The sequence below is a fragment of the Phaseolus vulgaris genome, chromosome 4 (genome assembly GCF_051622355.1).
Source record: "Phaseolus vulgaris cultivar YP4 chromosome 4, ASM5162235v1, whole genome shotgun sequence".
Taxonomy (NCBI): Eukaryota; Viridiplantae; Streptophyta; class Magnoliopsida; order Fabales; family Fabaceae; genus Phaseolus; species Phaseolus vulgaris.
The window spans coordinates 24413893-24485981 of NC_143501.1; the positions used below are offsets into that span (position 1 = coordinate 24413893).

General features: G+C 36.1%; 2 protein-coding genes across 9 annotated transcripts; both read right to left on the bottom strand.

The window, feature by feature from the left end:
- Window positions 1-1871: 1871 nt before the first annotated feature.
- LOC137837473 (NAD(P)-binding Rossmann-fold superfamily protein) lies at window positions 1872-16384 on the bottom strand. 2 transcript variants are annotated; one of them, XM_068646462.2, is made up of 10 exons: window positions 16194-16384; window positions 16050-16111; window positions 14804-14923; window positions 14619-14718; window positions 14339-14419; window positions 14150-14199; window positions 13896-14046; window positions 13761-13817; window positions 2932-3053; window positions 1872-2329 (listed from the first exon to the last, which is right to left on the bottom strand). In XM_068646462.2, exons 1-10 carry the CDS (start codon window positions 16266-16268, stop codon window positions 2119-2121), a joined length of 1029 nt encoding a protein of 342 aa, XP_068502563.1. In that variant the 5' UTR covers window positions 16269-16384; the 3' UTR covers window positions 1872-2118. The 2 variants fall into 2 exon arrangements, with proteins under 2 accessions (XP_068502563.1, XP_090157425.1); XM_090301299.1 differs by lacking the exons at window positions 1872-2329; window positions 2932-3053 and adding an exon at window positions 12407-12428 and having other exon boundaries at window positions 16194-16352.
- Window positions 16385-34456: 18072 nt separating this feature from the next.
- LOC137837472 (type IV inositol polyphosphate 5-phosphatase 3) lies at window positions 34457-51582 on the bottom strand. Of its 7 annotated transcripts, none has more exons than XM_068646459.2 (12): window positions 51398-51582; window positions 45465-45502; window positions 45175-45292; window positions 44721-44789; window positions 44345-44417; window positions 44099-44203; window positions 42982-43825; window positions 42207-42391; window positions 41223-41331; window positions 40904-41043; window positions 37575-37802; window positions 34457-34791 (listed from the first exon to the last, which is right to left on the bottom strand). In XM_068646459.2, exons 2-11 carry the CDS (start codon window positions 45498-45500, stop codon window positions 37583-37585), a joined length of 1899 nt encoding a protein of 632 aa, XP_068502560.1. In that variant the 5' UTR covers window positions 45501-45502; window positions 51398-51582; the 3' UTR covers window positions 34457-34791; window positions 37575-37582. The 7 variants fall into 7 exon arrangements, with proteins under 7 accessions (XP_068502560.1, XP_068502557.1, XP_068502559.1 ...); XM_068646456.2 differs by having other exon boundaries at window positions 45175-45337; XM_068646458.2 differs by lacking the exon at window positions 51398-51582 and having other exon boundaries at window positions 45465-46069.
- Between the last annotated feature and the right edge of the window lie 20507 nt (window positions 51583-72089).

The following is a 72089-nucleotide window of genomic DNA, read 5'->3' on the forward strand; positions in this document are numbered from 1 at the left end:
ACCTGGAAGGTGCTACCGACCGATCAGGCTCCTTGGAGCAATCATCCCCCCTCTTAGGGCTTGACTGGGTAGATCCTAAGGTGACTAGGATCACCTCCTTCTTGAGCGAGGTCTCCATTTCTGATATTTTGGGGAGGGTACCGATTTGAAGTCAGATGTTGGCTATGGTATCATGACCATTCAACCCTACCAACCAATCAATACCATATGTATGGGTCGGTCTCCTTTCGAACGTCCCTTTTTCTTTCTGTACTCTTGTTTGTTTTCTAATTTACACACTTCTCTTCCTTTTGACAATTTCACGATGAGCGTCCTTCAGGCGCTCAACGTGGCTCCTTCTCACACTCCTGCCACCTTTCTTAGCTACTATACCTCCCACCCGGCCAAGCCTGTTATTTGGCATTCACTTAACAGTTGGTCGGGTAACGTTCTTTTCAATTCCTTCAACACCTCCTATAAGAACTTCAAGGGTGAATTTTTCAAAGTTTTTATCCAATTCAAGGACATGAAGTTCTTTTTTTACAAAGTCGGTCGGTCGAGGTTTCCTATGTTTTGGACTAGGAACCCTTCCAAGTTTAGAGAGTGGACCCAGTCGACCCCAAGTGCCGAGAAGCGAGAGATTTACTCTCTCTTTAATAAGCTCCCGAGAAAACACCCTACACGGAAGCTGCTGACCGTGTACAAGTCATTTCACCATTGAACGGCCTTCCAGGGAATGTTTGTGTTTTCTCTTGTCTTGATCGTTCATTTTTATATTTGACTTATGTTCTTTTTCTTTTTGGCGCAAAAACCATGCATAACGATGTTCCCCAATCAGATAACCTAGTGACTGCCTTCCATGCGAGTGCTTTAAAACGGGGCAAAGGTCATGGAAGCATAAAGATTGTGGCCGTCGGCAACCGCTCGGCCACTGGTGTCAATTCCTCGGCCCCCTCTGGTAAAAGCAAAAAGAGGCCAAGGGAGGGGGGTAACATAGCCACAACCACTCGCTCCCCGAGCACCATGCCGACCCCCCTCCTCCTCGTTCTTCTTCCATCGTTGTTGACTCTCCTACGCCGACTAATGAATTTGACCGCCCAATCGTTGTTGTCGAGGATACCCCCGAGACTTCGAGGTCACCCCTATCTATACTAGAGGGTGACTTGCAATTTTCCAAGGTAGTGAGGGTCGGCCTAAACTCCACTGTGAAAGATCTGATCCGGGTTGTTCCTGAGGGAGACCTACTTCAAGGCAGCATCAAGTTGTTCTGCCGTGGTCTCGTCATGGCCCGCTTGGGTGATGATGCCTGGGGTCGACGAGTTGAGGAGATCTCCCACCTCGAGCATGAGTTGGCCGAGGCCTCGGGCAACTAGAAGCAGTCCCTGAGGCGAACTCGAATTACGAGGAAAAGTTGGCTCAAGAGGCAGCTAACCGAGAGACTGTCGAGGCTAGGGCGGCTGAGTTGGAGCAGCGGGAAAGGGAAAGGGTGGTCGAGGTGGCCAAGTTGAAGGAGGCCTTGTAGAGGGCCGATAATAGGGTTTCGGTGCTGGAGGCCGAGAGCTTGGAGTTGCGGGTTGAGAAAGCGGCAGTCGAGGCTAATTTGGACAAGACCATTGATGACACGTTAATGTTGGGCCAGAGTTTTGACCAGGCCATCCGCCAGGCTCATCTACTTTACAACGGGCCACCACCTTCCGGCGACTTTGACCCCAACCTGGACGTGTTCGAAGACAGGATGGTGCCTTGTGAGGAGATGCGGGCCTTAACGAGGGCAGTCTGAGAGGCTCCAACCGAGGGTGTTGAAGATGAATACGAAGACTAAGGCATGGTCTCGGTGGAGCGGACCATTATATCAAAATTAAACTTTCATTGCACTAATATTGGCATTATTATTCAAGAGGAAAAACACAATTCATCTCATTCTTTCTATTATTCTCTCAAATAAGATAAAAGGAATGACATGTAAGAACAAATGAAATCCATCCAAATAAGTAGTTTGTACATCTCAGAAATCTGGTTTGGTTGGAAAAGAAGACCTTAGTTTATTGCTGAAAACAATTTTAAATGATTCCATAACTATAGAAATGTTATGATTAATTGCAACCCAGGTGTCTAATGTCAGGGAAAAAAAGTACATAATTAGCCAAAAGGATAGGCCATGGAATGAAGACTATGAACAACAGAGTCGATTATACCATGAGAATCACTGGTACCAGCAAATGTAAGGTGCTTTCGAGCTTCAGCTCTGTCAAAATAAAATGCACCTGATACCAGTTTCTCCTTTGGTTGTAATGTCAACCATATGACTGTGTCGGCACCTTCTTCACTTGTTCTAAGCTTCCCTGAAAGACTGTAAATAATTGAATCAATTATAGGTTATTCCAATGGTGCCAACAATAGTTTACTTTCTTTTCTATGTTGACTCTTTAAGTAATTTCAAGGATAAATACTTAAAGTTTAAGCAAGTAGGTGCATACTATTTGGACTTAAAAAATGTGCTGTAATTTAATTTAGACCTATTTAGACAAACATCCCCCGTTAGAACTTTTAAGAAAAAAAAATTAAAGTAACTTTCCAACAAGTTAAAATTAGTTTATACATAAACTATTTGTTGAAGTTCTCTCGTAGTTGCTCTCAATTTTACTTTTAATAAAGAAGCTCATCCAAACAAAGCCTTAATAATAAACACCAAGAGGTAACAAGAATCAAATCCATGCCTTGTTCATTTATGGTTTTTCTTAATTTTGGGAAAAATCATTCCAGTGTTCTCAGAGGAAGTTGTCAATAAAAAATTGTTAATTCCCCCAAATAAGCTAATTCAAATAGGAAGGTACATAGAAAGCTTTGTACTGAGTCAAAAATCAACTCTGTATGTGAATGGTTTCCTTGTCCAATGTCTTACAGCAATAGTCAATATATTCTATGTACAATTATAGCAGTAACAATGCTTACGATTTCGAGAAGCTTGGCAAACTCTTTGCAACCCCAGGAGTCTCAGCCCAACCTGGGTGCATTGAGTAAAATCCTATCCCTTTGTTCTCATATGTTTTGGCCCATTTTTCTGTTAATGCAACCTTCCATATCAGATATAGACACGATTAGTAATCTTACAAAAATACAGACATGAAAAAAGCATCTAAGATTAGTGTAATCTATTTTAATTGCCTCCAAGATTCCATATAGGAAATAAGGATCTAAAACATATGAAATGCACAGACATGAGCAAACAAAATCTATTTCACTTGCTATCAGAGTACTAGTACTGACTTTGTTTTTGTTTGTATGAATATATAGAGAGGGTTATGCATGACAAAATTGATGATTATCGTTCTCTTCTACTACAAACAAGTAATCCATATGGTATCACAAGTTATGAAAATAGTTAAAAGCTCTTAAAGCAAATGAAGAACAGCCTTGGCAACTAGAATGATGTGACACTTTTTATGTAGAGTGTACCAATTGAAGGTAGTTCGAATATAACTACATAAATCACAATACACTCATCTAATTGGTTAAGCCCAAAGCTTATACACTTCAGAATAGAGTCAACTTTTGAAAACTAAGAACTAGATAGATACAGTGCTCATAGCACCAACTGAATACACAAGACTCAATTTTTCCAACAATAAATTACATAAGCAGACCTATGAGTTAGTCGATAATTCAATCGAGTTTAACAGTTTATGCATGGTTAGTTATCTGACGGACATGAGCAATACGCTTGGTTCAAATTAAAGTATCATTATTAGACACACTGAGTTTGACAAATTATAAAAGAATATAAGTAGTTAACAAAAACTTGTGAACACATCACAGTTGATGGATAGAAGCACTTCCTTCTGGTAACCATACAGATATTTTTCTGGAGGTCTACCACCTAATATTTGTCAAGCCATACCATATATGGGTGCCTAAATTTATACGGATCATTAACTGGGAGGTGCAGACAACAAATAATCCTATAAAGCAAGATTGTTGAAGGAACAAAAAGAATTCCAATACTTGTGGGGAGAAAATCAAACCAAAAGAATCACACATGGTAGCATTATCGTGTATTGCGTAAGTTCCCCTTCGATTCTTCAAACTACTCTCGTAGCATTATCGTGTCGTCTTCTGCGAACTTCATATGGGTTGTCAAGGCCACCGCACCCAACATGTTCAGGGAAGATCACCCCAAAAGCAATTTGTAAGTTGAAGATGCGTTAACAATTATGTACTTGATGGTAATCGTCTTGGTCGCGCTTTCATCGGAGAAGGTTGTCCTCAGCTCAACGTACCCTCATACTTCTACCTGATCTCCTGCGAAGCCGACCAAACACCCATCGTATGGCCTCAACTGGTCAAGGGATAACTGCAAGTTGGTGAACGTTCCCAGAACATCACATCAGTTGAGCTCCCCTGATCGACCAAGACTTTGTGCGTGCACCTTCTGCCCTACAGTGACGACATATATCACCACTGAATCATCTTCATGAGGAACCAAGTCTTCCAGGTCAGAACTCGTGAAGCAGAGAGTGGGTTCTAGAGGATGATCAAGTCTACTCGTATCCAGGGACATCACTGCTCGCGCGAATCGTTTACGTTTGGAAGTCGAGCTTCCTCCTCCGGAAAATCCTCCCGAGATGGTGTTCAGCTCTCCGTGGACCGGTGTCTCATGTGTTTGGTCCCTGATAGCAACTTTGCACCAGGCATCTCTTTGCGACCCCATGTTCTGATCCGTCTTTTGGGGAAACTTTAGTTTGTCTGCTACCCCTGGCATACTCAGGAGTGGTTTATAGGATACTCGGAATTTGGGCCGAGTTGTTGATTCTTCCCTGGCCTTCACCTTGGGCTCATCTTTCTTGGTTACATATGGTATGTGCCTCGAGTTTGTTCTCTTCTCGGCGGAGGTTTCATTGACCCGCAGGGGCCAATCTCGATTGCTCTCCTTAGGCTTAGATTGCCTTGAGTGAGAGTTGTCGTTCTTCCTAGGTACGACCTCTTTCGCCTCGATGTGGGCGACAACTCATTCACGTACCTCGAAAAATGCCTCCGCTAGATTCCTAATTAACGAATCACTGAACGGTCCTGCTGCCATCTCTTGTTCAAAGGCGGGGATCATCATCTCTTCATCATGTGTTTGAAGTCTTACCCTGACCATGCAGAACCTATTTAGATAATCTTTCAGTGCCTCTCCCTCCCTTTGTCTAATGCTAAAAAGGTTGTACAACCTCGGGGGCTTGACCTTGTTGACCGATAACTGTTCTCTAAACATCCTGGAGAACTGAGGGAAAGAGGTGATTTGACCATCCGGGATCCCACTAAACCATTGTAGGGTTGTGCCTGTAAAAGTGCCAATGAACATCTTACATCGGATGGCGTCCGATCCTTCAAAGGATGATCATTTGAGCATTGAATGTCATGAGATGATTTTCAGGGTCCTCTACTCCCATGAAAAAGGCGATTTTAGGCATGATATAGTGAGGTGGCACGGGCTCATCCATAATTTCCTGCGATAATTGATGGAAGAGGGCCAAGCTGAACCTCCCATGAAAGACAAGAGCCAAGACAAGAGCGTCTAGAGCCAAGCCAAGAGCGTCTAGAGCCAAACCAAGAGCGTCTAGGACCAAGGCAAAAGCGTCTAGGACAAGGGCAAGAGCACATAGGACCAATTACTAGGTCCATGGCCAAGAGACTAAACGAAGACTTGGACCAAGCTACGGATGGAAGAGATACTTATTTGTATATGTTCCATGAAGGCCCATCAAGTGTAGCTTAGTCTTAATTGTGGTGTAAATAGCATAGCCTTGTGAACCTTTGTTTAATTTCTGCAAATTAGGATTAAGGAGGAGTTAACCTAGATTAGCTACGGTTTCTAGAACCTCCCCACTAATCTAGGACCGGCCATGTGCAAGTTAGAAGGCCATGTGCACCCATGTGCCATGTGCCTCTATGTGCTACTCTTTTACATTTCATTTGGCTTGCATTTGCTCATCATTTAGATCATCATTTTCGGTCCTCCTTAGCCTATAAAAAGAGGAGCCAACCTCATGTATTTCAAGATTAAATTGAGTATTGTTATGCTGCCAAACTTGAGTCATACCTTACTCCTTGCCTAGAATCTAGGTTTTAGTCTTCAATCCTTACACCTTCAAAGGGGCTGGCCGAACCTCCCTAATCTCACACTCTTCATGCACCTTCAAGGCACCCACACTTCCTAGGAAGGCCTTGTTCCATCAACAACCATAAGCTTCCGCAAATTCACCCTAATTTCCACCAAGAAGAAGACCTCAATGCCATCAATAATGACTTGGGATTATCTCTCGATGACGAGTTCAGAGATTGTTCCCTGGTGGAACGATGGTCACGTCGGTGCAGGCTCTTCCGCAATTCCTCATTGGTTTTGCACAACTCCTCATTGGTTTGCACGTGTTCCCCATAGTTATCCGAGAGGCCTCGATTTCTGCCATCGTACGATCTTGCAGAAGCTTTTGCTCAGCTCATGCTTCCTGCTCGGCCTTGGCTTCTTCTTGGATTCGCTCTTGCTCTCTTTGATATTCTTCGTTCGCCTCTTGGAAGACCCTCATGGACTCCATGAGTTGTTGTAAGGCGAGGGCATCGCTTCCTTTGGATCCCAACAGGCCTTGTCTTGTGTTTCTCATCATGTCAGAAGGCTCAGTCACAAATGTGGATGGGATCAAGTATTATCGGGCCGCACGGAGGCGCCAAATGTTCTCGTCGGTTGACCTCGGACGCATTGGGTGGGCGAGCTCCTCTTTACTCTTGTCTCCATTTGGTGCTCCAAGATGTCGCTCCACTGGGACAAAGTGGGTTCTACGTGTTGATCACACTCCGACGATCAAGTTAGTGAGAGCATACAAAATAAATATTCAGTGTCAGTCTCAAGTATTCAGAAACAGCATACCTTTATTAGGGGTCTCAACCCCTTTTATAGATATCCCTTCAACAGTTTTCTCCAATCTCAACAGAGTAAGATTTCAACAGGGAGAATATAATCTCAAAAGAAAACATATAATCATAATAGAAAAACATATTGCCTACATGCACCTTTATCTTCGGGTGCTTAACAACAATAAAACATTTTGTTCACATGTACCTTTATCTTCAGGTGCTAACCACTATATTCCCAACAACTTTTATTTATATTTAATTAGCATATATAATATAACCAATCTGAATATTCCTTCTATTTAATTATCTTTTTTGAGCTGTCTACCAGCATCTGGGCCTAGCTCATGGTCCACCCTTTGGGCCCATACTGGCCCCAAAACCAAGCTGACCTAAACGCTTGGACCGAGCCGAGCTCCTGGCCAATACACTACCAATGGGGTACATGTTGATCCCACATCTGATATCTCTATTTGATGTGGGATCACCAACACTTTTCACTTATTATTTATATACACTAGCATGTCCCACTTCTCAAATACAACTGGTTCAAAAATGTTGGGTTTGTTGACAAAAAGAATTTTCTATGAAATGCAATTCATAAGATAAGTTCAAGAGGTTCTTGTGCCTCCTAACAATTCATAACTCCACAACCTTATTCTCCACCAGCTAGGTATAATATAGCCTATAACTCTTTCCTAATAATCTTGAATAGATTCCCACCGTGATAGCAACCTTCTAACTGTACTAACTGTCACTTCAGTTTATTTGCCCCTAATCATTAGCTGGCCAAGTCAAACCTTTATTCCCTACATAAACCCTTTCAATTAGGGGTTTGCTTTTGTTAAATCCAAGACGAACAGAACCTAGTTTAAGTTTTGATTAGTGCAAACAAATATTTGTTTTCATCTAAGAATAGACAATATTGTTTGTCTTAATAAAGTCTTCTTCTCGCGCATAAATATATCAGTGGAAAGAAATAGATGAAATATATTTCTGAGATATCTTACAAATGTGATTACAGTCTCTATTTATAGACTGTTTTACAACCTAATTAAAGAAAGAAATAATAGGCAATGAAAGCCAGAAATAATGAGTGTTTAAAGCTGTACAAATCAAATAAAATCAAATCACTAACAAATCTGTCCTAATAAATATAAAATGGAATCTGCACTTAATTATAACATAATTCTCCTGATTATGCAACACTCCCCCTCAAGTTGGTGAATGTATATCTATCATTCCCAACTTGCAAGTAAGATCTTCGAATTGTTTTGTGGGAAGTCCCTTAGTAAACATATCTGCCAATTGGAGTCTTGAAGGGATGTACTCAGTGGCTATAAGACCATCATCCAACTTCTCTTTAATAAAGTGTCGGTCTATCTCTACGTGCTTTGTTCAATCATGTTGAACCGGATTGTGTGCAATACTGATAGCGGACTTATTATCACATGCTAAACCCATAGGAGCTTCATATTTTATTTTTAGGTCATCAAGTATGATCTTCATCCATAAGAATTCACACACCCCTTGAGCCATGGCTCTAAATTCTGCCTCTGCACTTGATCTTGCAACTACATTTTGCTTCTTGCTCCTCCATGTCACCAGATTTCCACCCAAGAACATGCAGTAGCCTATGGTGGATCTCCTATCAATAATCGATCCTGCATAGTCATCATCAGTATATACTTTCATGGATAAGTTTTCCCCCTTTTTGAATAGCAATCCTTTTCCTGGAGAGGCTTTTAAGTACTAAATAATTTTATCTACTGCCTGCAAGTGTCTTTCTCTTGGATCATGCATAAATTGACTAACCACACTAACTGCATAGGCTATATCTGGCCTAGTGTGTGAAAGATAAATGAGTTTTCCCACAAGTCTTTGATATTGTGTCTTCTCCACTTTTGGGTTTTCCTCATCATTCCCAATCCTATGATTTTGCTCTATTGGCACTCCAGTGGGCTTACAACCCAACTTACCAATCTCTTTGAGAAGATCAAGGATGTATTTCCTTTGAGAAATAAAGATGCCCTGTCTCGAGTAAGCAACCTCTATCCCAAGGAAATACTTCAACTTCCCAAGATCCTTCATTTCAAATTGAACAGCTAGTCTCTCCCTCAAATTTTGTTTTTCAATCTCATCATCACCTGTAATAATCATATCATCTACATAGACCAAAAGTAGAGTGAGTTTACCATTCTGAGAATGTTTTATAAACAGAGTATGGTCACCTAGGCTTTGTCGGTACCCCAAAGATACCATAGCTTGAGTAAACCTTCCAAACCAAGCACGAGGTGATTGTTTAAAACCATATAGGGCCTTCTTAAGTCTGCACGCCTTATTCCCTTCATTAACAATACCATAACCAGGTGGAATCTCCATGTATACTTCTTCCTCCAAGCTTCCATGCAAGAAGGCATTTTTAACATCAAATTGATGCATTGCCCAACCAAAGTGTGCTGCCAGGGAGAGAATAATCCTGACGGTATTCATTTTTGCCACTGGAGCAAAAGTCTCCTCATAATCGATCCCATAGGTTTGAGTGTACCCTTTTGCAACCAACCTTGCTTTATACCGATCCAGTGTGCCATCAGACTTATACTTAACTGTGTATATCCACCTACAACCCACTGCTTTCTTATCTTTTGGTCTCTCTACAATCTCCCAAGTCTCATTCCTTTCTAACGCGCTCATTTCTTCATTCATGGCTCGAATCCAGTTCTCATCTTTCAAGGCTTCTTGTACCGATGTAGGGATTTTGATAGAATCAATAGCTGAAAGAAAACTCTGGTGCTGCATAGAAAGTTTTTCTGTAGACACAAATTGGGATATAGGATATTTGACACAAGATCTTTTTTCTTTTCTCAAGGCAATAGGTAAATCATTTAGGTTAGGTTCAAAACCAGTATTTAAGGTGTCCTCAAGAGTCTCACTGGTATGAGTTCTTACCTCCGGTTCAGACAATTGAAGTTGTTGTTCGACCAGGACGGGTTCTTGTTGCCTTCGCTGATATTGTTTTCCAAAATATTTGTCTTCATTATTCTTCTCTGATAATGATGTTGGTGCAGGGTCTTTGTCATCCTCCCTAAGAACGAAATCCTGCAACAAAGGAAAAGGTGGCAACTCAAGGTCCTCAGCTTCTTGAATACTCTCCCCCTGAAGCTGAGAACTAGGAAAGAAAGACTCTGTTTCATGGAAGGTGACATCTTTGGAAATATAAACTTTACGACTTTGAGGATGATAACATTTGTACCCCTTTTTGTTGGGGGCATAACCGATGAAGACACATTTGATGGAACGAGGATCTAACTTACCCCGATAAGGACTATGAACATGGACAAAAGCAGGACAACCAAAGACACGATTCTGAAGACTATTCAACATGGGAATAGAAGGATAGAATGTGGTCATAACCTGAATAGGAGTAACACCCTCTAGAACCCGAGAGGGTAATCTATTAATCAAATAAGTGGCAGTCAGAACTGCTTCCCCCCAGTAAGATCTAGGAACAAATGTTTGGAAAAGTAAAGCTCGAGTAACCTCAAGGAGATGACGATTTTTCCTTTCAGCAACCCCATTTTGTTGAGGAGTGTCCACACAGGTTAATTCATGAACAACTCCATTTTCCTCAAGGAACTTGGAAAGGTTTTGGTTCACATATTCTCTTCCATTATCAAAACGCAATCTCTTAATTGGACTTTCAAATTGTGTTTGAATCATTCTGTAAAACTTTACAAACAAGTGAAAAACTTCAGACTTATCTTTCATGAGGAATATCTAAGTAACCCGAGTACAATCATCAATAAATGAAACAAACCATTTTGCACCCGAGATATTAGGAATAGGTGAAGGTCCCCATACATCTAAATGAATAAGATCAAAAGGTTTAGAACTTTTATTACCATTGGGAGGAAAAGTTGTCCGATGGTGTTTAGCAAACTGACAAACATCACAATGAAATGACTCAGCAGACACTTTTGTAAATAAAACAGGAAATAAGGACTTTAGGGTACTAAATGGAGGATGACCAAGACGTCTGTGTTGAAGCCATATCTGAGAGGATGACCAAGATTCACGACCTTGCTGAAGATTAGAAGTGTGTGCCTGTAGTCTAGCACCCTTTTTACTTTCTTCATATAACCCGTCCTGCTCTTTAGCAATTCCAATAGTCTTCCCCGTGGCAAGATCCTGAAAAACACAATGGGAAGGAGAAAATACCACTGCACAATTTAAATCTTGGGTAATCTTTTGAATAGACAAGAGGTTATTGGATAGTTTGGGAACATGAAGCACATTTTTTAAAGGAAATGAAGGTTGAAGGTGAATGTTACCACGACCATTAATGGGGGTAGTGGAACCATTAGCAACAGTAATATATGGCTTACCGGATAAAGTAGTGTAGGATGAAAAAGAAGAGGAATGAGGTGTCATATGATCAGTAGCACCAGAGTCTATAATCCAGATATTTTCAGTACTAGAAGCATTAAAGGATAAAAAACTAGAACTCTTACCACTCATAGTAAAGGAACAATAGTTAGATGGCTTACTAAGGGAGTCCATGAGAGTTCAAAACCAACTGAGTTTTTCAAATTGGCAAAATTTGATCCTATTCACACACACAAAAAATCCGCCGGAAAAATGTGGCGATTTCTGGCGGCCGGCGGCGGTTTCCGACGAGCAGTGGCAGTTCCGGCGAGCGACGGCAGTGGTGGTCGGTGGTGGTGGTCGGCGGTGGTGGTCAATGGCGGTGGCAGTAACGGTCAATGGTGCAAGGTGGTGGTGGTGGTCAATGGAGAAAGGATAAGGAAAATAGAAAGTTGCAGCAATGAAGGCTGTCCAAAAAAAAAAATAATTGCAGCAATGAAGGCTGTCAAGGAAAATGATTACAGCAATGAAGGCTAAAAAAAAAAAAATTGCGGAAGCAGAATCTCCTAGATCAGGAGCTCTGATACCAAGTGGAAAGAAATAGATGAAATATATTTCTGACATATCTTACAAATGTGATTACAGTCTCTATTTATAGACTGTTTTACAACCTAATTAAAGAAAGAAATAATAGGCAATGAAAGCCAGAAATAATGAGTGTTTAAAGCTGTACAAATCAAATAAAATCAAATCACTAACAAATCTGTCCTAATAAATATAAAATGGAATCTGCACTTAATTTTAACATAATTCTCCTGATTATGCAACAATATCATATGTAATTACGTCATCTATCTGGATTTTCCTTTTCATGCATCTGTTTAGCAGCATGTTGCATCTGATAAGTGTTATTAGAGTGACCATATGTTTGCATCATCTGCTTAAGCTACATCTGATATAAATATTCTCTCGTAATACACAGTTAAAGACTACATCTACTTAATCATTTCCAACAGAATGTCCTTGAAAAAGGCAATCATCTCCACTAGACTTTTCGTGCTTGGTCTTGAAGTTTAAAATACGCAAAAGTCAAGATATACAGAAACGAGTGATCTACAGAAGAAAAAACAACAAACTCTATGAACCACCTACAAAATCTGAGCCACCTACTTTCTGCACCAATTGTGAAGTGACTACTGCAGAAAAATGAGTAAAGTGTGCTATCAAAAAACGAGACCAATTGGTTAAAGACATTAAATGCCCTTATTAAAGAAACACACAGAGCACTTAATGCAAAACAATCAAGTACTACAGCGTTCACCACATGCAAGACAAAGAAAGAGAACCACTGAGACAACAGCTAGTTGAAGCTTCTCAGTATAAAAGGAGAAGAAGACATAGAAGTTACAAGGAAGGAACTCTTTCGCTATTAAAAATTTCATCTTCTTCCAAGCAAATATTTTCTTTTCTATAAATAGCTCTTTACTCTTTTGCATATCCAGAGAGTATTTAAACTTAGTATGCCATATCTTGTACTCATCTTTCAGGACCTAAAACCTATGTCAAGATTGGGCAAAACTTTTATCTTTTTGTAAGAACACCATTATCTATAATCCAAGAGCATATTGTTTGTGAAAGAATAATTGTGTGGTTAGCTTAGAGAAGCTAAGTAAAGAATACTTGTGTTGTAGCTAAGAATACTAATGCTTAATAGTTGTTAGTGGAACTTGATTAGTTTGCTCAACAACTAGATGTAGTCTCACGTTAGACTTAATAAAATCACTTTAATCTTTTCTTCTCTTTATCTGCTTGTGATTTATTAAACTAACCTTGAGATTGTGTTTTATCATTTGTCAAAACAAGTTTAAACCAAGATCATCTGTTGTGCTTATTTTCATCTGCACACATATTAGACTCAGTCGGATTTCTCCTTCATTTATATAAAAGTGCAGACGATTGCTTCCCTTTTTTTGCAAAAAAGGTTTAAAAAAACTTTAAAAACACAATTCAGTCCCCTTGTGTTTTCTGCGTTTTATACTATCACTAACTAAATGGGTGGAGCCACATAATAGACACATATTTTGATTATTTGACCATCCCTTCATAGGATGGTAGTTCCATAAAACATGAAGACCAATTACAAGATTCTTTCTAAATTTCCTAGAAAAGCATGAAATTCCATTTGCTCTATTAAAACTATCTCCATTCAAATTATAATGGATCTTAACACAAAGGTAGATGATAATATTTAAAAGGTTAGGATGTTATAGGAAAACACATTTCTTACAACTGGAGGAAGTTAGCAAATCCATCGTCATCAATTACAATGTACACAAAGAAATAAGCTCACAAAAAACAATTGAAAGGTTAATGAAACAGTCAGTAATAGTTTCAGCAGCAAGCCCTCCCTTTAAAATCTGCAATTCCTTATATACTCTTTAGACCAGGTAAGATATTTCATCACAATTTAAAGTTATAACGTAAAACAAGAAATAAAAGTACCCAATGTAGTCATTAGCTTAACTGACCTGAACACGCTTGTTTCGAGCATATTGTTTAACCCCGTTAAAATTGCTGTCTGAATACTGGGTATAAACAACCAAATAAGTATGTCATAATCTTACAAATGATTGAGTAAGCTGACAATATCATAACACAGTTACCTGTAGATCTTTGGTCAAAGGAGAAGTATACATTCCACCAGAAGAAACTGTAATGACACGCGCATCAGGGGAAGCTTTCTCCAGTATTGGAACCATTAATTCTGTTATGGTGTAAGTTCCCAACACATTTACAGCAAAGTTCAACTCAAACCTGGACTATGACAAATTACATGAAAAGTCACCAAATCAAATCAGGGGTTATACAGGTAGAATTAACAATTTGTCTATTCCCGTAAGAAACAAAAATTACTCACCCTTCTGGTGTGGTGACTCGATTTTGCTCAAGTATGCCGGCATTGTTAACCTTGATGCAAGAAATTATGTCCACATTAGATTTTACTCAAGAGAATAGGCTAACTTAATATAATTACCATGTCAATAAAGCTACATTACAATCATGTTGGGAAGTATTATATTTTGTTGAAATACAACAGAGAATTTACCAACACATGAAGTGGCACATTTCTTTTAGAAAACCTGGAAGTGAATGACTTGATCTCATTGACAGAAGAAAGGTCACAAATCTGCAAGATAAATTAGTTAGTCATATAATATCATAATGGATTAATTTCTAAATGATTTCAGTTTATCCACTAAACTGTGGGAAGTGCCATTATAAAGCTCATGTACAATGAATGGAATTAGAAAATTCTGATGTTTTTTATTTTGAAAGTTCAAAAGAAAAAAGGATTGATGAATTAAAATACAAGAGAAGAGTAATACCTCCAAATGAACATTTTGGTTGCCAGTTCTAGTTTGAATTTCAGAAAGAGCAGCCTCTCCTCTCTCCTTATTACGACATACAAGATAGACAGTTGCACCACTGGTGAAAATCATTAACAATATCACATAATTACAAACTTAAGAGAATAAAATTCCAAAAACAAACTTAAGAGAAAGTTCAAAACCGCTTTGCTAGACCCTCAGCCGTTGCATAGCCAATTCCAGAGTTAGCACCAGTAACAATGCAATTTTTCCCAGGCATTTGTATTTCCATGTCCTCTGGTTTGAAGTTCCTAGAATGATCACTACAAAAATTTTGATTTATACATCAGCCAAGAACATAATGAGGCTAAATAAGAACAACACTAACAAAAGCTATCTGCTTTATATTATTCTTGTTGAAAATATATGCCTAAATATCTGTTATTTGAATTAGTTTTTAGGATACTTTTATGCTATGTTTTCAATTATTAAAATATTGTTAGATAAAGAGAAAGAAATATATATGTAGAGAGAGAGAGTCCATGAATAAAATATTGTTGAAGCTGTTCACATATTACACCTCTTATCCTTCTCAAATGTAAATTTAAGATATAAAAACCAACAATTATGCTTTCCTTTGGATCGGTTTCTGCTATTCAACTTAGACAATAACTAGTGGCCAATATTCTTCTTCATTCTCAATTTCTGCTAGTGTTTTTGTTATGCAATTTTCAAATATCTCAGAACCAGGGTCAGACTCAGTAACACACATATATTCAATCCCGTAAGTTCCCCAAATAATTCAAAAAATATATATAAACAAAGGGATAAAATATACTTTAGGCCATTCAAGATTTAGTCAAAATTTGTTTGTCTATACTATTAAAAAAATGTGGATTTGGTCCTTATATTTTTTAATTCAAGTGGATTTCGTCCCTAAATAAAAAAAAAAAATCAAGTATATGTTTAAACGAGCTTCTCTATAAACCCTTCCAAGGGAGAAAGAAATAAGAAGGATCAAAACGAATTTGACTTCTTTCTAAACTAAAATTAGCTTATATACAAAAATTAGAAGAATTATGAGATAACTTACACAAATTAGCTCATGTATACGCTAATTTGAGGTTATAATAAAGATCTTAGTTTTCTTCTTATAAAGAAATTAGTCCAAACAGATCTTATATGATTGAGACGAAAATCTACCACGTTCTAAAATTATGAGGACAAAACCATCAGTTTCAAAATATAGGGACTAAAACCAGTTCTGATCAAATCTGGAGATAACTGGAACACATTTGTTCCTTAACAAAATTATCACAATTCAAGTCCAGAGTTAATGTTGTTGAACCAAGCCACACATTCCTCAATCTTAAGAGTTAGATAGCATATAACATCATCATAATAATAATAATAATACTAAGTGAAAAAGAAATAACAAAAGGAACTCACAGGAAAGCAGCTTTGGTGAAATTTAGGTACCCAAAAACAGAAAAAGCCGTTTGTCTCCATGTCTGTTTGAAACAGAAAAGTATGAAGTTTAAAGCGCCAAAAAGAAGAAGCAATGCAAAAGTGAGTGGGAATTGAGAAGTTGACCTGGAGAAGAACCATGGCGAGTGTTACAGTGGAGAAGTGAAGTTGAAGTTGGAATTGAAACGTTCCATTCTTCATTAGCTAAGCTCACGCTGTGTTCCCGTACGTCGCATGTTTTGGAAGAAATTGGAGACAACAAACGACGTGGCAGAATCTTCACCACTATTTCAACAAATGACTTCTTAACCATCCTTAGCAATCGAAATATTTTCAATTCATGATTAATAATATTGTATAAGAAACTAAATAAAGATTTCCAAAATAATATCAATATCTAATTTTACATCATTAATGATTATATTCATATTACCGTAAACAATTTGTTTACTAACGAATCATTTACAACAAATGAAAAATAACAAATGTTTCATGTGATATAATTAATAAAAAACTGAAAAATAACATAAAATCTTAAGTAAAATTAAAAGAAAAGATATAACCTTAAGTCAAAAAGAAATAACGATATAAGGTTGAAGAGATATATTATAACATATGTGATTCTATTAATAGTAATTGTGTCGGGATGTTTTTACATAATTGAGTGCTTTTTAAAATGTAATTAAAAAATCATTTTTAATGTGTATCGTAATTCTATATCGTCTCTCAAATCACATCTATCTAATAATTATTTTATCGATTTTCATATCTTAAATTACTTTCGAGTTAATTTTCTTTAAGTTTGTTGGATTTTCTCGAGTTTTACTAATTTTTTTATTTTTATTTTTTTTAGATGCACGACATTTTTCGAGCCTTCTCAGTTTTTATGTTTCATACTTTATATTCCATTCAAATCTTGAAAAAAATTTCCAAACAGTTGCACCTGATAGAATAATTCTTAGAAATATGCATGTGTCAAGAGTCATTGAAGTTACTCTTTTCCCTAAAAATTTGTTATTGAAAATTCTTCACTGTAAGAGGTTCTTAGACTTGGTAACTTTATTCTTGTATTGATCTTGTAAGAGGTTATAGAAGATAAGCTTAAAGTGAACTACCCTGCCAAAATTCTTATCTACACTTTAAACACTATGTAAATATGTAAGTGAGAAAGTTATTTTCTAAACAATACTTATTGTATGCAATTTGGAGAAACAAATAAAATAATATTCATGTTATAAATCAAGAGTGATCATGAAAATATTTACATCTATTGATTGACAGTTAAATTTTATATGGGATGTTTCTTTCTGTACCTTGTCAAATTTGTCCCATCAATTAGGTGAATGACTAAAATACCTCATCTAATTCTTCATATTTTGAAAAAAAAAATTGGAAAAATTTATTTCGGAAAACACAATTTTTAAACGTGCATAGTACATTCTAAAATGTTTATTCCAAAATATATTTTATTAATTCTAGAATGTATGTTGAAGAAACATTATAAAAAAATAATTGAAAAGTCATTTTTAAGAGAGGTAAAAAAAGTATCTTCCATATTGGTGGGTGCAGGGAGAAATTTGTTGGGGGTGCAGTAAGAAGCATCCCTTGACATGTGATCAAGAACTGGAAATATTCTTAAGTTAGAATAAACCAGTATAGGTTGTTTCTCTCTACACCATATCATATGCACCCAACATTAAATTAAGTTGCAGAGGAGTTTTTTTTAATTGTGTTATGCATTTTGAGTGGAGGTGATGGTGGTGAATTGGTTCCTATGGTGGTGGAACGAAGTCATTATTATTAGGTGCGGTGCAAATTTTTTCTGAGATCAGGAAATCCATTTACGTTTTGTGTTTTAGCTAATAATGGTGTTGAAGAGTTACCAAATCCCGATATGTGGAAGGCTTCATGTTTGCTTACAGATGCATAAATCCAAAAGTGGTTGTTATATACTCTGAATTTGGATATCCGAAAAGTCATTTTCGTGCTTCATTTAAGCTTTCAGATGGTCATATCCAGAAGTAAGTTATGAGTTCTGAATTTCTACTAGTATATGGACCCGTGCAATGCACGGGAATATTTATAATATTTATTATTTAAATAAAAATATTATAATAATAAATCTATATATTAAAATTAAGAATTATTTTAGAGTAAATTAAAATTATAAATCAAAATTACATCAATTATTGAAGTATTAGTAAAGAAATAAGAAAAATCAAATCGATCAATTATTCAATTATTAGTAAACAATTAAGAATACATAAAAAAACAAAAATAAAAAATTGACCCAGTGTATTATATTTATTGTCATAGCAATGTATAAATATATTTAGATAGATGTTTTCTCAAATTTAAAAGGGAAGGCAGGTTTCCATAAATAGTAAAGTTTTGTTGTTGTGAATAATTGTGCTTTAGCGTTTTCTTTTTGAAATTGCCAATGGGTATTTTGTAGCCTGAGCATTTTCTTGTTCATCAAATTGGCAAAGGGTGTTTTGTATCTGCAAAATATAAAGCATACATAATCTTTTAGATACAATATTCATGAGGTAGTCATATATTCATAATTTTATAAGTCATATATTCATGTAGTTGTCTTATAGATGTTAACCACATAGAAAATGGTAAACACATTGTTTCAAAAACAGCAAGCCAGAACTTAAATGTATACACCTACATGTATGCATAATAATGTAAGTCACTGTATTCTGTTTTCATATTATTAAATAAAGACTTTTGACATAATAAATTGTAACATAATGCAATATCTCATTAATGATAGGAAATACTATTATAGAATAAATATGAACTTCATTACTTGTGGCCAAGTGTATTTAAGGCTCAATTAAGACAACAATAATTTCATGGGAAATGTAAATAAATTCGATAACAAAAGAAGTAAGATGTATTTTTAAATTCAAAGCTTTATAACAGAAAATATACTCAGTAAGAGAACAAAACATACTAAAAATAATACAAATGGACTACATAGTTGCTTTTCTTTAGGTGCTATAATATGAGGGTTGATCAATATTGTATTCAATGTCAACATATCTCATTTCGCATATGATGTTAATTGCATCATTGCAAAAAATAATAAATAAAAGAGAAATGTCAATAAAAGAATGGACAATTAATAGAATTATGTAAATATTGAAAATGAATAAGAATGATTTTGTACCTGTCATAGGTTTTTGTCTCAGTAGTTTAAAGAAATGTACTGCTCAAGTTAATAGTTATGAAACAAATAAGATAAAATAATATGATACAATAAATTTAATTAGCAAAAGTTCTATGGACTTTTGATGATTATGCTGCTTGTTTTTATAAACAAAGAACCATACAATTCATAATTATATAATATATAGATCTTTGTCCCCGTGTCCCCGTGTCCCCGTGTCCCCGTGTCAGTGTCTATGCTACAAAGATTAGTAGTCCACAAATTAATTATAAATAAAAAGGAATGACTAAATTTTTGCCATAACAAATACATTACAATAGAAAAAAAAAATTGAACAAATTTACATTATATAAATAATTATCTAATATTATGTTCCCATATAGTATTTACGAAGAAAATGAAGTACTATTCACCAACTTCATGTTAAGTTAATATGCAAAAATCTCTCAGAATAATTATTGCAATTAAAAAATTAATTCATTATATTATACCAAGTACACCTATAGTAAAAGTAATAAAAAATGTGTGGTCTTGCAAAAACATAGTTTAGGCGAAAATCATATTAAATTATGAAGTCACATTTTGTCATATAAATTAATACTTGTGCACATAAATCTTTATTGTCAATTTATATAATTCATAATTATATAATATATAGATTCGTGTCCCCGTGTCCCTGTGTCCCCGTGTCCCCGAGTCCCCGTGTCAGTGTCTATGCTACATAGATTAGTAGTCCACAAATTAATTATAAATAAAAAGGAATGAATAAATTTAACAAATACATTACAATAGAAAAAAAATAATTTGAACAAATTTACATTATATAAATAATTATCTAATATTATGTTCACATAAGAAATTTACGAAGAAGATGAAGTACTGTTGACCAACTTCATGCTAAGTTAATATGCAAAAATCTTTCAGAATAATTCTTGCAATTAAAAAATTAATTCATTATATTATACCAAGTACAATTATAGTAAAAGTAATAAAAAAAATGTGTGTTTATTCCATAAACATATTGTAGGCCAAAATCATATTAAATTATGAAGTCCCATTTTGTCATATAAATTAATACTTGTGCACATAAATCTTTATTGTCAATTTATATAATTCATAATTATATAATATATAGATCGGTGTCCCCAGTGTCTATGCTACATAGATTAGTAGTCCACAAATTAATTATAAATAAAAATGAATAAATAAATTTTTGCCATAACAAATACATTTCAATACAAAAAAATAATTTGAACAAATTTACATTATATAAGTAATTATCTAATATTATGTTCCCATAAGATATTTACGAAGAAAATGAAGTACTCTTCACCAACTTCATTCTAAGTTAATATGCAAAAATCTCTCAGAATAATTATTGCAATTAAAAAATTTATTCATTATATTATACCAAGTACACTTATAGTAAAAGTAATAAAAAAATGTGTGTTTCTTCGAGAAACATATTGTAGGCGAAAATCATATTAAATTATGAAGTCACATTTTGTCATATAAATTAATACTTGTGCACATAAATCTTTATTGTCAATTTATATAATTCATAATTGTATAATATATAGATACGTGTCCCCGTGTCAGTGTCTATGTTACATAGATTAGTAGTCCACAAATTAATTATAAATAAAAAGGAATGAATAAATTTTTGCCATAACAAATACATTACAATAGAAAAAAAAATTGAACAAATTTACATTATATAAATAACTATCTAATATTATGTTCCCATAAGATATTTACGAAGAAAATGAATTTACATTAAATAAAGGTCTTATGGTGAGGAGGATCACTTCACATGGAGCTGAATAAAACATAATCTAAGAAGTCGAGGGAAACCCCAATTAGTAAACTATTCATGAGTTGAAAAATCTAAATGACTGAAAACTTCATTTATTTAATGGTATTTGATATTTATAAATTTTCAATTAACGTTTATAAACTAAAATAACTTTTATTTGTGTAAAACATTAAATCATTTAATTTTTGTATTTATTTAAGAATTTGAATGAAATGCTATATAATAGTAATCTTGGACATTTTATATTAATCAGAAAGGTAATTAATGTTGTTAAAATTTTAAAATTTGAAATTCTGAAAAATTAAATATTTGAACATTTGTAATAATAATAATAATCTTGGAATTGGAAATTGTGTGTAGGAGAAGAAGTCAGAAAAAGAAGACATGAATCACAAAGGTAATTAATGTTATTAATGTTGTTGAAATTTTAAAATTTTAAAATTTTAAAATTTGAAAATCTGGAAAATTAAATATTTGAAAATTATTGGTAATAATAATCTTAGAGTTATAAGTGTGCAGAAGAAGTCAGAAAAAGAAGATATAAATAAAAAGGTAATTAATAATCTTGGAATTGTAAAAATTAAAAATATGAAAAATTAAATATTTGAAGATTATTAATAACAATAATAATCCTCGAATTGGAAATAATATATGCTAATATGCTTAAATAAAATAAACTTGAAAAAATTAAATTAAGTAGAAAAATTTATTTTTTTTAAATTATTATTTATGTAGAAAATAAAATAATTTAGGATTCTTATTTGTTTAAAATTTTGAAAAACTTAGAAATCTTATTAATTTTATATTTTTATCCAAGAGAAATTAAATAATTTAGAATATGGATATATTTAGAATTTTGAAATTTAATTAATTTAGATTTTTATTTAAAAATGACATTATATAATTTAATTTTTTTATTAATTTTCAATTTTTATTTAAGAATGACATTAAATTTTTGGGACTTATATTTATTTAGGATTTTAAAAACTTATAAATTTTATTTAGCTTAGATTTTTATTTAAGTAGGAAATAAAATAATTTCAAATTTTATATTTATTTCATATTTTTAACTTTAATTATCATTAATATTTTATTTTATTGATTAATTTGCCAATATTATAATTTATAATGTGTTCATAAAATCAAATGGAAACAAAATCAAAGAGATTAACTTTGTTATGATTTGGCAGTCTTTACTCTATTCCATGATATCTGTTTATACATTCATATAAAATCAAATTAACTTCACGTGTTATGGTTTGAAAATCTTGATTTATGATTTAAATTTAAATTATGGTTTAAGTGAATATTTGTTTTACTGCATTAACAAAAACATACTATCGAGTAGTTACTAAAAATTGTATGAAGAAAACCAACACCGTATACATTGTCAAAATTAGTATAATTCACTATAATTCAGTACAAATTATGTGGAGCTGGACACAACAAATTAGGTCAACTACAATTTAAAATTTAAAATAAAAAAATATAATTATATAACATATTACATTGAAATGTGAGAAGGAGAAAACAAACCAATAAACAGCATTCGCCAAAAAGATAAAAGACAATACAAAACTCCATCAGAAACTTCGATCGGAAAAACCTAGAAAAGCCAGTAACTTTGAACAGAAAAGCCTGGAACTTTTAACATAAAACGAAGAAGGTCAAAAATAGTGGAGAAAACAAACCATAAAACAGATAAAGAGTATCGTTTGAAAAGATAATAGACAAAAAATATCAAAACACAACAGAAATGTGAGAAGGAGATGAACAAAGGATAGAATAAATTACCTGAATCATGGACAATGAAAAGAAGAAAAACGAAGAAATAAAAAATGGCTCGAAATAGCTCGAACAGAAATAAAAAATGGAGATTAAGGATGAGCTAAAATGTTGAACATAAAACAATACAAAACTCCATTAGAAACTTCAATTAGAAAAACCTTGAAAAGCAAGAAATTTTAAAACCTGAAACTTTGAACGGAAAACAAAGAATGTTAAAAAGATTGGAGAAAACAAACCATAAAATAGATCAAGAGTATCGGTCGAAAAGATAAAAACGAACAACTTTAATCAAAAAATCCCAAAAAATACAAAAACGTAACAAACAGAGTACAAAAAATATAAAAAACGCACCAGAAATGTTAGATTGAGATGAACAAAGATATAAAAGATTACTTGTTCCATGGAGAATGAAAAGAAGAAAACCGAACAAAAATAAAAATGTTGATCTATACAACACCGTATATATATAGTAAAAAACAATCGTCATTTCCATTTCAAATTTCAAAAGAAGGTGCCATTTCTACATATGTCTAATGGTGATTTTAGGCAAAAATGTTTTCCAATACAGTAGCTCTGCAGTTGACGAAATGGTGAAAAAGAGTACAGGAAAAAAAATGAGAGAAACGGACAAAAGATTGAGATGCGATTAGGGTTTGAGAAAAAAACGGGATGAGAGAGAAAAAGGGTTTTAAAGAGAGAGGATTGAGAAAGCAAAATGAGAGAGAATGGGGAAAACAAACGGAATGAGAGAGAAAAAAAATGAGTTTGAAAATGTGCTACGTGGCACGTTCTGGTTGGCCCGGATGTGTTGTGTTGATTGGTGAAAGTTTTTCTACTTTTGGTATTAAATGTTTTTGATTTTTTTTTCAAAATTTTGTGGAGAGGACACATGTTTAAACTTACCCTGAGAGTTCTCTCCATTTGTATTATGTATAGATGCCTTTGAAGGAATGAGGTTCAAATGAATATGAAATAAATCGACGAATGCAATTAGAAGAGGACGAAAAGAGAATGAACATCAATATGAAATGCACATAATAATGGATGAAAATAGTACACTTCAAACAATTAAACCGGATGAACATCAATATCAAAGAAATCTAAGAATCGAATGAGAAGCAGAAAAAAAAAGATATTAAATGCAGTGCAAAATCAATCCAGAAGATGAGGTATATGTAGTCCGAAAAAGACGTCACAATTCATCCGAAATCAAATTTGAATTTGAAAAAACATTACCTTGTTTGTGATTTATGATTCTTCTGCAAACACAGTTGCGAAAAAAGACCCCAATTTAAGCTTTGTTGATAGAAGAACAAAACCCTAATCCTCCCTTATGAAGACATTGCTTTTGGGTCAAATGTGAATCACTGAACCCTTTAGAAGTTCCGTAAGAGTGACACAGTTGCCAAAATGGTGAAAATGAGTAAAGGAAAAGGACATAAGCAAGGGCGGAAGGGCTGCCATTAGGGTTTCAGATAAAAAAGAGTTTCAGAGAGAAAAACAATAGAGAAAATGGAATGAGAGAGAGAAGGAAAACAAAACGGAATGAGAAAGAGAAAAAAGTGAGTTTTAAAAAGTGCTACGTGCCACATTTTGGTTGGTCCAGGTGTGTTGTTTTCATTGGTGGAATTTTTTCTACTTTTGGTATTAAATGTTTTTTATTTATTTTTTTGTGAAAATTTCTAGAGAGGACACATGTTTAAACTTATCATGAGAGTCCTCTCCATATTTCCATCACCAATCTTTAGAATCCAATCAACAAATTATTTGATATCCCCAACACTTCCAACTGATTCCTGACTTGTTAATCTCACATTCTCTAGAAGTTCCAAAACTTTGCAGTATTTTCATAATTGAGAAAAGTTTATTGTTGCCTTTACAATGTCGTATCTTGAACCCTTCGTGTCAACAAATAAAATTTGCCTAAAAACACCTCATAATACAGCAAATTTACCATGAGAAGGCTTGTTACTATTTTGTTCATCTACAACCTTCATAATAATAATATCATAAAATAATTATAATAAAAATAGTATAAAATTGTATATATTAATTTTAATTAACATTTTTTAGAATGATTTGATATAATGTAATGTGTAGATTTTGAAACGTATTAAATAAATTGTACGTGTGAACAAATCATTACATATTAGTTAAAATAAATAATTTAATAATTTTCAAATATAAATAATTCAAATTTTCAAATAAATAAATTCTTAATATAGTAAGTGTAAGTCATTATTAACAATGTTTACTGTTGCAACAATCTTTACTTTAAAAGTAATAAATTTTAATGTTTTTTATGTAGAGTTTATCTTTACTTTAAAAGTAATAAGTTTTAATGTTTTTTATGTAGAGTTTGTAAAAGTAGCATTGATTTTAATTTGTGACTTTATTTGTACATTTGTTAACATATTATAAAAAAACATTTTGTTAAATTAGAATTACTTAACAAATACATATTAAAATTTGAATTATTTAAGAATTTTATTGATTTTCGATTTTTATTTAAGAATGATATTATAAATTTTTGGATTTTTTTTTTATTTTAGATTTTGAATAATTTAAAAATTTAATTTTTTTAAATTTTCATTTAAGTAGAACATTAAATTATTTAGATGGAATTTATTTTAGATTATTATTTAAGTATGAATATTAAAAAATTATGGATTTATATTTATTTAAGATTTTGAAAATTTTATTTATTTAATATTTTTTAAATAAAAAATAAATTAATTTAAGATTTTTATTTATTTAAAATTTTGAAGAACTTATAAATTTTATTTATTTAAAATTTTATTTATTATACGATTATGACGGTATGTGTTAACATATTATTATTTTATTATTACTATTATTAATATTTTTTATCATTATTATTATTGTTATTTTTTATGTTACACTGTAATTAACTTACCTATACCTATACTTATAGCTTTATTTTACAATTTTTCTGAATACCAATACACATATATACACATATACATAAACATTACACATACCAATATACATCATAACCATAACAATTGTCATTTCAATCATTTTCAATTCAAATGTCCATTCATACCCTTTAATATTTAATCTAATTGATTTTAATTATTTAATTCTTTAATATTTATCTTTATATCTTGATATTTATTTATTTCTTTTATATCTTTATCTTTATATTTAATATTCATTTAATTTAAAATTTATTTGTTTCTTTTATTTATTATTATATGACTGTGCAAATTTTTTTTATTTATTATACGATTGTGTGGGATAGTATGTAGTAAGAGATTATTATTTTTATTATTATTATTATTTTTATATAAAAAGCTTTCATGTTAGGCTCACTATTCTATTTAACATCTCAGCTAGACTTATACATCAAGTAACAACAATCATATTAATAATATTACTATTATTATTATTCTACATAAAAAAAAATAAAAGAAAGACTTTACGTATAAAATAGTTGACATAATAATTATTCACAAATATTTAACATTTATAGTCCATACAGTACAACAATTATAAAGTAACATATTGAAATAAAAAATACAAAATAACATTCCATAATAAGATTTAACATGAAATTACATAACTTTAGCATGTAGGTAAACAAAACTTCATAACTAAACCAAAGTAAACGAAATTAATTTTCTTTATAGAAGATTACAATAATTTCCAAATGTCCCAGGTACTATTTAATTAAATGTTCCCAAAAAATAATAGAATTATAGAATTATATTCGTCTCTTAGCAAGCAAGTACGTCCAGTACATTTATATGAGGGTTTAATATATCTTGTAGTACTTCCTACAATATAATCTTATAATGTTAGTGTAAAATAAATAATATTAATTTAAAAGTAAAATTAAATACATTAAATTTAATTGAATGAATAAAAATGTATATTTCTTTTTTTATCAACCTTATTTCAGATTTTTATTTAAGTAAAACATTAAATCATTTAGATTTTATATTTATTTTTCATTTTTATTTAAGTAGGGAATAAAATAAATTAGGATTTTTATTTATTTAAAAAATTGAAAAACTTAGAAATTTAATTAATTTAGATTTTTAGTTAATAATGACATTAAATAATTTAGGATATGTATTTAGTTAAAATTTGAATAATTTAGAAGTTTTATTGATTTTCAATTTTTATTTAAGAATGACATTATAAATTTTTAGATTTTTTTTATTTCCGATTTTGAATAGTTTAGAAATTTATTTTTTTCATATTCTTATTGAAGTAAAATTTAGATTTGGTATTTATTTTAGATTATTATTTAAGTAGGAATGTAAAAAATTATGGATTTATATTTATTTAAGATTTTGAAAATTTTATAAATTTTATTCATTTAATATTTTTTTTAAATTAAAAATAAAGTAATTTAAGATTTTGTATTTATTTAAAATTTTGAAAAACTTAAATTTTTTATTTATTTAAATTTTTATTTATTATACATTGTGTAAGATAATATGTGCTAAGAGATTATTATTTTTATTATGACTATTATTAATATTTTTATTATTATTACTATTGTTTTATCTATACCTATACCTATAGTTTTATTTTACAATTTTTTCTAAATACCAATACACATATATACACATAAACATTACCCATACCAATACACATCATAATCACTTTCATTTCAATCAATTCCAATTCAAATATCCATTCATACCACCTGCTTATTTAATATTTCATATTTAATTTAATATTTAATCTAATTGATTTTAATTATTTAATATTTATATTTATATTTATTTTTATATCTTGATATTTAATATTTATTTATTTCTTTTAAATCTTTATCTTTATATTTAATATTCATTTAATTTAAAATTTATTTGTTTCTTTTATTTATTATTATACGATTATCCAAAAGATCTTAGAAAATTCTCCGCTATAAAAATAAAAAGACTGCAAATATTGACTACTGTAATTAAATTTGTTTCAATGGACAAAATCCTAAACACATACATAAAAGATTATTCTGTCAGTACTTTCAGAAATAGAAGAAAAATGAGGAAGTAATTACCTTAAACAACTATATGAATAAAAATTTAATTATTACATTATTTTAACGTAAACATTAAATTATAATTTCATATTATTATAAGTATAATTTCTGTACATGTATTTTAAAAATATAGATTATTAACATGTGTATTTCTATATTTTTTTATCACTATTTTCTATATCTCTAATTTTTTTATTACTATCCTATGTGTATTTTTATTTTTATCTTTTAAAGCCTAAATCCTAAACTAAAATACATAATACACAAATTAATTTTATTATTTCTTTAATTCTATTCAAAAATTGATTTTTTAATGTGTTTATTTAATGAAATAATGACTTAATATTTAATGAAAAATGAATGCGGCCCTAATATTTCTATAATCAGAACGAACTTCTATTTTATTATTATTGTATTGTACATATTAAAAATAATTACAATAAAATTTTGTCTTTATACATAAATATAGATATAAATGTTATGAAATTATTATTAAATTATATGCTTCAATAAAATTAATATTATGTGTGTAAATAGTATAAGAATCAGAAAATAATTATTACATTATTTTATTGTAAACCTTAAATTATAATTTCATATTATAATTTTATTTTCAAATTAAAATCAAACACACATTCAAACCAAAACAGAACGAAACTTAAAATAGTAAAAGAAGCGAAACATTGTTTTAGCAAAAATATATTGCCAAATTACATTTAGAAAAAAAAAAACAAAATTCTTGAGTATTACAACACTAACAATACCCTAATATTATTAGGGATTACCCCAGCCTCAAAGATCAACTTATCACCTTTGTGAAATGCATGAATTTGACAGAACTCTCTCCATCCATACCCGAATTTTACCGAAGACTTCGGAGGTGCTCTTATGAGAACTTTGCAATTTACTTCACTTTTATGGAGGTAGGATGTGTGGTTGTAGTTTGACATAGTAGAAGAACACACCAAAATAAGAGAATGGTTAGAATGCAAAAGACCAGAGAAAAAAAGAAAAGAAAAGAATGGTATTAATATTGATATTGGAATTGCGAATGAAGTCTGCACAGTCAAAATCTACTTCAGACAGTCAAATCTACTTCAGAACGTCATGAGAATATATGAATTAGAAAGGTAATTAATGATCTTGAAATTTTAAATTTCGAAAATCTGAAAAATTAAATATTTGAAGAGTAATGATAATAATATTGGAATTGGAAATAAGTGTGCGGCAGAAGTCAGAAAAAGAATATATGAATCAGAAAGGTAACTAATAATCTTGGAATTGTAAATTTTGAAAATATGAAAGAATAAATAATAATAATTAATAATAAATAATAATAAAATGAAAGCTAATAATACACAAACACAATTACCTCTTAAACATTTTCAAACTTGAATCAAAAGAACAAAACTGGATTGGAAACCTGCAGATGAAATGGTTGAAAAAAGTATGAGATGAACAGAAGAACAAATGAGATGAAGAATTTAAAATATCAAAAGCAAGAAATAAATAGAAATTTCATGAACATATGCCTTACAAAACTGGAACACAACTGGTACAAATGAAAAGAGCAAAAGAGATGTACAGAATAAGCAATAATCTTGAATAGAAAATACAAAAAAAAAACTGCAATAGAAAACACAGAAAACACTTGAGATAAAAGAGATGTACAGAATGAGCAAGAATCTTGAACAAAAAAAAAAAAAACTGCAATAGAAAACACTTGAGAAAAAAGATATGTACAAAATGAAAGAATCTTGAACAAAAAATACAAAAAAAAAACGCATCAGAAAACACAGAAAACCCTTGAGGAAAAAAAAAAGAGATAAAGAGGATCAGTAAAAAAGATAAAAGCAAGAAACTTTGATAAAAGAGATGTATAGAATGAGCAAGAATCTTGAACAAAAAAATACAAAAACAAAAAACTGCATCAGAAAACACACAAAACCCTTCAAAAAACCCCGTAAAAGAGATGAAGAGGATCGATAAAAAAAAAATAAAAGCAAGAAACTTTGATAAAAGATATTTACAGAATGAGCAAGAATCTTGAATAAAAAATACAAAAACAAAAAAACTGCAATAGAAAACACAGAAAACACTTGAGAAAAAAGAGATGTACAAAATGAAAGAATCTTGAACAGAAAATACAAACAAAGTTGCGTCAGGAAACACAGAAAACCTTTGAGGAAAAAAAAAACCATAAAAGAGATGAAAAGGATCGGTAAAAAATAAAAATAAAAGCAAGAAACTTTGATAAAAGAGATGTACAGAATGAGCAAGAATCTTGAACAAAAAATACAAAAGCAAAAAACTGCAATAGAAAACACAGAAAAAACACTTGAGAAAAAAAGAGATGTACAGGATGAAAGAATCTTGAACAGAAAATACAAAAAAAACTGCATCAAAAAACACAGAAAACACTTGAGAAAGAAAAAACCGTAAAAGATAAAAGCAACGATCCGTTAAAAAGATAAAAGCAAGAAACTTTGATAAGAAAACCCTAGAAAAAGCGAAAAAACATAACAAACAAAGAACAAAAAATATGATAAAGACAAAAGAAATAATGGTAAAAGAGATGAAGAAAATTGGAAAAAAAGATAAAAGCAAGAAACTTTGATCAGAAAAATCTATAAACTGCATCTGCTACGAAAACATGTAAGAAACCGAGAACAAAAAATGTAAAAAACAAACCATAAAATAGATCAAGAGAATTAGTCGAAAAGATAAAAGCAAGAAACTTTGAAAATAAAAAAAAAATATAAAAACATAGTAGAAATGTGAGAATGAGATGAATAAACGGTATAAAAGATTACCTCGTTCATGGAGTGCAAAATCAATCCATAAGAGGGGGTATATGTAGTCCGAAAAAGGCGCCACAATTCATCTGAAATCAAATTTGAATTTGAAAAAACATTACCTTGTTTGTGATTTATGATTCTTCTGCAAACACAGTTGCGGAAAAAAGACCCCAATTTAAGCTTTGTTGAGAGAAGAACGAAACCCTAATCCTCGATTCAGAAGATATTGCTTTTGGGTAAACTGTGAAGCACTGAACCCTTCAGAAATTTCGTATGAGTGACAGTTGCCAAAATGGTGTAAATGACTAAAGGAAAAGAAGAGAAGCGAGGAGAGAAGGGTTGTCATTAGGGTTTTAGAGAAAAGAGAGTTTAAGAGAGAGAATGGAGAAAACGAAATATGATAGAGAGAAGGGAATCAAATCAGAATGAGAGAGAAAAAAGTTACTTTTAAAAAGTGCTACGTGGCACGTTTTGATTGGTCCAGGTATATTGTGTTGATTGGTGGAATTTTTTCTACTTTTGGTATTAAATGTTTTTTATTTTTTTTTCTTAAATTTTGTGGAGAGGACACGTGTTTAAACTTACCCTGAGAGTTCTCTCCATTTGTATTATGTATAGATGTCCAAAATAGTGTGTTGTAAATAGTATTAAGGATCGAGATCTGGAACTTATTTATGTTTGGTTACGGATCTTGGCATCCGAAGGTCATTTATATTATCCAGGTAAGCGTCTGAATGTCCAAATCCAGAAGTAACATACTAGTTCCAGACTTGCATATTTGGAACTTTGTGATTTGACTTATTAATATGAATATTCGAAAGGAAAAGTCTTTTAAATCAAGGATAAAACAGACATTTCATATCAGTGTGTTGGATACAATTTGAATTTATCTAGTAAGGGAGAATCAACCATCCTGGATATACTCTATGGATTTAGATGTAGTTAAATTATAATATAAAAAAAAGTAAATATTTTACTTTTTACCGAATTAATTTTATAAGATTAAATTTTATAAAATTTAATTTAATTTAATTTAAATTTTATTATTTTAATAATTTTTTTCTTAAAATATAATTCACCATATAATGAAAATTGGCGGTGGATCTAATAACATAGATGATTGAAAGTGCATTCTTAATACTGATTTTTTTTTAACAATAATAGTTTACATAATAAATTTAGTTTTAGTTTTCCTTGATAAAAATCACAATTGAAAGCTTACATACTTCAAAATCAAAGTGGTATAAACAAGTTTTTTTTTCCTACTCTAACAGTTTGAATAATCCACAGAACATTTTTTTTATAATTCAACTTTTTGAAACTAAAATAAAAAATAACTTCGTTCATTTTTTTAGGAGTGTTTACCAGCTTTTTGGTTTTTTTTTTTTTTGTTAATAATACATTGACAACCCATATTTTTTATACAATCACATTACAATTTCCAATATTATTATTTTAATATTTTTTCTTATCATTTAATTCAAAACTTACCCTTTAATATATATATATATATATATATTTCTAATCTCGTCACATCAAGAATTGTATACAACTTCATGGATTGTCAAAATATCAATTTCCCCATTACATATCACAAAACACAATATCTCACCAAAACGTCAGGCGGATGCGCCCATACTTTCAAAACCACTCCATCACGATAACAACTGACTACTCCATTTTTAAAATTTTATCTAAACCTGACCTTGCAGGACGAATGATAGGGTAGTCAATTGAGCTTTTGGAGTTCGACATCCGGTATGAGCCTATAGGTACCATCAAATCCCAATGCTTGGCTGACTTCTTCGTCGAGCTCACACCTCTACCATACCTCTCGGCCAGATTATTCTCGTGTGAGGGTTGATGCCTAGAGAACTATTGAGAAGATTCTTCTATCACCTTCTATCGGTCGGTCGTATTTTCCTCAAGCTCCCTTCCTTCGCTTTTCCTTCCTAGCCTCGGCTCTCGGTCTTCTCGTAATACAGACTCGGAGGGTACCTGCAGAAAACACTTTGACGCTCAAGTCAGCAAAGACGTTCAGTACTTGGTTTTCAGAGTAGTGTATATGATGACGTACTTGATTCTTGGAATGTGTTTTATTTGTATTATTACCTTTGACGGACTTTCCTTATTGGGTCAGGTTAAAGAGTTGAATTGTGTTTAAGGTGCATTACCTAACTCCTAATCACGGATTAGCTTCGTTGACCTTGGTTGAACGTAATTGGATTTGAGTTATCAGTCGACCCAACAAATGTGGACCTTGACTACATTCGGTTTGCCCAATAACGTGGTATCAGTCATACGGGCCTCACCGATACATAATCCATCCCACACATCAATCTTCCTTGATATCCCGTGTATAAATCTACAGTTTCCATTGTACTTTTGTATAAAAAAAATTACATGTCAAAAAAAAAAAAACTAAACCTAAAGAATATAACAAGAATAACTGATTTCAGATCCATACGTCCGGAATTAGCACATGCATTCCGGATACCAACATTCGTTTGATATGCATCCACTGAAACACGCTTCCAGATATCATCGTCCGAAACTATCAGTACCTAATAAAAATAGCTTATTGGATACAGATATCTGGATTCACGTTTTGTTTATTCCGCCTTCAGTTATCCAGAAAAGAAAAATAGCACTTCCAAATATATGGATCCGTAATGTCTTTCCAAACACCAATATCCAAAAGGTCTAGTTCTGCCATTTCCCCCACTATACCTTATTCAAACCCACCTACTTACTTCAAAACTACAACCAAGCTTCTAAGCGCATACCCCACCACCATCAACCACTTGTAATGTCGTCAATGCCACCACCAAAAACCACATACACCACAACTTCACCTAGCCACCAAGCTTCTAAGCACATACACCACCTCCACAGCCACCTGTAATGTCGTCGGCACCACCACCAAAAACCACGTACACCACAGCTTCACTAGCGACTCCGTGTACTTTAGTTTTTATTTTGCAAATGTCAATAATTGTGGAACTTGTCAAATTATGTTGGGTGCAAGTCAGAAATGAATTAACCTTTATTTTATTTATTTTTTATCAATAAAAAAGTTAAAAACCAATTTAGTTTAGTTTAATTATTTTTAACACCTTACACTAAATGGAAAGTATAAATGTACTTCCTTTCAATGATGTGTAGTATATAGCATTCAAAATTTAAATTTTGCAAAGCTAGAGAAAACCATCATAATAGATATATTCCTATTTATTTTATAAGCAGTAGCGAAAACACAGACGCAACTGCGCCTGCGTATCCGCATTTTCCTTTTTTACTCAACTTTCACGATGATAAAAATTTAATATACATACAGAAATAATTTTGGATAAGTCAAAAATAAAAAATAAAAAATAATATGTAAAAGAAAAATGATGAATTGATTTAAAAAATCTCTTTTTTTTTCTTCTCCGGTTTGAGTCTCTTTTTCTTCAAGTTTTTTCTCTTCTTCCATTGGTAATTTTGGGATCGGAATGTGTAATGATGTTCACGTTAAAGTTAGGATTGACTTATGGTAGATAGAAAAGAATAATGATTTTAGAGTGAAGAGAGTGATTGAAAATGAAAGTTAACCTTAAAATAAGGAATTAAGTAAAGAGTAGGAGAGTCAGTTTACATATAAAAACTGTACATTAATTATTAAATTAAAAATAATTTTTATTTTTTAAGTCATTCATATAAAATGAAAAAATACTCCATTATACTAATAAAATAAGATATATTAAATAACAATAAAATCAGACAAAATTTGTGTGCACCAAAAAGCTGTTATAATGATAAATTCCTTTTATATATAAGTATAGATATATGAACATTTCCTCTTCCACTTAGAGATCATATACATACAATGCACACCTCAAACACATAATGTACATATACAGGATATTCTTAATCAAACGACTAGCTCTAAATTTTATTGGTAAGATTCCTAAAAGATAAAATAAATTTACAAACATTTCCATAAAAAAAGATTGAAAAGAAACAAAAAATGAATGAATCTAATATCTAGTAGTGGCAATGTGAGAGTTAGAAGTTGCAGCAGCTATAACAGATTCTCCCTGAAATTCTGCAAGTTATTCTCCTTTACAACTCGTGAAATATCCCTGCAACAGAAGGAAGAACAGGATTTTTACATCTATATCACGAGCATGTTTTCAGAGAAGTTCAAGAATAATATTGAGATCAAGACAAGTAATAGCTGATGCAATCCCAATATAGAAACTGAGTTGGTTATAAAAGTCATAGTAGTCAAAATATATATGAAATGAGGTATTGACAAAATTTGTGGACCCTTTTGAAAATTTTGGAATGATTCTTGGACCCATGTAATGTTTTGTTTAAGATTGTCCTTGTTAATTAACATTGTTCATAGACCTGTTGCAGAAATATGTTGACAGGAGGAAACAAAATCAAAGCCTTTGAATGATTGGAACTCAATTTCTAGTAATTTTATAACCAAGCTTACACCAGGTTTAATTAGTAAATTTTTTTAGGATTGTACTCCAACCAATATTAAAGTGCAATAAACAAATGAATCCAGGGAACAAAAAAAATGTTAAATGACAAGACTTTGAGAAATTGGTAGCCAAGAGTAATTATAGGCTTCATTTATCTCATTTTTCTTGATGAATATTGATCCGGTCGGTCATCGGTAGTCGATGACGTCAGCAGCAGATAACCACGTGGACCACTCGCAGGGTGACACGTGGATCAGGTGGCAGAGAAATCAGGGAGGAGATCACCCAGAACGGTGATCGGTGGTCAGTAACCGAGTGACCACCGACAGATCAGTTCCAAGATAAACACCTGGGGGGAGAACGCAAGAAGCAATAGAGCACCGATCAGTCATCGGGTGCATGGTCATCGGGGTTTTGTGTTACACGCAGTTAAACTGGGACTGAGATTCCCAGCGAGAGCGTTACGCATGGACCTCGCATGATCATATCTCAGAGAAAGAGGAGCTGCTCGCCGGTAGAATCGTGCACGAGAGTGGCCTGAGGGAGTTAGTAAACCGGTCAGTGACTGGTGACTCTCTTAACCCATTACGTTAATGACATCGTGAAGGGGAAATCGTTTATGCAGAGAGCAATGCTTGGTGAGTGTGCCTAGTCCAGCCACACCTGGCGTTCTCCTGGGAGTGTGCGATTCACCCAGATGGAAGAAACGCGCTAAGTTACTCCGCAAGGGAATAACTTAGGCGCACAAAGAGATGCGCTAGAGCCCTTCAGGTAGTGGCACGTGTACGGTTAGATGTGAGTTGCATGCCTCCACGTGTCACCATCTGAGAGAGGCGCGGCCAAGATAAAAGTGCACTCCGCGTCGTGAAAGGTACACACCCACGTTTTTACTCATTTTGGTACGTTTTCGCACAATAGCGTAACAGAATTTTGACACACGCAGAGGATAGCGTAACAGAATTCTGTTAGGCACAGACACAGAGAGAGAGAAAAAAGAGAATCAGAGAGAGATTCAGGGACATTTTTTGTTGGTGGTTCTGTGACCTAACTTGAGCGTCGGAGTGCAAACGGCCGCTAGAGGCGCCGTCTGTGTGTTTTGCAGGTTGCGTTTGAAGTTCCCGGAGAAGGTTCTAAGAGCATTCTTGCGAATAGCACAGTTGCATAGGCGGGGTAAGGAAGCGACAAAGCAATTCCTCCACGCTTGAGTTGGCGACAGGATCAAATATTAATGAATTGTTTAGACACTTTCTAACATCTTAAGTGGTAAAATCCACCTAATTATTGTCATTGTTGTTCTGCTGGATGAACATGAGCTCAAAAGAGAAAAAGCAACAAGAAAAACATGGGTTTCTACTTCCAAGACCAGTTATGCATTATTATGTACGGCCATGCTCAAACCAGTAACCCACTTTGGGAAAGATGTACAGTCATGCATAATTTACACATGGCTGTGCAAGGATGTTAGCATTCTGCAACAGTAAAGAAACATCATGCTTATTATTAAGAAGTGGACTTTAAGCCTAACTCAACCTCATAAAACCGACTTATGAGGTGAGGTTTGCACCCACTTATATATAATGAATTGTCTCAATCTCTAGTGGATGTGAGATCTCCAACACACTCCTCACGTCGAGAGTGACAGCTCGTGCGTGGGATAACATATGATGAGTGGTCCGATAATGGGTAGCCTGATAAACCCAACAAAAACTCGCTATGATAGACTCGAAAATGGCTCTGATACCATATTAAAAAGTGAACTTTAAGCCTAACTCAACCTCGTAAAACCGGCTTATGAGGTGATGCACCCACTAATGAATTGTCTCAATCTCTATTGGATGTGGGATCTCCAACACTTATGATTGGTAATGTACTACGACTATACATACTCTACAAACCCCTACCATATATGGGCACATGGCTCAAAGAATGGTCATGCATGCTTCCACAAACAAGAGTTAACCATTATTTTCAGATTTCATCTCAAAATCAATTGGCATGAAGTGAAGTTACTCAATAAAGATATAAACAACATCCTGAGAATTGAAACAACTGATGTAGAACTTTCCAACAATTATAAAAAGAAAGGAAGAGTGAGAAGGGCATCTTTTTCTTTGCTTTGTTTCAATTTGTTTTTCTGCAGAGTGAATGATAAACCCGTTTCAAAATAGGATTCTTAGACTGGTAGAATTATTTGGTTTGGGAACAACGCTAGTCTTTAAGATACTATATCTGCACTTTAGATCCATGTTACATTGCCCAAGGTATAGTCTAACTAAAGTTGATTTTTACAAGGGTTATGATTCTCAACTTAGTTCACTATACCTAACTGAAGTTATTTTTGCAAGGGTTATGATTCTCATCAAGAGTGAGGGGGTTGAATTCGATGCAAATTATTCATTTGAAAATTCATGACACAAAAAGCAATTCACCTGTCCAGTTAAGCAGCTAAGTTCCAATTACTCAAATTTGTTATGACTTGTTCATTTTGTATCTCTGCATCAGTAAAAGTTAGAGCTCGCTGTAGTTTCCTAGGAGAGAATGCCTCAACCTCAACCATATATGTGGCTGTCACAGGTCTGTGATCGGACAGTTTGAGCTCTGCCCTTCTGTAAGTCAACAACTTCATCCCTTTGCCATATGAAAGAATACGATCACACCTGAAAGGTGATTACAAAGAAGCAAAATTCATCATTGGAAAGACGTGTATCAGATACGACTTGTTCATAAACAATGAAATTAGGTGTAAGGACATAATGAAGTCAAAACATTTGACCCCACATCATAAATAGTATATGAGATTTAGTAAGACCCATGCATAATCCAAGTCGCTGTGCAGATATTTGTTTAAACTTGTGATTGGCACAATTATAGTAAAATAGTAGTTCATGCTGAAACTAAAAACTGAATAGAATTGCAAGTCAAACAAAGTAAACAACCATTCTGTTAGGAACCAAGAATTATAAAGAGAAGAAAAGAAAGGTTTTTATTGAATAGAAAGAAAAGAACAAGAAATAGGAGATCACTCCCTTCTTCAAGGGTTTCCCTTCACAAAGAGCTAAAGCTCAATCTACAAAAATATTACACACTCCCCCTTCCCCTCTCCTTCTTATTTATATCTAACTAGCAAAACAAATAACTAACTAATGACTATTCTAATTCTAACTAACTCCTCCTCTATGTGTAACCTAACAGTACACTCTTCCAAAAAAACAACCTTGTCCTCAAGGTTGAAACAGTGGAACCTTGTCTCCGTGGCTCATCTTCAACACCACAATCTCTACGCTTCCTGAAAGTATTGTGATATTGTCTATCATAGGGAGAGAACCCATTGGCTACTGCATGCAAATTCAGGTCTGGAAGCTTAGGTGGTGGTGGGAATGAGAGGGGGTTTTGTATAAAAGTCTCTGCACCCAGTAAGTTGAAATTCCTGAAATTCCAAGATTCTGATGTCATTGATGTTCTAGCCACCTTCATTATCAAATCTTGATCCCACAATGATTTCTTATGCATATGAAGTAAATCTGAATTTGGGAAGATGCGGCATCTCCACCTTCAACTTTCTTACTAGTTAGCTCTATAATTGGCCTATCAAGAAAAAGATCATTACAACACATAATCTTCACTTTCTTTATTGAAGCATCCCCTTTTGCCCTTATCATTTCAGTTTCTCTTGCAAATCTCACTTCATTGTTGGTTTTTTCTTCGCTGCAGAGGGTGTGATTCTTCATATCTGAACATTCTCCCACATCTTGGGTCTTCTTCTCTTCATCATTAACAAATTTCTCTCCTCCCTCTGACATTCTGTCCCTTTTCTTGATGTCCCACAGCAATTCTTTAATTTCTTTCAAGTCCAGAAGATTGGTGTCTGTTCTAACATATTTCTCTCCCCCTCAGACATTATGTCCCCTTTCTTGATGTCCCGCATCATTTCTTTCAAGTCCAGCATGCTTTCCTTCAACCCCACAATTTCCGCTCTCATTTCCGAATTCCATCTTCCCTGTTCGCTGATGAACTTCTCTACTGCCGCCATTATTTGTTCCATCTTGTCTTCCTCCCTTTCAGTTTTTCAGATCCGGCAGGTCAGACCAATTTGTTAGGAACCAAGAATTATAAAGAGAAGAAAAGAAAGGTTTTTATTGAATAGAAAGAAAAGAACAAGAAACAGGAGAGCACTCTCTCCTTCAAGGGTTTCCCCCTCACAAAGAGCTAAAGCTCAATCTACAAAAATATTACACACTCCCCTCCCCCTCTCCTTCTTTCTTATTTATATCTAACTAGCAAAACAAATAACTAACTAATGACTATTCTAATTCTAACTAACTCCTCCTCTATGTGTAACCTAACAATACACTCTTCCAAAAAACAACCTTGGCAACGATCAAATAACAAAAATCTCTAATCATTTGGTGCCTGATACATAAGTATAAGGCCATATGTGTAATGATCAAGCTAGAATATTTTCACTGCATAAAAAATGGATAGAACTAGAGGGATCATTATTGTACCATCCTAGGCTGAGACCCCCCTCGGCCACAGTTAAACCTCAATTAAACATAGGATAAAGAGGAGGATTAGAGGCAAAATTTTGCAAGTTGTCAGAGGATTAACCGGGAAAAACTGTGCCCAGGAACAAGAAGGCCCAATTCGTCCCTGTATAGGTTGACCCACACCATGACAAGGTACGCATTTATTGACCCTATAACTAGGTTGACCCACACTATGACAAGGTACGTATTTATTGAGCATTAATTACATAAAACCACCCAATACCGAAAAACTAACTTGAGGACCTTTTGCAGGTACCTGTCCAATATTCCCAACCAAAGACCGAGACCACAACAGGAGAACGACACCTTCCCGGCCCAAGCATGAACAATTATCATTATTTTAAAACATTGCTATGGTGATGCTAGGTACTTACACAAAACACTCATCTATACCGTGAGGATCTCCTACATCAATTAAGTTCAGAAGTACTTCCAATGAGACACCATTCAGAATTCTATATTCTGAACTCACTAGATATTTGGCATAAATTCCCTTGTATAAATTTCAGAGGTCTCGTACACAACTAATAATCCAGTCCAAATGATCCTTCCAATTATAGGGAAAAGAAAAAAGAAAAGAATGGGAACGAAAGCATTCATGGAACAAAAGATCAAAATTATGGTAGGGAACACTTGAGAAACAATTATGTTACAAAGTGTTAGAATATCTAAGAAAGATCTTATAATATCACTATTGCATCTTAAGAATAAAATGAATCTTAGGGTGTCTTTGACGAATATTAAGGGACAACACATGTAGAACAAAACAGTACAAGTAGCTGAGTCACAACAAAAACTTTGTTCTCTTTATTGTTTGGTAGTTAATGCTCAACATAACCGCTTTGAATGCTGTTTGATTGATGCGAATAAGTACTAAAAAGGTAAAAAAAAATTAGTGTAAAAAAAATTGATCAAAGAACCTTGGGAGTTGACAAGTTTGAGGTCCTGTCTCTTACAAGGAAAACTCGAGTCATTTGACTTGTTTCTTACACCACATAACTGATCTAAAACACCTCATTTTTTTTATTTTTATGTGCATTTGCAAAGCAGATATGGTACAATCAAGAATAAACATGACACAAAATGATTATTATTACTACTATTATTATATATTCCTAAGAAATTTGAAAACAATGGTTTTTTTAATAGATAAATAATTGTAAAGCCACAAGATTAGCAAACATGGAAGCTGAATCTCAATAAATGCATACCATGCCGGTGAGCGCTTTCCAACCTTGGGATCCTCTCCATAGTATTTATCTGAATTAACCTCATACTTGTAAGTTGGTGGAAAGTTTAATATGCCTTCTGACCATCCTCCAAACACACCGTTCTTGAGTTCTCGCATGAGCTGTGATAATATGATATCAATTTACTTTATTAAACAGTTAGATAATTTGACAAAAGAAACCCTCTTTAAGTTGGCTTAAACCCAATCAGGTTGGAGATCATGACATTTGACCTTAATTAATTGGACTCCAAAAAATGTTCTTGCCCACAAAATACAAAATGTAGGAGTTGCTATAATACCTGGTCTTTCTCTACCAATTTTGACCACTGCTTTTTCGAAATAAGAGCTTTTGTTTCCACATTTGATAAGTTGATACGATAATTCAGATCACCCAACCAAATTATCCTTCTGCAGATAAATTGAATTTATTAAGCAATTATAAACCACAACATTTAAAGAAAAAATTACTACCGTGACTTAACAGAAACAGAAGCTAAAAATGCTTTAACCAAGTGAATAGAACATGAGTGGTCTAATAATAATAAGCACCCAAACATGGAGAACCCTCCATTAAAAGCTAGTTGTCAAGGGGGGACAACGCAGTCACTTAAGTACTCCATCATGCATCTCATACTACTCAATATGGAACATGGGAACCCCATAATACTCAAGGCCTTATCATGGTTAAACAACCTTTACAAAAGGGCTTTCAATTCTTTCCAGACATGTTAAACACACAAAATGCTTGACTGCAACTTAGTGTGTCCAGTTTTCCAGTAGGAAAATCTCAAACCATGGTTTGGGGTTCCAAATTGAAAAATTTAACCAAAGAAGAAGTCAACTAATTAGTCCCACATGTGTAAAATTAGACAAAATCGCAAATGCCCTCTAGCTGTAAGATAACTCTTATAATTTTCTTCTTCATTTCTTTATACACATCTTTCCTTCCTGATATTTATAACCTATACATTTGAAATACAAACCAAAATATACATAGTACAGAATACATGTGGGTGGCGGAAGTGTGAAAGGTCTGTATGTGTTCAAGTGCATAATTTAGCAGATTTGTTCATGTTCAAACTATCAATTATATTATAAATATAGGTTATATGTACAGGAAGCCTAGATGAAGTTAATGCACCCATTATTTTGATACGACAGACCACAACCAGATGATTCGTTAATATTTTCCTTGCACAAGTAAAACATACAAGGTGGAAAAATGTACAACAGCTCTAACAACAAAGTAAATAACAATTAGTTTTGTCAAAGATTGCACTCACTCATGAGCAAGGATTCTTTTGGGAAGCCCTATATAAGAAAGTGAGTGGAATTGGGTCCTACGAAGTATTTCATGAACATCAGCATTCCTTTTAAGTTCATCTCCTTCTTTTTCACCTGATGTAAGGTGGGTACATATGAAACAAAAAAGCGTCTGATGTATGGACATACTGATAGATATTGATCCCTGGAAAATTGGAAAAAAATTATAATCTGATGCAAATTAATCAGATGGTCACTCTACATAACATTAAATATCACCAATAGAACAATCACTGCATAATATTGTTCAAAGTTATGAAGCTATAGAGGTTTTGAAGGGGCTATTTCCTCCTTTTCTAGAACTTTAATCAACATATTGATTAATTCAAAGATAAATAGGAGATTGACTTTGTGTATATCATGACTAAAAAAGACACGAAGATGGGCCAGATTTGTAATAACTTGTGAGATAAAAATCATACAGAATAAGAGAAACAGAAACATGATAACACGATCAGCAAGCAAAAGGACAGAAAGGGAGAAGGAACAGGATAAAATAACATGCACAAAGTTTGATCTTATGTGGAACTATGAAACAGAATAGAGTATTTCAGTCCTTGATAGATAGCAAGCAAATATAAGAACTTAATATCATTAGGATAATACAAGAAAATGTATAATACACGAAAAGCGAAAAATAAAGCCGAATTATCATATGATAATATGAAACTATAAGGACTAAAAAATATCCAATTTCAAGCGGTGGACAAAAAATATTGAAGAAAGGGTATAGACCTTGTTACCAATGTAGCCCATAAGACCAACACCAACAGTTGAAACCTTTAAATTTTGAATATGTTTACGCAAGCTCCGACGAACCCATACAGTGATGAATATCCCAACCATTTGCTTGCTAACAATCCTTACATATGAAGATCTTCTTTTTCGCTTTATCAAAGCTTCAAGGTCAATTTCAGGAAACAATACTGTCCCTGGAATTTCATCCATAATTGACTTGAAAGAGTTATATGTTTTGAACGACTTAGATGATTTAAAGGATTTCAATGATTTAAAAGAAGTTGGTCTATCCAAAACTCTCTGAGATAGCAGATGCAGTGGAGGCTCTGGCCAGCTCAAACCAATCCTTTCAGACCCACTAAGCATTCGGCTTAGTTTAGTGGCCTGTTGGGAAAATGATGTGTCCATGTTTTCCGACAAACCCTGATGCCTATCAAACATCTTTGGAAAAGAAAACTGTCTCTGTAAATCAGTTTTAACTGGCAAACTGGAGTTTACAATATCAGTAGCAGCAGAAGCTAATAAATTTGTACTCTCACTTTCACCCATGATTGTTCCATCGGCACCTTCATCATAAAAATTGTTGTCTTCATCCAAAGGATGCACTTCCTCACCAATGTCACTATCACTTTCAAGTAATATTTCTTCTTCTATATCAGGAACATCATCTGATGGCTTAAACTTTGATGGAGAGGGAGGGTCACTAAAGGACTTTATCTTTGGTATTTCAGGTCGAACTCTATTCAGTGTTTCTCGAATAATATTCTCCCATTTTGTAACAGGACGAGTATCTTCAGCACCAAAAACATTACCAGGGTTTAAGGGTACAATCTCTTGAAGACTGCAAGTGTGAAGATTTATTTTAGAAAAACAAATAGAAGCAATTAAGTAGAAAGTATTCTAAAAGTTATTACAAAATGGCATAAGATATACTCAGGAGTACACACAATATTGGAATTGGAGAAAAGAGAAACTTATGTTTAAGACTCACCAAAAATTCCTTAGAAAATATACCCAGACCAGCTTAACACGGAATAAGTAACAGTATTTGACGTGACACCCATCATTATGTACTTCAAGAAGTATTTTCAGTAACAATCGGTGAAGAACTTACCCAAGTACATAGATGTCAGCTGGTTCATTGACACCAAGCCAATCATCAATATCAAGGTCATCAGGTGGAAGTTTTCCTCCAACATTCCATGTTCCAACACATATCCTAGGATGTAAATATACACCAGAATTCAGATATAAGTGGCTTCACCAATAACACCAAATAAATTGTGTTTTTTACACTTTCAAACAATTGCACCTATTGTGCATTTTTGCTTGCCAAATAAACATGAGAATAGTTTCTCACTTCAACTCCTTTTTGTTTATATACTGAGATCTAAAAGTTGATGACTTTTGCCTCCTTAACTTTGGAAGAAATTCTGCAATATAATAGAAAAAAATTAGACTAATGCAATGGGCAATAAAGAAATGCAATATACTGAACATTCACGGAAGAGGTGAAAAATCAGAAACTACTAAAATTAGAAATTACAACTGGATGTTGAAGGAGCTACTGATTACTATGGCATGCTACAAATTTTTAGTGAAACGTAGCTTTAGCAAAAGGAGGAAGAAAGTCTTCACAACAAGGATAATTTTATCAGCCAAAAGAGTGTTGGAAAAAAAAATATTTGCAATTCACAAAGGATATATAAGAGCTTCTTGTACACACACAAAATCACCTGTAGATTCAGCAGGAGTTTCATCTTCATCACCTCTGTTGTCTGCAAACCGCGACTGTCTTCCCCACTCTACATAATACACCAAACTCAAAGTGAGACTTCAACAGCCAAAAGACAGAGAGAGAGAGATCATCAAACACGACCGCTAACACTCTGAAACAACACAAAATTCAGACTTCTTCCCCACTCTACATGACACACCAAACTCAAAGTGAGACTTCAACGATCAAAAGACAATAAAATCATCAAACACTGCCAACAACACCCAGAAAAAAACCTCAATTCAGACATTTTTCTAGATTATTCGACAATGAACACACCAACCCCATTGATCGCAATGTTCAACTTTCTTGATTCTAATTAAATCAACAAAATCCACAATAACCACCACCCCAACATCCAGAAAAACACACACACTCAAAATGGCAACAAAATCAATGTTTCAGAAACTCACCTTCGTTGTCTGAACCACTTTCAGAATCATCTTCATCGTCATCAGGGTCAGCACTGTAATCAGACTCATAACTCCCCATGTTAAGCCACTTACGCATGACTACCTTTGCCCAGAAGAGCTGTATGCAGGACCAACCGAAACAACATATTTCAGCCCAAGTCCTCTGCAATTTGCCTCAGTTTCCCAAAATCAAGAAAACCCAACAACACCAACAACCACAACCACCACACACACAAAACAAAGAAATCATCACAAGGGAGAGAGCGAGAGAAAGGGGGGAAAAACCGTACCTGTTGGTGGTGTGGTGACCTATGATGATGCTTCATCACTGTTGAAAATGGGTACCGGAATATAATTAACCAGAATAAGAAAAATGAAGATGGGTAAGAGAGAAGATTGTTGAGTTGTGCCTATACACATCATACACAGTTATGTAACAAAGGAAATGCAGTTGGAGCTGAAAAAAAAGTGCTCCTTTTTTGCTGAAAGATTATGGGGCCTTGATTCTACAATTTAGTTGGGTTAATCAGAGAATTTTTCGGGGTTTGTAGGAGAAAGATTACAATTTACAACTTCCATCAAATAAATAAACAAAAGGGCTATGGAGTTTAAAAATAATTTTTAGCAAAAACATGGGAATCAACAACATTTGACATGGTTTTATAAGACGGCAACTACTGGTCCATAATAATCCGAAGTCACCATGGACGGTTACATTAATCAATATTCATCATTGGACATTATACTTCTACAACAACAAAATTCTTTTATCTTTTTATACTGTTATGTTTATTTATTCATTTTACATCAGTGTCATGTCTCAATACTTAGTCCTAAATTAATCAGAATAGAGAGAAAGAAAGTAAAGTGTAAACAACTAATGTTCAAAATGATTGGATCCAAGTTCAGCACATCAGCACATTAATCACTTTATTTAACCTGTTATGCAATTACATTCAAAGATTATTTTTTTACCTATCATTTTTATATTTGCACTTGTAGCAATCGAAAAGTCTAACATAAACCACCATAGTATTTCTAGGAAATAATGTTTAGATACAAAATTGAGTCAGAGGAAAAAAATGTATATAAGAATAGTAAATTTAAATATCTTGTTTTCCTCAAATTTAAAAATAATTTGTAGCTTTTTTATTTGAAAATAGTTATTTTTTTATGGCTATTTTGTAATATTTTTAGTCCATTATAAGGATTGAAAATAGGTTATTTCTAAATTAGTAAACTTGTGGTGGTAAACACTCTCAACCAATATGTTTTTTTTAATCCAAATAGAGGGAAGAAAAAGGCACCCTCAAAGCTTAACTTTATTTATTCATTATATGTTTATTTTTCATTTATTTACATTTTGTGATGACATATAAGTGACGTGTGTGTGTAGAAGAGAAGCAACAAATTAGTATTGTTTTAAACTCTGCTAAAATATAGTCTCTAATATTTGTCCTTTTTACGAGTTCTAATTAAGTTCTGTGTTTGCATAGATGCATCAAAACACCACTAACATTAACAAAGGTTATTACAATATAAGAACAAAACAAATAATGGGGATCTGGACAGTGTTAAACCCATACTTTCAGCATCATTCTAGTACTAAAACAAAACAATTACATTAAAAAAAATGTGAGAATTACACTATGTGTGCAAGTAGCACCTAGGCTCACTACTATTGGTTCCCATTTTAAAGTATATATATAAAACTATCATCTTTTCAAAAGTAATAAGCACAAAATCAGCTTCAACAAAAGGCAAATTAGTAATATAATGAATAGGCTCAAGGGAGAAGAAAGAACAAACAATGCATTACTAAATTGCTTTTAGAATCTAATTGGTTAGACACAAGTATGCAAAGGAGAAGTGGTATAAAATCATTATTTTTTTATTATATTAAATATTTCTTTTCCATTTTACATTAACTGATAATTATTTCTCTTTTATTTTTATTCCATTTTATTTTCATTTTATAGTGACATGTAGACTAAAAATGTTTATTGCAAATTTATATAAAAATATTTAACAAAATTGTTAGCTACAATGATTATACATTTAAATGATAACAATTTCGCATTGGTAATAAATCATCAAAACTAATCTTTATAGTATAAATTAAAAACTTATTATAATGATTTATTAATGAATGAAACTATATAGTGGGTGTATGGATATTCTAGTTGAATAATTAAATAATTTATTTTTAAATTTGAATAAACAATTTTTAAGGTTAATTTATTAATCAAGTTGCAATATTGGCAAACTTTTACATTTTAGATTGATCAAAATATATGACTTTATGATATTAGGATCATCATTTTACAATCCAATTTTTTCTCAACTAGCCCATAACACAATAATGATATTTGCAATTAAAAAAATATTTGATCATTAAAATATAACATGAAAAGTTTGATGAAATTTATTATCATCATGATTAAATCTGTCTTTAGTATCTCATTCATTAGTTCTTCATATCTAATATTTTTGACAAATATCATATAATTGCCGACAAAACATATGATATATTCAATCTATGCATGATTAAATCTCAAAAGGTGGCACTGAATTAAACCACCAACAGAGATGCATGCATGTGATTATGTGAATGTTTGTTCTTCACAATCATTGCCACAAAAGCAATTTTGTTTAACAAAGCTAAACAAATTTAGTTTCATAGGCTCATAAATCATGAAATGAAAGCTCTCTATGCCTTTTGGCATAGATAGTTAGAATATGTGAAAAAAAATAACAAAACTGCGCATGAATGAAATAAAACACGTATATACAAAAACAGAGATTTAATTTAAAAAATGTGTTGGTAATATTATGTAAATTCAAAACATATATGGGGCACGATTATTATGCATTTGAGTTTTGATTCAGATCATTTGTAAAGAAATAAAAATAAAACACACTAATCATTAAAGAATAATGGTTGAAAAAAGTAATCTATTTGAATTAAAATTTAATTGGGTGAAAAGCAACATTTGATTATTAATTTATTAGGGTGACTATTTTGTATAAATATGCAATTAAATCCTTATCTATACTTCATTTACTATTCATAATGTTTTAATACTCCTAAATAAGCTACCTATAATTAAAATTAAATGGCTCTAAAATTACATGGATATATATGATCAAATTTAACTTTATTATGCTATCATATAAATTAAAATTCAACTATAAAAACCATTTCACCATTCATGTTTGCATATTGCTTCAGCATATGATCTTTCTTTCTTCTTCTTTTTATTATATATATTTTTCAGTTTAATAATAATATCCCTCTACCAACAAATAAAAAAAATATAATCACCTCATAATAGATGATGAAAGAGGGCCAGAATATTCATTTTAATTTCTAAAGTAAAATATTATTACTATCTAACCGATAGACATTTATGTCATTTTTAAACCCTAAATTAAATATTATTTTAAAGAAAAAAATTATTAATATTTAAAATAACTTTTATTATTAATAAATAATTTATAAATTTATATTAATTTTGTTATAAATTTAAAAATTATTTATTAGTAATATCAACTATTTTAAATATTAAAAAAATTTAAGATATTACTTATATATATATATTATGAATTTATATGTGTAATATCTATCTCAAGAGATGTTTCCGGGTAGATGTTTTTTTCCATACAGGAGTTAGAACCCTAATTTTGAAACCCTGATCACTTATTTAACAAACAAAAATATCTATTCACACACCATTAGTACATATTCTAATACCTTTTTAATGGGTATGATACGAATTCCACCATCTACCATTTAAAAGAAGAGCATTATAATGTGTTTCTAGTTTCACAGCACATGCAGCATGGGGCCACTTAATGGAGGGTTTGTAGCAAGCCAACAACTCAGAAGCATGCATGATCATATAGATGATGGTTCACAGAATGTTTCTGATTGGAATGTAATGAATAGGGAACAATGTTAAGTGTGTTTCCATTAATTGTTTGTCACATCCATGGAATTTTCCAATTTCCCAACTGCCATAGGCATCTTCTTTTTCATCATCAAAAGTTTGGAAAAAGAATCAATTCATTATATTTTTTCCCAAAAGACATATTTCAAAAAGTGTTGAAAAAGTCTACCCAGAAATTTCATGTACATGTGGGTGAGATTTTGTTCCAAGATTTCCATTTCTTAATTTGATAGCATAGTTAATATGGTATGACATATAAAAGACATCTTTCTTAGGATATGGACCTTAAAGTTGATAAAGATCTAACATGTAGATACATACGATGGACCATTCAAGATATGGTCCTCGTTTGGTGTGAAGGAAAATTTTATTTGTTATGGTGTACCTAATTAATATAATATTATATAGACAAAAAAAATGATTATTTAATAATAATAATAATATACCCAACAAAGACTCTTGATGGGAAAGTTGATTTTTTCAATTGCTCCACCAGTGATGTGATATATCCATGATATTATAATGAATTAAAAGAAAAAAGTTATTATTTTTTTATGATTTTGAAAAAAAATTAGCATCGTTCTTTAACCAATTTAGTAAGATTCTATATTGGATCTTAATTACAATTTTAGGTCAATTTATTTATTTATTAAAGTTACATTACAAATGCATTAATAACCATTGTAGAAGTACATCTCACAATGAAAAAACTTAATTTCTACTTTGTACTTTTACCCACCAAACTAAAAGTAAAAAATAGGATTGGTAGTACACACACGCCATTTATTCACGTAATTAGGTTTAAATGTATTTTAATTTATTTTTTTGGTGTCAAAAAGTATTTTAATTTCTTAAGCATATTGGTGTACAAAAACTAAGAGTTCTTTTAAACCAGCAACATACAATACATATTTTTTTTAGAATAGTGATTAAAGTTTAAAACTAAAACTCTCAAATAATAAATTTCTAAGTTCCTCAACATAATCAGAATTTTTCCAATAAAATACATAGAGTGTTGATAAACACTACTAAAAATCTTTAAAATAAAATATAATTTTAAAATTTAAAAATAATTAGTTATTAATAAACTAAATATTATTTTAAAACTAAAAAATTTATCATACTTTTTATAAATTAATAAAAAAATTTAAATTAATTTTTAAATCTAAATTAATAACTAAAATCTGAATAACTAATTAAATATCAATTTAAAAATTATTTTATACATTTTTATTAATAATAAAATTATTTTAAATACTAATACTTTTTTTAATTTATAAAATAATATTTAGTTTAATTAATATAATAATTAATTACTTTTTTAAATTAATTTTTATTTAATAATTTTCGTCTATAGTTTTAGTTCATCCATAATAATTATGATGAAAACAGATTCTCTCTTTCTTTTGTAATTATGATCAAAACACATTCTCTCTTTCTTTTTCTTTTAAGGAATTCCCCTTTTCTAGTATTTTGTATTTCTCAATTTCCCCTAAACAAAAGGAAACTTCACAAAAAATATTTAAATTTCGATTGATGTAATTAAATGTTTAAGAGAGTATATTTTCTACTCCTTTTTATTAAATTTTTTAAAATATGTTAACATTAAATAAATCAAATTTCTCTATTAATAAAAATCAATTTATACATTTCTATTAAAAAAAATTCCATTTAAAAACCATTTAAGAAAGCAAGTTAAAACAATCGTATTTTCTTCCTCTCGCCTTATAATTATTAAGAAATTTATCCAAACAAAACAACCTTATTTTAGTTATTTTCTAAGTACTAACCCTATTATTTATAGCAACTTACCAACACTTGAATATATCTTTAATTTATATCTTTAAGTTTAAACTTATTTTTTAATATAATAACAAAATTTAGATTCATTTTTTTAATATGATCAAAATTTATGTGAATAAATACAAGTAAATTTATGATAACATCCACTATTATAGTAATATCCGTTATTAGATGATTATTGAAACATCATAAATATATAATCTAATATGAACTATATATACCCTTATACTTAAGATATATATAAACTATATATACCCTTAGACTTAAGATGGATTGAAGATTCTATATGTAAAGATAAGAATAATAAATAATTTACCGTAAAAAATAATCCTTACCTTACTACAAACAAGCAAGATAAATTAAGCTTAAAATTACCTCGTAACATAATTTACCTCCTAATATATCCTAATATCATACAATTAAATGAACAATGAAAATAAGGAAAGACAAAAAGAGGGAGAAAAACATACCTCTCAAGGTTGAATAATATTAAAAAAAACGTGTAAATATATACTAATATCCAAATATTTCTTCAGCTGTGTGAAGTGAAGCTTTCAAACGATGATGTAATATGGTGCTTATATTGTTGAAGCTAAGCATGAAATTGACACTTGCTCTTTCTTTCTAAACCTTTGTGTTGAAGAAATTGTTGATTGGTATTATACTATGACAACATGTATATATAGTGGGAAGAGGAGGCATCTTTCTCTATTTTTTATCTTAATTCTTTATCTGCCTCAACGTGTCCAGGCACGTGGCTTTCTGTGCTATGTGTCAAATAGGGTATGATTAATGTCAAAAATTACCAACTAAATAAATATATAAAGAAAGTAAACGGTGTGTGTGGATGTGTTGTAATTCACAAGGAAGAACTTTTGATTAAGACAAAAACATTTAATGAGGTTCTACTCATTTTTCAAGTGTTTTTTTTAAAACTTTTATACATACTTGTATATAATATATGGATATTTTAACCTATTAAGAATCATGTTTATGTTACACAAATTAACCTATTTTGTGACTTATTTATGTTGATTGTTTTTTTTTTTTTTACTTTTGTGATCCATTTGTGATGATAGGTTTTTGACTGGTCTATCGTAGTAGATGCACCGACCTATTTGAACTAATAATAGTTAAAGAATAGTGTTGATGGAGTTTTCTTGTTTTAGTAGATTATTGAATTTTGTGTCTTAGGGTGTGTTTGGATACATGTCAATCACTCTATGATAATGCGTTTCAGACAGTTAAACATGACAAAACAAGTTGATGAAAATGTTTGGGTTTTCATAGTAAAATCAAATTGAGTGTCTAATATCAATTAAAGGAGCATATACAAAATAAATAAATTCTAAAAGCTGAATTCTAACTATTTCTGTTCTAATGTATTTCTTTTCCTGGGAAATCATTTTATTACCACTGGTTTAAACACAAGCCGTTTGCACCTTTTATACTTAAAATCATAGTTGTAAAAAATATTTGCTTCAAAAAAATTTACAGCATTAAAAGTGATGTACTACTAATAGAGTTATGATTGATTCCTCGGTTAAAATATATTAAAAGTTTTAATTACTTAAAAATATATGTTGAAAATATTTAATATTTAAGATATTGAATTTTTTTTTATTTAATACCTTTTACTTTTATCTATTTAATTAACTATTTAACACGTGTTATGTATTTTTAACTTGTCTTTTTTTTTTGGTACTTTTTATTTTATCCATATGTTTATGAGTTTGCAAGGTTTTATTAAGAAAAAAAAATTCAAAAAATTAAAGTCGACTTAGTAATTATAAACTCAAAATCACTTTTAGAAACAAGTTTCCAAAAATTATTTTGGTTGAGGGCTCGGTCAACAGTTTATCTCGAGAATAGCTCGGTTCTGACGTGGGCTGGCAAATAGTTAGTTCGGCTATTGGGTCTGGGTAGAGATTATGAGTTTGATCCAATTGAAGGAGTTAGTAAAAAAACGAACACAATGTGGCTGCCCTATGTAGGGGTAGGACCTGTTGTGTGTATGTGCTTATAGATAATCGTGTATGTCTGTTTGTTGCATGTTGGTTACGTATAAAATATTTTTGATAGATGCTGATAATAACCCTAAAAGATAAGGGTGCGAGCTTATAACAGAATGTTGAATAATTGATGCCCATGACAAGTGAGTTTTCTGTTATTATTTTATGTGCTCAGTTTTATTTTTAGTTAGGATTTTATTCCCATGAGCAAGTGGTGTTGCAAAGACAGATATATAAAAGGGAATGGATCTCCAGGTGAAGGTACATTTTCGAAGACACTTTCCAAGTAGTTACTCTTGATGAGCCCTAACTGAGTTGGTCGTCGGAGTGTAATCAACAGGTAGGACGCCCTTTGTTACAACGAAGCCATATTCTAGCACAGCCAGAAGAGAAGAAAGAGATTGCCAAAAGAAGTAGGCTCCGAAGGAGGCGTTAAATCTAGATCACTCAGCGAGGTGGTCAACCGGCAAGAACATTTGGCGCCCACCGTGGGGCTCGATAAAATCTGATCCCATCCACAATTGTGTTCAGACTTCTCAACAAGATGAGGAATACCAAGCAAGGGACGTTGAGACTAGAAGTAGTTGAGGCTCCCACATTACAACAGCTTATGGAGACAATAAGGAATCTTCAGGAGGCTAACGAGTAGTCTAGACAAGAGCAAGGACGATTACGAGAGGAGCTGCGTCAAACCAATGAAGATCTACGTCGAGATTTACAGCGGCGCGACCCCGTCCGGTAAGGGAGAGAGGGGTAAATCTACCTGTGAGGGATTGCCCTGAGCCCTTTTCACGAGCGATCATGGATGAACTAGTGCCAGCACATTACATTGCGCCTAAAATCATCTTCACAGGGATAAAATACCCTTAAAACCATCTCACGGCCTTTAATGCCCAGATGATCGTTTTAGGAGGATCATACGTTGTTCGGTGCAAGATGTTCATGTGTACTTTCACAGGTACAATGTTATAGTGGTTTAGTGGACTCCCTGATGGCCACATAACCTCTTTTGCACAGTTCACTAGGTTATTTCTGAAGCAGTTTGCCACCAACCAGGTCAGACCCCTGGTATTGTATGACCTATTCACTTTCAGGCAGAGAGAACGAGAAACATTGAAGGAATACTTGAACAGGTTCTAGGCGCTCACGGTGAGACTCCAGAACCATGATGAAGATGTGATGGTCACCGCCTTTGAGCATGGAATCACAGCGGGACCGTTCAACGACTCCTTGATTAGAAATCTAGTGGAGACGTTCTCCGAGATCTAACGAAGAGTTGTCACACACATTAGCATTGAGGAGGTCGTAGTTGTGAAGAATGGTAAGTTGTATTCCAAAATGTCCAAGTCGAAGGAAGTGGTTAAGACTTCCCAACCTTTGAGGGTCAAAGAGATCTCAACGGGGAAGAAAGTAGACTCGAGACATGCACCATACAAGAAAGGAAAACCCAAGACAAAGGGTGGGGAGGAGGAGACCCGTCCCAGGTTCCAGGCATCATACAAGGAACTGATAACAATACCCGAGGTAACAGAGAGGTTAAGGTTTCCCCAAAAGGCTGATAGAAATCTAGGGTCAAGAAAAGACCTTTGGTGTGAATTCCACAAAGGCCTCGGGAACAGTATTGAACGGTGCCTAGCTCTGGGTCACCAGTTGACTGAGTTGCTGAGAGAAGGTTTCTTGAAAGAATACTTGGAAACTAGCCTGGAAGAGCCTCAAGGGGAGGCGACCTCAGGAGAACAGATGCATGAAGTACCCATCAACAGAGAGTTGAATACTATTTTGGGAGGATTCTCGGGGGGAGGTAACACCGCCACCAAGTGCAAAAGGTAAGCAAGAGCCGTGATGTCCTTGGACGTGAAGAGCATGGATGCTTCGCCCGATCCCGACTTGAGCTTCACGAAGTCTGACTTGGGAGATGTGGTTTCCCATGACAATGACCCAGTGGTGATATCCGTTGTCATGGTAGGGAGGAGAGTGCATCGAGTTCTCATCGACCAGGGCAACTCGACAAATGTGATGTTTTGGTCGATGTTTGCCAATTTGCGGATATCTCCCGATCAGTTGAGGCCACACGACGGATGCTTGGTAGGCTTTGCGAGGGACCAAGTAGAGATACGATGGTACGTTGATCTGAGGACGACCTTTTCTGATGACAAGGCTGCAAGGACCGTTGTTATAAGGTACGTTGTAGTTAATACACCTTCGGCCTACAATTTACTCTTGGGCAGACCCTCCCTGAACAGGTTGGGGGCGGTAGCCTCAACCAAGCACATGAAGATGAAGCTACCCTCACTAGAGAGGATTGTGATCGTTATTAAATTCGACCAGAAGGCTGTCCAAAAATGCTATGAAAGAAACTTGAAGAATAAGAGGAGGACGTACTCGACAACCGTCGTCCATGGAGGAGGATCTGTTGAAGTCCTGGAAAATGGAATCGCCAGCGGGCGGCGGCCAGGGCCCGCGAGCGACGTTTAGGAAAGAGAGATAGGTGGAAAGGTGATGCAAATCAAGTCAACAAGGAGATGCCCAAGGATGCTAATTTACACAATGAAAAGTCATCTCAAAGTGTAGAGCTCACTAGAGGGAGAATGGGATATAGACCAGAGCATCTAAAGTTTTTCCTGCTGGTCTTTTTAAATGATTACAAATATGTTGTAAATAAATGGGCTCATTTTGGGGGTCCAAATAGCAAATATAGGCTAGAATAAGGTACCTTTAGTATAATAGGGGGTGTGGGTAACATTTTAGCTTGTTCCTAGCCCATATGAAGGCATTTTGACCTAGTTTCTAGAAGGATAAGCCTAGGACGCGGGATTGACTTAGTAAAACCCTAAGGCTTCCCATTTTTTCCCTTTTCCCATCCTACCCGTTTAGCTTGTTCTCCAAGGCTCCTTCACCTATAAATAGGAGGCCTACCTAGTGTATTTTACAAGTTGAATGAAATAGAGAAAAGTTACTCTGCACATTTTGTGTGAGATGCTAGTGAGGCTTGTTCCTCTTAGTCTTTACTCTTATCTTGTGAGAATTTGAGAGCTCTCAAGTGGCGGCTTCCAACACATATCTTGGAGTAATTCCATCTTCCAAGTGGCATGCTCATCATCTCAATTCCTTTCTCATAAGCTTCCTTAATCCTTCATGATGGAAACCATCCAACCTCACACAACCATATAATAAGGAGGATGAAGACCTAGAGGTTGTTTATTGATTTAATTGCAAATATGGGTCTAATTGGTCTTTTGTTTATATTTGTAGGCCCAAATCAAGAGGACAATTCTAGGGTGAAGGAACGTACAAACATATCCAAGAAGACCTCTATCTCATTGTACCGCCCTGGTAGTCGGGAGTAATGACGTGGCGTCGAGCCATTATATAGGCGTGTTGGATGGGACACTTGGCTGGCAGAAGGGGAGGAAGTCGGGGGGTTCGCGTAGTCGCCAGTTATTAAGTTGGCGTGCTCCGATCTCCATCGTACCCGAACCGGCGGTCACCGGGTTGAAGATGAAGTCGCCAGATGTGAACCCAGGCGACCAAGTGATTGGAGATCGCCGAAACAAGGACATCGCCGAAGATGAAGGCAGATGGTCATTTCCCAGTTGGCCAGAGGATGAGCTTGGGAGATAACACACTTGAACATACACGGTGAAGCAGGTAGGGCAGATCATGAAGGCGGCCGGCGAGACCACAGGGAAGGTGTATACGAAGGCACCCAAACTCGCCATTCAGAAGAGATCACGCTCCAAGGCGTCTATGCACTGAGTATACCATGCATAAGTAACTTAGCCAAAGAAGAGTCAGAAGTAGCGCCCAAGTCAAGGATGCTCCAGATGATGGCACGTGTACAGCTGGATGCGAGCCACGTGTCCAGATGTGTAACTGCCAGGAGAGAGAAAGTGCCCAGGTATATAAGAGCTTCCAACGAACTTCTGAGGTACGCACATTCAGATTGTTTTTTTACGCTTGCGAGTCTTGAGTATACGGAGAGAGAACTGGTCACGGTTCCTTAGAGTTCTTGAGTTTTACTCTTAAGTAATTGGTGGTTCAGTCGCTGACTTGGGCGTTGGAGCGTGATCGGCCGCAGCGGCGCCGTTTCGTCTTTTGCAGGTTCTTGAGGTGGATCGCGGTGAAGGACGGAGGCAAACACGGCGCATACGTTGATCCAAGTTTGACGAGGCAAAGCTCCAGCGTTTTGGTCAACAGGCAGGATCATCAGGCGCCCACCGTGGGGCCGTGTAAAACCTGTTCCCATCCACAGAGTGAGTTCTTGGAGGTTTCTGCAGTTTCTGTGTGGTTGTGTGCTGGTGCAACCATTGTCCGCTGTTCATCTAGGTTCTGTTCGGTAATTTTGCGTTTTCCACCGTTCGTTTGAGTTTTTGTTCGGTGAGTTGAGTTTTTTGCTGCCTACGCGAGTTTAAATCGGTGAGATCTGAGTTCTGTTGCTCGTTTGGATTTTCGCGGAGGAAGCGTTGGTTTTTGGTGGAGTTGCGAGTTTCTGTGAAGGTTTGCTGTGTTCTTGAGGTTTTTCGAAGTTTCGCGAAGTTCTGACCGATTGATCGCTGAATTGATCGTCGCTGAAGAAGGTGTTCTTTATCGTTCTTTGTGATTTGTCAAGTTTTCATGAGAAAAATGAGAAGCAACCGTTCAAGTCCAGTTGCGCCCGTTGCTGCTGAAGGCGCCATGACTATGGCGTAGATGGTGGAAATCATGCGTTCGTTGCAGGCGAACGTGGAAGCCTCGCGTATAGAGCAGACAAGAATGCACGAGGACCTGGTCGCCTCTCAGGCCAGGAACGATGAGCTTAGCAGAGTGACTGAAGAATTGCGCCAAGCTCTTCAGGAGCAGCGAGGGCGCCTAGTCGCTGAAGAGGTCGCGCCGTCCACGTCGCCTCGCGTTTTTCCCATGCCTTTCGCTCAGGCGATTACCGACACGCCTATCCCTGCGAGTGTGGTACTTGTGAAGGCTGTTTTTACCGGCGTGGAGGATCCTGAGGCACATCTCACCAGGTTCCATACGCAGATGATGCTGTCAGGAGGATCAGACGCCGTGTACTGCAAGATGTTCGTGAGCACACTCCAGGGAACGGCGCTGGAATGGTTTGTGAGCCTGCCTACGGGTCACATAACCAACTTCCAACAGTTTTCAAAGATCTTCGTCGAGCAGTACATAGTGAACAAGGCACCGCCCAGGGTGTCTTATGATTTGTTCGACATAAGGCAGTATCAGGGAGAGTCTCTCAGGGACTACCTGAATCGTTTTGGGGTGCAGATGGTCCGCTCGCCAGCCAAAGACGAAGAGATGCTGGTCTACGCATTCAAGAAGGGCGTGCTGCCGGGACCATTCTGCGAGGCATTGATCAGGGCTCACCCTGCCACATTTGCTGAGGTCAGGCGACTTGCGGTGGCCCACATCGCCGATGAAAGCGAGGTCGCCGAGAAGAGGGGAAGCGTGGCTCCCGCTAGGCCACGTGCCCAGACCAGGATCCAGCCACAGAGGGTGCTGGAGACAGCGGCGGCCAGGAGGGATCAGAGGACTCGCCATCCTTACGATCCAAGGAAGAACAAGGGCAGGGGCCAAGGGCGCCCTCAACCAGCACGTCGGGAGTACAATCGTCCGCCAAAGCACAAGTTTGTCATGGGATTGGCTGACCTGATCGCCATTCCCAATATAGCAGCTAGGCTGAAGGCGCCCGAGAAGGTGGGCGACAAGGTGCTGGGACCAAAGCCAGACGCCTGGTGCGAGTTCTACCAGGGCTTTGGCCACACCGTGGATTCATGCTTGGCTTTAGGATACCAGCTCGACGATCTGGTCAAGAGGGGGTTCCTAAAAGACTACTTGCTGGATAGAAGGACGGGGGGCGCGTCGAGCTCCCAACCAGCAGGTGGTGAGGCTCAGCAGCACGAGATGCCTACCCACGGGGAAATCCACACCATTGCAGGAGGTTTCTCGGGTGGTGGATGCACCGCGTCACAGAGGAAGAAGTATGCGAGGGCTGTAATGACGGTGGATATGTTTGAGGACCACTCGCCGGATGTGGACATTACGTTCACAAAGCAAGATCTTCGGGACGTTGTGCCTCATGACAACAAACCCATAGTCATCTCACTGATCACAGCAGGAAGGAAGGTCCACAGGGTTCTGGTGGACCAAGGAAGCTCGGCAGACGTGATGTTCTGGCCGACTTTCACACAGTTGGAGCTACCCCTTGACCAGCTGAGGCCCTATGGAGGATGTTTGTATGGTTTCGCGGGTGACCAGGTAGAGGTCAGGGGGTACATTGAGTTGAGGACTACGTTTACGGATGAGGCGGGTTCGAGAACAGAGAAAATCAAGTACCTTGTCGTGAACGCTCCTTCAGCATATAACATTCTGCTGGGAAGACCCACGCTCAACAGAATAGGCGCTATACCGTCGACCCGGCACATGAAGGTGAAGCTGCCATCTATGGAGGGGGTGGTGATCACCATCAAATCCGACCAGAAAGAAGCAAAGAAGTGCTATGAGAATAGCCTGAAAAACAAAAGGTCTGTGAGTTACGTGACAACCACCCCGCCACCCGGTGTGAAGCCCAGGCCGACGGTGATGGGGGAGACCGCCGGAAGCGACGTGGTGATGGTAGATGCTGAGCTGGGGGAGGGGAACGCCGGTCTAGAGGAAGAAGAGGCGAGGAATCGCCCTGAGGAAGCGAGGGAGCTGGGAATCGCCAGGGCGGTGATCGCCAGAGAAACCAGACCAAAACCCGTCGAGCAGTGGCTCGAAAGAGAGATCGGGGGAAAGATGTTCAAGCTAGGAAGATCTCTGGAAGTTGAGCTCCAGGACCAGATCGCCAAGGTGATAGAGTGGCATCTGGATGCGTTTGCATGGTCTGCTTCGGACATGCCCGGGATCGATCCCGACTTCTTGTGCCATCATTTGGCGATGGACAACCAGGTGAGACCAGTACGACAGAGGAGAAGGAAGTTCAATGAGGAGAGGAGGCAGGTGATCAGAGACGAAACCCGGAAGCTCCTCGCTGCAGGACATATCAGGGAAGTCCAGTACCCTGAGTGGCTAGCTAATGTCGTGCTGGTGAAGAAGAGCAACGGGAAATGGCGCATGTGCGTCGACTTCACCGATCTGAACAAGGCTTGCCCGAAGGATTCGTATCCTTTGCCAAGCATAGACGCCCTGGTGGACAGTGCTGCAGGGTGTAAGTTGCTGAGTTTCCTGGATGCCTTCTCGGGGTATAACCAGATCAAGATGCATCCCATGGATGAAGAGAAGACTGCCTTCATGACCGAGAGATCGTGCTACTGCTACAAGGTGATGCCTTTTGGGCTGAAGAACGCGGGGGCCACGTACCAGAGGTTGATGGATCGAGTACTTGCACCAATGCTGGGAAGGAATGTGCAAGCGTACGTGGATGACATGGTCGTGACCTCGCCGGAGAAGAGCAAGCACGTTGCGGACTTGGAGGAGTTGTTCACTACGATCGCCAAGTTTAGGTTGAAGCTGAACCCCGAGAAGTGCATCTTTGGCGTGGAGGCTGGGAAGTTCTTGGGTTTCCTCTTAACTGAGAGAGGAATAGAAGCCAACCCTGATAAATGTGCTGCCATCTTGGCGATGAGGAGCCCGGCTACCGTGAAGGAAGTGCAGCAGCTTACAGGTCGGATGGCCGTCCTGTCTCGTTTCGTGTCAGCTAACGGAGAGAAGGGCCATCCGTATCTTCAGTGCTTAAGGCGGAACAACAAGTTTACCTGGACGAAGGAGTGCGAGGAGGCCTTCGTTAAACTTAAAGAGTACCTGGCGAGCCCGCCGGTTTTGTGCAAACCGCTGGTGGGAACCCCTCTCAGGTTGTATTTTGCTGTGACTGAGAGGGCGGTGAGTGCGGTGCTCGCCCAGGACCAAGATCAGGCTCAAAAGCCTATTTATTTTGTTAGTAAGGTGCTGCAGGGCCCCGAAACGAGGTATCAGGCCCTGGAGAAGGCTGCACTGGCAATAGTCTTTTCGGCAAGGAGGTTACGCCACTATTTCCATAGCTTCACGATACTGGTGATGACCGACTTGCCCATCCAGAAGGTCTTGAAGAAGGCCGACGTTGCTGGGAGGATGGTGAAGTGGGCGGTGGAGCTGTCGGAGTTTGATATTAAATATGAGCCCCGAGGTCCGATCAAGGGGCAGATCTTCGCAGACTTCGTGGTCGAGCTCTCGTCTGAGGCGACACGAGTTGAGGGGGATGACTTTCGTTGGGTGCTTTCAGTGGATGGATCGTCGAACCAGCAGGGTAGCGGTGCTGGGGTCATCTTCGAGGGACCCAACGGCGTGCTGATCGAACAATCCCTGAGGTTTGCCTTCAAGGCCAGCAACAATCAAGCAGAATATGAGGCGCTGATCGCCGGTATCTTGCTGGCTAAAGAGATGGGAGCTAGGGTGCTGATGGCTAAGAGGGACTCGCTGTTAGTCACGGGACAAGTAACAGGCGAGTTCCAGGCTAAAGATCCACAAATGGCGGCTTACCTAGAGTATGTACAGGAATTGAAGAGTTCCTTTATCTCCTTTGAAGTGGTGCATGTGCCCAGAGAGCAGAATGCCCGAGCTGACTTGCTAGCTAAGCTCGCCAGTTCAGGCAAGGGGGGTAGGCAGAGGACGGTGATTCAAGAAACTCTGAAAACGCCGAGAGCGTTTGTGGCAGATCACCTGGTTCTTCAGATAAGCAAGTCGACGGAGAAAGTGGCGAGGAGTCACAGATCCTTGACTCAAGAGACCTTGAGGTCGCCAAGAATAAGAGCATGTCAGGGAGAAAAGGTGAACATGACGCAGGTCTGCGCGACCCATGAGCCAGACACCTGGGTAACACAGTACAAGCGATGCCTGGCGGATGGCCTTCTCCCGCTGGAATCGACAGAGGCTAGGAAGATAAAGAAGAATTCTAGCAAGTTCACAATGATTGATGGCGAGCTGTATAGGTTTGGGTTCACTCACCCACTCCAGGAATGTGTGCATGGCGAGAAATGTACAAGAATTATGGCAGAGCTCCATGAAGGGATATGCGGAAGCCACGTCGGGGGTCGAGCTCTGGCCGCAAGGACTCTCCGTGCAGGTTACTACTGGCCAACGATGAGAGAAGACTGTAAGAAGTATGCGCAGTGCTGCAAGCAATGCCAGCAGCACGCCGATTGGCACAAGGCGCCTCCCGAGGAGTTGAAGTCGATTTACAGCCCTTGGCCGTTTCATACATGGGGAATCGACATCCTGGGACCATTCCCGCTGGCGATCAGGCAGATGAAGTACTTGGTGGTGGCGATTGAATATTTCACCAAGTGGATCGAAGTAGAACCAGTGGCCCAGATCACCGCACACAAGATCGAGGGTTTCGTGTGGAAGAACATTGTGTGCCGGTTTGGTGTGCCCAAGCGACTGGTGTCGGACAACGGGACTCAGTTTGCAAGTCACCTGTTGAAGAAGCTGTGCGAAGGGGTGGGAATTCAACAAGTATTTGCATCCGTCGAGCACCCTCAGACGAATGGCCAAGTAGAGTCAGCCAATCGGGTATTGCTGAGAGGTTTGAAGAGAAGACTAGAGAAAGCCAAAGGAAGCTGGGTTGAGGAGGTACCCCGTATAGTCTGGGCGTACCACACCACCCAGCAGTCAGGAACCCATGAGACCCCATTCAGCCTGGTCTATGGATGCGACGCAATGATTCCAGTGGAAATCCAAGAGAGCTCGCCGAGATTCCAGAACTTTGTAGCAGAAGACTCGAATGAGGAAAGAAGGCTGAATCTGGATTTGTTGGATGAGGTCAGGGAGGAGGCAAGAGTGAAGGCTGAGGCAGTGAAAAGAAGGATTGAACGAAGATATAACTCGAAGGTGATGCCAAGACAGTTCAGAGAAGGCGACCTGGTGATAAGGAAGGCCCACCAGTACAAGATGGAGAACAAGCTGTCGCCTAAGTGGACGGGACCGTTCAGGATAACCGAGGCGCTCGGGAACGGCGCCTACCGCTTAGAAACGTTGGAAGGAGGGGCGATTCCTCGCACTTGGAACGCCACGCACCTCAAGTTATATTACAGTTAAGAACTTTGTAAGTAAAAACAAACACGAAGAGCTTTACAATGTTACTGTTAAAACAGTTTGGAGGGGGCACTCTTTTTTCCCTAAGGAGGGTTTTTAATGAGGCCGCCCAATAAAGAAGAGTTTTCAAAGTTTAAAGTGTTTTAGATTGCATGCTTGTTGTTTTCCGAAAGTTTTGAAGAAAGACCTTGTCACTTATATGTGATTCAAGGTGAGTTGGAGTTACGTTGCATGCTTTCTAAAAGGTTTTCTAAGTCCCCATCGTCTTTCGGCGATTGGCGGCATCAGTTAAAGTTTAAAGTCCTCATCGTCTTTCGGCGATCGGAGGCACCAGTTAAAAGACCTCAACGCCCTCGCGCGTCCTGAGGCGAGATAAAGACCTCCTCGCCGTCGAGCGAGTGAAGGCGAGGAAGAGTAAAAAGCCCTCAGTGCTTCCAGAGGAGAGAAGATGTAGCCTCTGGGGCAATGTAGAGGCACCAGTAAAAGTCCTCAGTGCTTCCAGAGGAGAGAAGATGTAGCCTCTGGGGCAATGTAGAGGCACCAGCAAAAAGTCCTCAGTGTTTCTGGGGGAGAGAAGATGTAGCCTCTGGGGCAATGTGGAGGCACGAGATAAAGACCTTCTCGCCGATGAGCGAGTTCAGGCGAGTTAAAGACCTTCTCGCCGATGAGCAAGTTCAGGCGAGTTAAAGACCTTCTCGCCGATGAGCGAGTTCAGGCAAGATAAAATCCTTCTCGTCTCGAACGAGTTCAGGTATGGTGTAAAGGGTGGAAGAAGTTCGGAGGGTGGCTAAGGTAGGTTCGAAGAGAACGCCCAGCCACCCGGTTCCTTGTTCTGAAGCTCAGGGAGGTAGAGAAGGATCCGAAAGGCGCCTCTACCCCCAGATAAAGGAACAATGGCCAAATTGTGAAGGCAAGAGGAAGCTAGTATCGCCAAGAGTCTTTGGCAACCAGGAGAAATTCAAGCGATAGCGAGAAAGCTAAAGCCCGTTTTGATAAGGCAGATCAGGTGAGCTGTGTCTTAAGCCATTAGTTGGGTTGAAGCTCGTTATTTGAAAAAAATGGTTTCGCGCTAAGGTTCGTTACCTTGAGGTTACAAGTTGTTAGAATGTTGTCATTCGAAAGCTGATGGTTCGAAGCAGTTAGTATACAATCGCGCTCGCAGAGTCACTAAGTTAATTTCGTCTAAGAAATTTATGCGAGGAAGATAAAATTGGCAAGAGAGATTATGTAAAGGAGCGGGAAATGTCATAACATAAGTGGCATTAGTTCAAAATACATGTACAGAAAAAGGGAAAAACCTATTACAAGTGAGTTTGTGTAAAGGAGAAAGCATAGGAATAATGGATGGAGGGAAGCAACTAATCTTCAGAAGGAACAATCTTCCCGTCCACCACCTCGTTGTTCAGCGACACCATGGAGAGATCCAAGTCAGGGTACTGGCAGGCGAATTGTTCCAAGGCAGCATCAAACCCAGCAGCGAGGATCTGGGTAGAGCTCAGCTCGAGTTCTTCAATCTGCTTCTTGAGCCCCTCGTTCTGCTGTTTTAGCTCTTCAGCTTGTTTCTTGAGTTCTTCAATTGTTTCCCGAGCTTGAAGGAGGTCCTCAGCAACCTTCTTGGATTCCGCCTGCGCATGAGCCAGCTTTGTGGCGATCTTCCCATTTTCCTCTTTGGCCTCGGCGAGTTTGGCCATGGTGTCGTCTCTCTCCTTTTCAACTTTCCCCAAGAAGACCTCCCGATCGGCTGACCTCTTCTCAAGGGTTTTTACCTTGGCGGCGTCTGCTTTGATCGACGCCTCCAGGTCAGCCACTTTGACGCAATAAGGGACCAGCTTGCTCTCCAGCTCGATCTTCTCTTGAGCTAAGAGCTGCACCTTATGGCGTAGATCGGTGGCCTCCTTGCGTGCCACCTGGAGCTCGGTGCTCATAGCATCCTCCACTCGGGAGTGATCGATCTCCGCGAGCATGAGATTGCAGGATAACTTCTCCGCCTCAATCCTTATTGTGCGGTTCTCCTCTTGGAGCACGAAGATGTCATCCTGGAGTTTTTTGCTGGAACTCTCCACAGCTTTTGATATGATGGAGGGAAAATCCTCTGCCATCATCATAAGTTTTGCTGAGAAGGGTTCCCACACCCTTTTGACCTCAAGGGAGAGGTTTGCTCGTGGGGGCACCAGGGGAGCCTGTTGCTGGTTCTCGCCACCACCTTCTTGAGTTGCCTGTTGAGTGGGAGCTTCTTGGCGTGGTGGCGACGACGGGGATTCGGTGATGATGATAGGCGAGTTGTGAGCACCTTCATCCCTGCCTGGTGCGGCTTCCGCGGTTGAGGCAGTTGAAGGAGGACCCCCGCCAGCTGATACATATGGCGTGGAGGCGCTCGGGGGGTTCTCCATAAAGTTGAGCTCGGCAGCCTCAACCACAGGAAATGCAGCTGCCAAGGGAACTGCTTGGACAGGTGATGCGGGAACTGGGGGGGGAAGCAGTGTTGGAGGTGGAGCTGGCGTGGAAGGTGGTGTTGATGTTGGAGGAGGAGGTGGAACAGGTGGTGAAGAAGGCGCCACCCTCTTCCTCTTGGTGATAAGGCCATCTTCGGTTGCCTCATCGTCTTCTTCTTCATCCTCTTGCACCACCTGAGGGGTTTTCCTTTTTGGCTTCCTGAGGATGAGCTTCTTGCGTTGTTGGGCGGGCTGGGCCTCTGAAGGAGCTGGGCCTTTAGGGGGCGATCTGCCCTGGGCAGCGGCGATCTCCACCACTGAATTGGGCACAGTTTGGGAACCCGATGCCAACCCATGGGATCGGGCGAGCGCCCTCAATTCAGCCAGTTTTCCCTTGCCCAACATGAGATCTGTATAATGCAAAGGTACATGGGTCAGCTCAGAGAGAAAGATAAACACATGAGTTAGTATGCAAGTAAAGCAGATAAGTGGTGCAAAAAATAAACCCAAGTCTTGTGCACAACAGACAAGACGCCCGAAAACAGTTAACAGAGGTATCGCCAAGAGCAATAACTTAGATATTAAGGTGAGCTCTAACCTATTCGAGCCTCGAGTTGGTCTTCGAAGAACTCGAAGGAGATCAGCGCGGTGGTGAGGAAAGTGATGTTGGCGTCTGCCACGCTCTTCCAGAAGAGGCACAGATCTTTGTCCAAGGCTCCCATGTTGTCAGGGCTTCTTGGCCTCCTGAAGCTTTCCTTGGATTCTTTATTTCCCTTGTTTACCCAGTACAAGGGAAAGCCGTCGAGCAGCGAAGCATCCTGGTCGTTTTGACGCACTTGGACAAATTTTCCTTTCCAATCCTTATAAGATTGCTGGAAGATAGAAAGGATCGACCTCCCAGCAATCCCATTCAGACTCACCCAAAGGCGATCTCCTGGATGCTTGGCTTAAAAAAGGAAGAGGAAAACATCCACTGACGTTGGCAGTCCCAGATGTGCACATATGATCTGGAACGCCCTTACGAACGCCTAGCTGTTGGGGTGAAGCTGGGCAGGGGCGATGTCGAGCTCGGTCAGTAGTTCCCGCTCGAAACGAGTAAAGGGAAGTCGGAGCTTCACCTTCTTGAAAAACGTTGTGTAGAGAAAGCAGAACGACTCGCCATCGCTCGCTTTGTCGTCAGCACAGATCGGCTCCTCAGGATGGCAAGGCAGCACGACCATCTTACTATCATGCTCCTTGTGAAAAGAAAGATCCGACTGGTCCCCTTTCCTTAGTCGGAGTACCGCTGTTGCAGAGTTTATCGAAGAGGTTTCTTTCAGCAGTGCCGAGCTGGCCCAGGGGTAAAGTTTTTTATAGTCTGGAGTGGGGACGGAGGCTCCTCCGGCGACCGGTGGAGTAGCCTGAGCCAGGTCAGGGCGAGAGGTTGCAGGCCTCTCAGCCTGGGAAGAAGAAGCACCAGGTGCTCGTGGTGGGTTGTGAGCTTGAGATGAAGGGTTTCGTGACGAGGGAGGAGGATTTGGGGTGATCTTTGAGCGAGCCATCGCGGAAACTGCAAAGGAAAAAGAAAGGGAAAGGTGAGCAGGGTTCGCAGAGGCTGGCTCGATCGCGAAAGAAGGATGAAAAATAAAAAAACGAACGAACGAAGGTTCGTTGTAATGGAGACGAAGCCCTAAGTTACGAGAAGGGAGAAACAGGAGAAACAGCCCACAGCGTATGCACCAGACAGTTAATGGATGATGCGAATCGGTTAAAATGCAGGAAAACTCAGCAGAAGAAGTAAAGGAAGTACCTTTCTATGATCAGAAGAACGATGAAGGAAGTTGAGAATCCAGGAGGTTGAAGAGCGTCGTGGGTTTTCGCAGAAGAAACTCAGAGCGTTTGAGAAAGCAAAGAGGTGATGGAACAGTAGAAGTGAAATGGGTTTAAGGGTTTTTCAAATGGTTTTTGGAAGCGCAAACAACAACTAAAGGCAACCGTTGATGAAGCCACGTGTCGAGCGATTGGAAGAGTGTTTGGTGGAGCGTCAGGGAAGCAGAAAGTACAAACGTTTGGAATTCTGCGCCAGCGCTACGTAGATCGGTAGTGACGTGACTCCTTTAGTCTTTTCGCTGGACAAGTCTTCGCTTAAGACTGGGGGGCTTGTGTACCGCCCTGGTAGTCGGGAGTAATGACGTGGCGTGTTGGATGGGACACCTGGCTGGCAGAAGGGGAGGAAGTCGGGGGGTTCGCGTAGTCGCCAGTTATTAAGTTGGCGTGCTCCGATCTCCATCGTACCTGAACCGACGGTCACCGGGTTGAAGATGAAGTCGCCAGATGTGAACCCAGGCGACCAAGTGATTGGAGATCGCCGAAACAAGGACATCGCCGAAGATGAAGGCAGATGGTCATTTCCCAGTTGGCCAGAGGATGAGCTTGGGAGATAGCACACTTGAACATACACGGTGAAGCAGGTAGGGCAGATCATGAAGGCGGCCGACGAGACCACAGGGAAGGTGTATACGAAGGCACCCAAACTCGCCATTCAGAAGAGATCATGCTCCAAGGCGTCTATGCACTGAGTATACCATGCATAAGTAACTTAGCCAAAGAAGAGTCAGAAGTAGCGCCCAAGTCAAGGATGCTCCAGATAATGGCACGTGTACAGCTGGATGCGAGCCACGTGTCCAGATGTGTAACTGCCAGGAGAGAGAAAGTGCCCAGGTATATAAGAGTTTCCAACGAACTTCTGAGGTACGCACATTCAGATTGTTTCTTTACGCTTGTGAGTCTTAAGTATACGGAGAGAGAACTGGTCACGGTTCCTTAGAGTTCTTGAGTTTTACTCTTAAGTAATTGGTGGTTCAGTCACTGACTTGGGCGTCGGAGCATGATCGGCCGCAGCGGCGCCATTTCGTCTTTTGCAGGTTCTTGAGGTGGATCGCGGTGAAGGACGGAGGCAAACACGGCGCATACGTCGATCCAAGTTTGACGAGGCAAAGCTCCAGCGTTTTGGTCAACAGGCAGGATCATCCAACCTCACACAACCATATAATAAGGAGGATGAAGACCTAGAGGTTGTTTATTGATTTAATTGCAAATATGGGTCTAATTGGTCTTTTGTTTATATTTCTAGGCCCAAATCAAGAGGACAATTCTAGGGTGAAGGAACGTACAAACATATCCAAGAAGACCTCTATCTCATCAAAACATAAACTAGAGCTTTGGTCAGAACAACATAAGAAGACTGAGTTTCTGCTGACTAGTCAACATTATTTGTGGGCCAAGCTTTAGCTTAAATAAATTGTATAAAGTTGTTTAGGATTTCAGGGGCCATGTATTGGGCATAATAGCATAAAATAATTGGACCAAATATTTGGGCCAAGTTGCATAGGTTTTCGGGCTTGTATTTGGGCCAATAGTAAAATATGACTAATTAGGGTTAAAAGTGATTAGTTAGGGTAACAATTGGGCTTCTTTGAGCCTAATGTAACCCTAAAACGTCTAGGGCATATTGAAGAACGAAAATACCTTGGCATGGAGCACATGGACGTCTACATGGCAACATAGGAGTGGAGAGGATTTAGCATGGAAGGTGTGAGCTAACATGGAAAGCATGACTCCACATGACACCTTCTCATTGGAGAGTTTTATTTTGAATTTTAAACTTTTGGCTCCAAAATGTTAAGCCCTCTCTCCTATAAATTAAGGTGCTTGACTCTCATTTTGTAAGATTAATCTAATAGTGAATTGTTGGCAATTTTTTGCCAATCTCACTACTTGTCTTCTCCTACCTCTCTAGGTTAGACAATTGATCTTCAAACTTTCATTCTACCAAAGTGAGATAGCCTCACCACTCACATTCCACACCTAACCTGCACCTCCAAGGCAACCATCATCTTCTAGGAATGCCTTGACCGTGAGCATCCATTGAGCTTCCGCAAATTCCACCAACAATTCTCCAAAGGATTAAGGCACTCTTCCATCATTTGGTATCTTGGATTTAATTTTGTATTCTTCTTAATTCCGAGTTGTTTATCATATTCCTTACATGTCTTGCTGTTTTAATTTCGTTTTTGGTTCATGATAATGTTTGAACAATTTTAATCTGTGCATTTGGCTGAAATTGATCTTGAGTTTCCAATTTCAAACTGTTTTTAGGTTCTTAATTGTGGTGTTGTTCTGTTTTTGCTTTGTTTGAGTCTTTGTTGTAATTTTAATTGGTTCATATGGTGCTGATTTGAGTCATTTTAATTTTGGAATCCAATTGTGTTTTGTCAAGTCATGTGTTTCCAAGAATTGTCATCAAATCCTATTAATACTTTTCTTGATTGATTTAGTTTCTTTATTTGTTTTTGAGTCCAGTTTATAATCTGAATTGTTTGATCCTTTGGTGCATTTTTGTTTTAGATTTGAGTTCATGCTTGAGTAATAGATCCACACAAGTTCTTATATATCAATTCCATTATGTTTTTGAAGTTTCTTAAAACTGTTTTTAATTCGAGAATTAGGATTCCTCTATTTTTGATTTTGTGCTGACTGTTTTAGCTTATGAAATTAAAAATTCGTTGGAGAAAAATTATGAAATTCGGGATCTGAATAGTTTGAAGTGTTAAAAAAAAGTGAATCAAAATTCAAAATAGAAAAAAAATGATAAATCAAATTCAAAAAGTGTGCAATCCTGCGCGAACAGAAACAATGATTTGGCAACAAATTTGAAAAATTTATCACAATTAATTGGTGCATTGCTTTGGTGTGATTTCAGAACCAAAATTTAGCTAAGACCTTGAACTATTTGTGATTTAAATTTCAAATTCAAATTCGAATTAGCCAGTTAAGCATAAATATTTTAAGTTACGCATTTTGTGCCTCAAAATTTCAGTAGTACTGTTTTTGATTTATTAATCAATTCTAGTGCCATTCTTTAGGTTCAATTTGTGTGCCACCTTTTTTTGAGTGCCTTATTTGTTTGATTGTCATATCCATTCAATACTCTTTCAAGTTGTGTCATATAATTACTCCGTTTGCTGTTGTCCAATTCCAAATTGATTTGTTTCTTTGCTTTGAAATTTGTTGACCTCTTTGATTGGTGGTAAAATTTTTAAAAGGGGTGCTAGATTAAGTTGGAGCTAACCTTTGTGGTTAGTCCATAGTCACTTAGTAGGTGCTATTTTATAGCAAGAGTAACAACAAAAAGGAGGGCCAACAAGCAAAAGAAGAACATAGAATAGGATTTCTAATTTTTGTCAATTCAATTTGTCATTGTATTTCTTTGAGTTGTAATTGCATTAAACTTTTATTAATTAGTGGAATAATTACACATTAGACGGTGAGTGTGTCTTCAATGGTTCTATGTGCCTAGAAGCCTCACCATAGGATTCGCCTAGCTTAAAAGCTTTCTAGTTAGCTACCTTTAATTGTGTTTTTGTTAATTGCTTTGCATTGTTTACTTGCTTTGTATTGTTTAATTGCTTTGCATTCTTCTTGCATAAAATTGTGTTTTTCATCCTTAATTGTGATCTAAGTGAATTACTTAGAAAAAGATTTGTGAAAAGTCTTGAGGGATATATTCTGGCAAGGAAAGACTTAGAACTTAAGAGATCCAAGTGATCCACCTCCCTTTCTTGGGAAGCTACCTTCATTACTCTCCTTCTCTTTTTTGGGGTAAATTAATTACAACACATAACTTTAACCATGTCCTCTCATTCTCGTCATTCTAATGAAAGTGAAAGAGAGTCTGTAAAATATCTTTTGAAAAAAATAGCACAAGACGTTCAAGCATTTTCATATAGACAATTGCAACATGAGACCCTACTCAAAGAAATGGATGCTCAATTTGCTTTGATACAAGATGAATGGAAAATGGTTAAAGAGAGAGATGAAAATACCAAATCCAAAAAGAGTTCTCATGCATCTAACTCTAGGGGTAATGAATATTTTAAGGAACAAAGCCTTAGAATTAATGAATACTATCAACCATCCCCTAGGACAACTAGAAAAGAAAGAAAAGAGAGCCCAAGAGAGGTTAGGGTAGACCTACCTTATTTCCATGGAAAACAAAACGTAGAATTTTATCTAGATTTGGAAATGAAGGTTGAACAATTGTTTGCTTGCCATAGAGTAAGTGAGGAAAGAAAAGTACCCTTAGCCACTCTAAGTTTCCAAGGTAATGCAATGTATTGGTGGACGACCCTAGAGAGAGATAGGCATCTTCATAAGGGTCCTCCCATAGAGTATTGGAATGATCTTAGGGGAGCCTTAAGACGCCGTCATATTCCCTCCTACTATAATAGGGAGTTAATGGACAAGCTCCAAAGACTCCAACAAAAGACCATGAGTGTAGAGGAATATAGGCAGAAAATGGAATTATACATGATGAGAGCCTCCATTAGGGAGTCTGAACCCACCACCTTAGCAAGATTCTTAAGTGGGCTTAACCTTGAGATTAAAGATAGAGTTGAACTTTTGTCCTACCAAGACTTGAATGATTTAATTCAATTGTGTATCAAAGTTGAACAAAAAAATTTGAGGAAAACTTCAAGTCGAAGGGAAGACTCATACTCTATGATGGAAGAGTGCTTTCTTTCTTGGATGATTGTTGGTGGAATTTGCGAAAGCTTAATGGAGGTTCACAGTCAAGGCTCTCCTAGGAGATGTGGCTGCCTTGGAGGTGCAGTTTAGGTATGAAATGAGAGTGG

What these genes read in the sequence shown, in the direction of transcription:
- LOC137837472 (XM_068646456.2), bottom strand. Translation starts at nt 45,500, where the DNA reads ATGAAGCATCATCATAGGTCACCACACCACCAACAG. An exon ending in AACTCCTGCTGAATCTACAG is followed by an intron (nt 44,418 to 44,720) that starts GTGATTTTGTGT and finishes ATTATATTGCAG; the next exon opens with AATTTCTTCCAAAGTTAAGG. An exon ending in GCTGACATCTATGTACTTGG is followed by an intron (nt 43,826 to 44,098) that starts GTAAGTTCTTCA and finishes TCACACTTGCAG; the next exon opens with TCTTCAAGAGATTGTACCCT.
- LOC137837473 (XM_068646462.2), bottom strand. Translation starts at nt 16,268, where the DNA reads ATGAAGAATGGAACGTTTCAATTCCAACTTCAACTTCACTTCTCCACT. An exon ending in ATGTGCCACTTCATGTGTTG is followed by an intron (nt 14,200 to 14,338) that starts GTAAATTCTCTG and finishes TCTTGCATCAAG; the next exon opens with GTTAACAATGCCGGCATACT. An exon ending in CTCGAAACAAGCGTGTTCAG is followed by an intron (nt 3,054 to 13,760) that starts GTCAGTTAAGCT and finishes CTGATATGGAAG; the next exon opens with GTTGCATTAACAGAAAAATG.